This window comes from Anabrus simplex, chromosome 13 (assembly GCF_040414725.1).
Source record: "Anabrus simplex isolate iqAnaSimp1 chromosome 13, ASM4041472v1, whole genome shotgun sequence".
Lineage (NCBI taxonomy): Eukaryota > Metazoa > Arthropoda > Insecta > Orthoptera > Tettigoniidae > Anabrus > Anabrus simplex.
In genome coordinates this window covers 103,827,020-103,887,967 of record NC_090277.1, presented here as the reverse complement: position 1 = coordinate 103,887,967, position 60,948 = coordinate 103,827,020, and the positions used below count along the sequence as shown (strand labels likewise).

The following is a 60,948-nucleotide window of genomic DNA, read 5'->3' as shown; positions in this document are numbered from 1 at the left end:
AAGAAACTATCTCAATTAAAAGCATCCCAATCACGGTTACCAAAACGTAGTTCAGACACGCAAAAAGCGGCTCCCTCACAGAACAATACACCCACAGTAGTTAATTTGACAGACGTACAGTTCTCTGAAGAAGAAATGGGGATCTTGAATAAAGGCTTAAAACATAACTGGCCTAGCAAGAAAAAAGAAACGGATATTATCAACACAGTAGCTGAGATCGAAGCTAACATTTCTAAACTCCCTTTAGAAACACAAAATGATACCAGATTTGAGGTAAAAAAGAAACTACCAAAACTAGCGGAAGAAATAAACGCATATTCAAATTTTGACCACAAAAAATTGATCCAGAATGTAAAAAAGAAAATAGACGACAACAACATTATTGTCACAAAAGCGGACAAAGGAGGATCCACAGTTCTCCTAGATCAAAACACATACATTCAAAAAACAGAAGACTTTTTTAAGGACAAAATATACACAATAGTCAACAAAGATCCAACCACGAGAATTCAGCGAAATCTAAAAACTCTAATAAGAAGTTCAAAAATAGTGGAAAGTATTGAATAGGTGGTTTTTTATTAAATTATCCTTGATATCTATGCCTAATGACAGTAGTAGACGCATCAGCTCGAGTGGAAAGATAAAGCTGGAATTCAAGAGCATAAATTGTGCAAATATTCATTTATAGGAAGAGGAATGAGGGACTAAATACATTTTTCAGGGGAAATGTTTGATAAATTTCCAAGTTCTTTAAAAACGTTTAAGGAAGAGCTAGGTAAATAATCGATGGGGAATCTCCCACCTGGGCGACAACTGTAAATGCAGATCAATGGTGTCTAATCGTAAGATTGGCACACATTTGGCAAGAGGTCCAGAATTTTGCCAATAATCATACTGAAGGGATATAATGGAATTTTGCTTGATGCTTGTTGTTTAAATGGGCCTAACATCTAGTAGTGGTGGTGATTATTGCTTTAAGAGGAAGTACAATAGGCATCCATTATCCATGTAACACTAATCAGAGAGAAAAATGGAAGGAATCAAACACTTTGAAAAATGAAGGTATCAGCTGAAGAAAGATAAGAGCCATGAAGGGTGTGAAAATGAAACACTTTCTAAGCCTCGAGTGCTCTAATACCATTGGGGACAGAAAAGAACAAGAGTTGACCAAGGGAGGTCAGGTAGGATAGATGAAAGTGTGGAGCCTTTAAGTGGAATAAATGCCACCACTCAGCTAAGGGCCCCATGGTCCACCCACGCTTCCAAGTTCTAAGGCCTCTTACCACAGGCAGGAGTTACCGTGGGTGTTCTTCTACCGCCCCTACCCACCCGGGGAGGACTAACTTCTAGGTCATCGACCTCTGGAATTTTTCTAATGACCACAATAAATTCGTGGAAATGGATGCATTAGTAACTTATGGTGTCGTATGGAGCTGAAACATGAGACAGTAAGAAAGAAAGAAACAAAGTACTGGAAAGTTTTGAAATATGGTTGTGGAGAAGAATGGAAAAAGTGAAATGGACAGATAAAGTGAGAACTGATGAAGTGCTAAGAAAAGTAGGAGAGAAGAGACATCTGATGAAAACGATACGGAAGAGGAAAATATCCTGGTTGGGTCACATACTACGTAGAAATTGTCTTGAAGAGGAAGAAAAAGGTTTGGAATTTTAAGACATTTAAGACAAAATGCTCAGGACAGAGAATCATGGAGGATGTCCAGTTCCACCAGTTGATACCTGTTACAAGACAGATTCACAGAAGAAGACTATGTTATCATAACCCTCGCATGAAGAGATTTTATGTTTAAGAAAATCCATAAAATTTCAAGAATCATACAAAGTACACTTTTGCAATATTTTAAGATCCTAATGAAGTAATTAATCAAATAGGGGGGAAAAAATTACAAGGAGCTTTCAAGCTTTTCCATGAATAGCCAATATTTTCGGTATCAAACTACGTGTTTTGCAAAAAGCCGGTCAAGTGATAAGAAAGCTATATACAAAGGGTTGCCACTTCCATGAATTTTAATATGCTAATAACTAGCAGGTGTTTACATTTCTTTAGGGCCTTGACGTGATATTTGCACAAACACAAACAAGAAATATTCTCATTCTCACTGAAACGAGAAAACAATTGACGTGTTATGTCAATCACACACCTCATTTCACAGGTAGCGCTGTAATCGTGCCACGTATTATGGAGTCGTAATGTTAGCTGTGATGTTTCTCGGGAAATAATTTCCGTTTTATTTTTTAATACAATTTAGAATAATGGGCGGAGCACATAGTGTTGAGATTCCCGGTGGTGGAACCGAAGGTTATCATGTTTTACGTGTAAGTTTTTGTCGTACTTTTCTTATAGAGGGCTTTCCTTCAGTAGGTTTGCCAACGTTGTTAACCTAGTCAGTTTCGAGTACGTGTTCACTTTAAGTTGTTTTGAATGTTATGATAGTTAAAATTTCATGTTTTGTCGATATTTTTTGCTCAGACCATTAATTATACAGCCCAAGTTTCGTTTAACTAACATTGTAAATGATTTGACACTTTTGACAGCTAACCATTAGGGCCTAGGTCAGTAGGGATGAGTGATGCGCTGGTCTAGTGCTGGAGAGGGCTTATAAATAGGTTGTTTTATATTAAACGATGAATGTGTTTTATTGGTACAATGTATCATACTAATCTAATTTTCAGGTTCAAGATGGTTCACCTGGCCAGAAAGCTGGACTTGAAGCATTTTTTGATTTTATAGTTGCCATTGGAAATACAAGATTGGTATGTGAAATAATTTTCTTGTTTTTCAACTTAAATAGCCTTAAATAATGTCTCTTTATTTATTGAGCCTTAAAATATATTTCTGCCATTCTGTATTTGAGATGGTTGTAAAGTTGTATGGATTGAACGTTTTGTACTCGTATTCCATGGAGTCCATTTTCATTTTTTTAATTCTTGTTTTTCTCTGTGTCCTTATCAAATATTAGATATTACTTTCCCAGTTAACCCATACTTGTGTGATCAACTCTCACTCCTAACTTCTGCATATTGACATTGTGTACTGCTGCTAATCGTGCAGCTTTCTCGTCGGTCAGAGATACCAGCTCACGTTCTGGTATACCAAATTGATTTGGCTGGACAAGATCAGGACAAGACCATTGGTCTGGGGACAAGCTAAGGGGAATCTGGGAGCATAAGCCCCCAGGTTACGGTCAGTAAGCGGCCAGCAGGTCCCTAGGATCTTCTGGGGTCCAGCTAAAATGTGACGAAAATAACCATATTTACCTGCGTATAATACCTCCTGTTTTTCTTAATTTCCAAATTCAAAAATAGGGGAGGTGTAATGGGTGAAAATTTCACAGGTAGAAATTACAGTCTGGTCTGCAAGGATTATTATGAAATATGTTTCTTTTATTGCTGCTATCTTACCTAAAAGTGATTCTGGAAGACAGATGTGTTGAATATGCTTGCCAGGGATCTACCCATCTGCCCCTAGAAGTATATTTACTTTGATAACCGAAATAGTGTTTTAGATGCCATAGGCCTAGTCCATTGGCTCTTCCAAGGATCACGGGCATAGGCCTACGCTACCAACCACGGCAAAAGAAAAAAAAGGACTAAAGAGGCCCACGAAGTTTGAAAGTGTCATGGTGTCAGACGGTAACCTTACACTTTCTCAATTCCTCTTTTAATCTCGGGGCTTACGGCAAGAAATAAAGGTAACTCATTAGCTTGAACGTATTTTTGCACATCCAGGCCAATCTCTCGTGAGAACAGTGGCCCCACTCCCTTTGCGAGGCTCTTTTTATATTGCCGCGACGCATACTGTCCACACGCCAAGAGAAAATAAAGTATAGCCATATCAAGCCAACAAGGAGTGCAATTCTACTCACCTCTACTTACCTCAGCGCTACTGGTGGAAACCTACAGTAAGAATTAAACAAAGGACAGTCACTTTGCATGAGCCACATAGTGTTGCCTCGCGTTACTAATATTGTGGAGTGCATTGTACAGCTTTGCCGTTTCACATAATATAGATTAGGTTGGCATTGTTAAAACGCAGAAAAAAGGAACATCTATTATCTTTAAATCAGCACACAAAAATTATTTAAATCTATAACTTATTTATTTATGGAAAAAGTGATATTAGCACATTTAATCAGTTTTGTATCAGCCCTCTCCTGCTTAACTACAGTCGAGTGGTCACATGACTAAACACAGCGCCTGCACCACAACCGCACAGTGCTGCACAGAGTTCTAGGCTGTGCAGCGTTGCAGTGTCCGAAGTCTTGCGATAAAGCTTTCCATCACTTTATTGCTATAATGTTATGGAAGCTGCTGGCACTATGATGTCCTTTTCTGTTCACTTAGTCCGTTCCGGCACATAAAGCACTCTAACCATCCTCCACTTCCTGTAAGATATTTCTGCGTAATACCAAGACTTTGAGCAATTTCTACGGTTTAAACTATTTGGCATCATTTCATGATTTATAGCATGTCTCGTGCTTCTCTAACCCTCTCCAGACTTCAATGTCTAAATTTTCGTATTTTCTTTTCTTCACACTGCAGAAGGAATTGGATGTTTGGGTAAAACTTTCGTACCCGGTGTGCGTAAGTGAGGTTAGAGATTCAACATGGCGCGGCTCAGGCGACGTTGCATAACACTCGGCAGGCTTGCCAACTTATGCATTCTTAGTGACAAGACCATTGGTCTGGATTGGTCAGGCCCAGGGAGTGACAAGACCATTGGGTTGGATGGGTTAGGTCTGGGGAGTGACAAGACCATTGGTCTGGATGGGTTAGGTCCAGGGAGTGACAAGACCATTGATCTGGATTGGCTAGGTCCGGGGAGTGACAAGACCATTGGTCTGGGTGGGTTAGGTCCGGCGAGTGACAAGACCATTGGTCTGGAATGGTTAGGTCCGGGGAGTGACTAGACCATTGGCCTGGGGGCAAGCAAAGGGGGTCTGCGGGCATTAGAGCCGCGAAGCACCCATTTGGCCTCTAGTATCCCGCGTGACACCACCATTGGTCTGAATAGGTTAGGGTAGGTTAATCATAAAACAATTGGTCTGGATAGGTTAGGGTAGGGTAGGTTAGTGACAAAACCATTGGTCTGGATAGGTTAGGGTAGGTTACTGATAAAACCATTGGTCTGGATAGGGTTCTCTTACCTTTAGCGAATATGGCAGCCCTGTACTTGCACACGATGCAAGATCTGTTGGAGACAGTACGAAGTTTGTCCGGTGAATAGGAACACAGCACATTTTCTCATTCAGCTGGTTTACACAGTCTCGGTTTTAATTCTGCTATATAAGTCAGAATATTTCTTGGGGCGGGATGGTGGGTTTCTAGCAAGCATAAAGGAAGGGTCTCTCCTTTCTTCTACTTAAGGTATCACTGTACATCACTTTTATATGATTTTTATCATCCGTAAGTCTGCACACCGGGTACAGAAGTGGCACCAATGTTTGTTTTATTTGCTACCAACAATATGTCTGTCTTGTTATGCCAATAATGAATCAAACACGGCTGGACTTTGCGGGATCACCGCTCTTTGTCCACTTTCTGCAGCATATTCTAACACATTCAACTTGAAGGATGCTGTAAAACTTGTTCTCTTACTCATTTTCACTCCTGCATGTTTACTGGATGCTTCCTAATTACGCACACGGGAGGCAAGACTCGGAAGCTGGAAAGGCACTGAGAAATCTATGGTAGGGAGAGAAAGTAGCCAAGGCTAAGGCCAATGCACAGGTGGTGCAGAAGCGTGGGATTTACTGTTAACTGAAATGTTGCACTTGCTGCCTTGTCAAATGAAAGATACTTTTGCGATTATTTTAAACCCGTGATTGCTCATGCCATTAGAAAAATGAACAGTGGTGTATTTATGCCAACACCTTGATGTATTAGATTTGCTTTCTTTGATCTCTATGTCAGTGTATGTTATCGTTTAAAGACACAGCAACCGGGCGAGTTGGCCGTGTGCGTAGAGGCGCGCGGCTGTGCGCTTGCATCCGGGAGATAGTAGGTTCGAATCCCACTGTCGGCAGTCCTGAAAATGGTTTTCCGTGGTTTCCCATTTTCACACCAGGCAAATGCTGGGGCTGTACCTTAATTAAGGCCACGGCCGCCTCCTTCCAACTCCTAGGCCTTTCCTATCCCATTGTCGCCATAAGACATATCTGTGTCGGTGCGACGTAAAGCCCCTAGCAAAAAAAAAAAAAAAAAAAAAAAAAAGACACAGCAGGAAGTCCTTATGCTGTCGACAGGCAAATTTCCGAACACCCGCGCGGCTTGTTAGTTAAAATCTGTAGCAGGATTGATGACGTCAGGTTCCGCTCACGCTGCTAAGATTGCAACAAACAGTCTGGCATAAGTTGAAGTTAGTCTGTGCTGTGTAGACTACAATCAGTTTCTAGTTATTTAGATGGATGCTTTTACGGCCTGTAATTGTCTACGATATCTAGTTAGCTTTTCCTTATGAGTATGATATAAATTATTATTTCTGTTGTGCTGACTGTAGCTTCTGATCTCTATTGTGCATGAAACGTATTTTATCTCAAATGATATGTTGTTTCCATCCTTACATAATGGTTATGATAATGGTGACCAGGGGTGTGCCCAGAAAATAATTTTGGGGGCGGTGGGTAAAGGGGAATGTAACTATAAACTGCCTTATATAGTAACTTGCTCCAGGACTGCCCACAGGCAGGAGGGGAATGACATATCAGTCATTTCGGGGGAGGAGGAGAATTACCCCCCCAAATCCCCTTCTGTGTTCTCCCCCTGATGGCGAGAATATACAGTAAAACAGCAATGTTTTTCTGTCCTGTCGCATAGTTGTGTCGGAAAAAAAATCTATATTGATGTGGTTAGATGATGATCGTCGTCATAGAACCTCTTCGGCATGCCGGGTAGGGTGGTGTTGAACGAGCCTTTGTCATTGTCATCATAAATTTACTCATTCGGGACAAATATTTCAGATTCCCTATGGGAATCAACATCTGTTTAATCTGATGGCCAGGCAGTCATCAATTTTTGAAAATGAGACAGTCTCATTGTGCATTGGCACCGCTGGTGGCTCCAGGTAAGCTACGCAGTGGTCTCCGCAGTAAGCGCTAGCCATGCGCCTTGGTGATTTGCTATTTGGCAACTGATGAGCCCTAATTGGCACACTGAGGTGGAACACTGGCAGCCAGGAATGAGTTAGCTCAAATTTATAATGTCCAATAACAGACCAACTATATTGGTATTATTGTTTTCATCCCGAGGCTCATTCTTTGGTTGAAGGCAATTTGCAAAGTACTCGTCCAGCTGACTTGCTAGGCCTATCACCGAAGAGGATTTTTCTGTTGGGGTTTTTCTCCCCTAGCCTTTAGCAGTCCCTTGCCACATCTGCAAGGCAGCAGTTCATTGATGAATTCATGTGTCATTTCCTACACAAAGGTTTCATCAAACCTCCTAAGGGGAACTCTTCCACCCATAGCCGTTGGTTCACCCTTAAGTTCTCAGGTTTGGTACTGTCCACCCAGTCACAGGTTGTACCATGTAGTTGTACCATTACTGTCACATACTGTAGCAGGTTGTTAGAAGAAGATGCCAAGGGCAATTATTCATGTGATGACGAGAATTCCGATTCAGATTCCCCATATCCGAGGGTCAAACTTTGCAATGTTGGTGGCAGATGGGGTATGGGTGCATTGTTCTGGCCGCGACTCACGCTTCCCATGTCAGTTGTCTGATGTGAGAAGTGCATAATGGAAGTAACCAAAGTCGAGTAGTGTTCATACATCTTGGTCTGTATGGCTTTGATCTTATTCTCAAAGTGAAGTAGCCGTTGCACAGGAAACATTTTACCAACAAACGAAACATTCTACGAGCATTTCTTCGTGAGTAAAGCACATTGACACATCTCGTGCAGCCGATTGTATTTTCCGTCTTCTTCATCGGTGGTAACAAACTATTGACAACCAAGGAAACTACTTTTAATGCTGTTAAACAGCTACTACAACACATACGAATGATAGTATACAGGTTGTACGACAATAAGGCAATGATTTCAAAATGCAATGTTTATCCTTTTACTTTTCCGTAGATTCCTGCATTCCCACCCGGTGGGGTGTCACTTTCCAAAAGTCCTTGTCGCATACTTTCAAATTTACTTAGTAACTTCCGATCAGAGCATGTTAGATAAAATCTGCCATGGGAGTGAAGGCTTGACAAAATTATGAGTGAGTGATAGTAGGTTAAATTTTTTCCGATCATTTTTTCCCTTGATAATAATCTAAAATTGTGTGTGTTATATGTGTGTAAATATGGTACAAAATAATAAAGAAATAAGGTTTGTGTCAATTACTTTCTTGAAGTTGGCACTCATGCGCATGACAGACACTGTTTGTAGAAATTATATTTTTGGCATCTCTTGCAGTTTATAGTTAGATAATAAATATGAACTCTAAATGCATGTGATCAAAGATCTGGGAATTCAGCAAATTCAAGGAAATTATATGTGACAATAACATAGCAGGCATAATCTGTGCGTTTCACTCAATATTGTAAATTTCATAGCACCCGGCAGTTCCTTTCAGCCAATCATGAAACGTACACATGTAATGACGTTATTTACTTGTCTGTAATGAACATTCACTTGAATATAAGTCAGACCTCTATTTAGGGCAGGACTGTTGTGCATAAGCATTCATAACAACACATCTGTCTACCTCTTTAACATGCACAGCAAATATTCTTTCAATGTATTATTACTCTACTTTCAATTTCATTAACGTAGGTTTGCTCGGAAAGTAGCACCAAATATTACAGTAGGCTATTTCAGTTGTGCCAGGCTCATTAGACCATCTGCGTAGCATATTTGGTTAGACTGCTGAATTATGTGCTCAAGTTGTAGGATTGAGCCCTGGCACAGTCAGTGACGTTTTAAGAGTGTTCTGATATGCTTCTATACTTGTTTGTTGGTAGGATTGGTTTCTTCACAGCATAAGGGGATTGGACTCTTTGTTTGCTTAGGATAGTTTATTATGCTGCGGTTGGTAATCTGTGTTGAAAAGTATGGTATAAAACTCAGTGCAGAGAAGAGAAAGACCGTGGTTATATCAAGAGGAGAAAGACAAGGAAGGCATTTTGGAAATAGGTGGTCAAAGCTTTGAAATTGTGTGAAATACCAAGCTCGATAGCTGCAGTCGCTTAAGTGTGGCCAGTATCCAGTATTCGAGAGATAGTGGGTTCGAACCCCACTGTTGGCAGCCCTGAAGATGCTTTTCCGTGGTTTCCCATTTTCATACCAGGCAAATGCTGGGGCTGTACCTTACTTAACTAAGGCCACGGATGCTTCATTCCTATTCCTAGGCCTTTCCTGTCCCATCGTCACCATAAGACATATCTGTGTCGGTGCGAAGTAAAGCAAATAGCAAAAATAAAAAATTGTGAACAATGCCCATTGAGTGAATTAATGCAGAATACAAGGCTGGACATGGAGATTAGCAAGAGGGTGCATCAGGGCAATGCATTCTACCAGATTATAAGAAACCTTGTGTGGAATAAAGAAGTGTAAAGAGATAACTTACAAAATGTATTATGCACCCATATTGATTTATGCGGCTGAGACCTGGACAATGAGTAGAATTTAAGCCAGCAAAATGAAATATCTGAGAAATATGATAGCAAAGCAAGGTAAGACAGAGTTAGAAACATTTTTTTTTTTTTGCTCCACATCGCACCGACGTAGATAGGTCTTATGGCGACGATGGGATAGGAAAGGCCTAGGAATGAGAAAGAAGCGGTGTGAAAATGCGAAACCAAAGAAAACCATCTTCAGGGCTGCCGACAGTGGGATTCGAACCCACTATCTCCCGGATGCGAACTCACAGCTGCACGTTCCTAACCGCACGGCCAACTCACCCGGTAGAAACAAAGATGTTGGAAAGGAAGCCGTAATAGAAAACCTAAATGCGAGAATTGATTAAAATAAGCTAAAATGGTTTGGACGTGTAAAGAGAATGGATAAGAAAAGAATACCAAAACATGTGATGGGGATGAAGTTTGAGGGAAAGAGAACGAGAGGGAGGCATAGAATAAGGTGGATCATTCAAGTGGAGTGCAAGAAGAAGAAACATGGACTGGGACAAAATGGTGCAAGAGGAATGGTGGAAGGCGAGAGAAAAGTAGAGAAGTGCCATAAATGTCCCGACCTGGCAGGAGAAGGGGAAAGGAAGAAGAAGAGGATGATGATGATGATAATCTATGTTAAATTCTGGGAGTAACTTCATATTGTGTCTGGCCCTGCGGTGTAGGAGGCAACGCGTCCGCCTGTCACCCGGCGGCCCCGGTTCGATTCCTGGCTGGGTCAGGATTTTTTAATTGTAATTATTAATATCCCTGGCCTGGGGACTGGGTGTTTGTGTCATCCTTAACGTTCCTTTCCTCGCATTCAACACTACACTTCCGTGATTACACTTACACGCAGGTTCCTATCATGTGGTGAAAGTAGTGGCAAAAGATCTGCAGAGGTCGACGCCACAAACAAATATAATTTTTTTTTTAAACTCCATATTGTATAAATTTGAACCAGTAACCGTCTCTATTGGTGCGAGTGGTGTGGAAAATGTCGTGCGAGTTACGATATTAAGTTATAAAAGTCAGTATATTTCTGGGGGGGTGCAGGCGGTTGGATCCTGGCCTTGGCAATGAAGCCATCACTTTCTGACAAGTCGTACGAGGTAAGATTTATATGATTCCCCTTTTGAAATAAAGTGACTTATACTGGGGTGTGTTTCATTTAGTATAACAAAGATCTATAGCAATTATAAAACATATAATAGTAACTATTTCATTTGGTGTATGGTTAATCTTACAAAATAGCGTAATCCTGAAATGAAATGGCGTATGGCTTTTAGTGCCAGGAGTGTCCAAGGACATGTTCGGCTCTCCATGTGCAGGTCTTTTGATTTGACGCCCGTAGAAGTGGCTGCAATTCAAAGAAACTATCCAAGTCTACTGGCTAGGATGTTATATGAGGAAAAGTCAATAAGTATTTGCAATTTTGCTCTAATTGTCTTTAGGTTGGCTCGATGGCGTTGTGTGCTCACCAGCCGCTAGATGGCACTGCTGTCTATGTGATGGTACATTTCAGCATTATACGATCAATACAGCTTGCAATGTAAAGATGGCTGCGCCACTCCCTGTTTGCACCAAGGAAGAACAGCATTCCGTAATCCGTTTTTGTGGTCTGAGGGTGTACCAGGAGCAGAAATTCATACAACAGTCACTCATCAGTTATTCAGGATCATATCATGCACTTAATCAATATTGACATCAGTGATGGCTGCAGAATGACACCCAGATTTTGGCTCATCCTCCACGCTCGTGCGATCCCTTTTAAACTGTTCAATCCACTGGTAAACACTTTGCTGTGACAAAACATTGTCCCCGTATTGTGCTGAAAGTCTTCTATGAATTTTCGCTCCTGGTACCCCCTCAGACCAAAAAAAAAAAAAACACGGATTACGGAACGCTGTTCTTCCTTGGTGCAAACAGAGTGTGGCACGGTCATCTTTACGTCGCAACAGTGCAAGTTGTGCTGATCTGATAACACTGAAACCTACCACAGATGTAGACAATGGTGCCATCTAGCGGTTGGTGAGCCAACCTAAAGACAATTAGAGCAAAATTGCAGTTACTTATTGACTTGCCTACGTAGTATGATTCTTATCCTGACAATGTCCTCCTCACACAGCTCAGATACTTGGGACTCATATCAGTTTCTTTGACATCTGTCTTGGAGGCTCATTTTATTTCTGAGCGATTTCACCTGTCTGGCACATTGAAACTTCACTTTGATAAGAGACATTTCCAGTGTGAGGTGCATATGTACTGTAGCTGAGAGTAACTCAAAGAGGTTTGTGCAGGAGGAATTGGGGGAACTGGTAAAGCAATTGGACAATTTGCATCATTGTTGGTGGGGATTATTTTGAAAACTAGAAATAGTTTTCAAGTACCTTGGCGAGTTCTTCTTTAACTCATTAACGCCTACTCACAAAACTTATCGCGGACCAGAATTCTTAACTGCATTACACATAATGTAAGTCACTTTTTGCCCTATCTTCATATCTATAAAAATGGGTTTATTCATTAGTAGAATGTACAAGCGACACAACACTGAAGCAGTTGATCACTTTTCATATCTTGGAAGCATCTTGTTGAAATGGTGTACCTGCGAATAAGATGTTGATAAAAGAATTGGGGCTGAGACATCAAGAGGCCAGGTGACAAGCAAGAAAGCTCCGTCAGTCACACCCTGTCTTCCTGCATCCATTCAGTGTGATTTGTGTGGGCGTATGTTTTATGCCAAGATTGGTCTGTTTAGTCATTGCAAACACATTCATAAACTGAGTTGAACTGCTCACTTTATGCAGGAAGAAATTATATATATATTCGGATCGACTTACAGCCGACGACGAGAATGTACTAAAAACAGTAGGAACAAAAACAAAGACTGTACATCAATTAGTATTTCACCATTTTACTAGCTACTCATCAGTTCTAGAAAACGTAAGACTTTATCATAGTTCACTCAACGACAAGCTTACAAGTGAAGAATTTTGATTACATGTTACCGAATATGGTTTAATGAAACACAAAGAAAAACATTTATACTAGATTATCATAGTTTGTAATTTTTATTGAGAATATATATTTTTATTATTTTTAGACATGCTTGCATCTTTACCTTTTAACTTTAATACATTGTAAGGCTGAAGTTGTCCCCAAGGAGGACAAAACATGTTCCTTTAATTTTATTTTATTAAAGATAAAACTTTTAAGTGCAGTATTCGGGGGATACTGGGTTCAAACCCCACTGTCAGCAGCCCTGAAGATGATTTTACGTGGTTTCCCATTTTCACACCAGGCAAATGCTGGGGTTGCACCTTAATTACGGCCATGGCTGCTTCTCCTTTCTGTTCCATTGTCGTCATAAGACCTATCTGTGTCGGTGTGACGTAGAACAACTTATTTTTAAAATTTTTTTTTAAGCATTGTAAAGGTGGTCTTGGTAAGAATTAGAAACATTTCTTAAATGCATGTAGTTCACATGACAGATGGATCATGTGGCACACCTAATTTACACCACAAAGGTAAAAAAAAAATCTGTCTGGAACACACCATTTCAGGTTCAAGAATCTGTATTACGAAGGTAATCCCAAAAATAAGGTCTCCTATTTTTTATAAATACATAGACCTGTTTATTTCTACAATGGTTTACATCCTTTTACAGCTTGAACATTTAGCTATTTTTCCATGTAATCACCATTTCGGTCGATGCATTTTTGTAGACACTGTGACAGTTTTTGTATGCCCATATCATACCAGCTCGCCGCCACGCTGTTTAGGAAGTTGTGAACCTCATCTTTCACCTTGTCGTCAGTTCTGGCACCCATCTTGTGCACACCTTCCGGTATTTCTACTTTTCCATTAAAATTCTGCGAGCGGCGCTTCGGGGAAACCTCAGGAACCAAAGTGCAGAGATCATCCAGGGTGATCCGCCAATCTTCACGCATGATTTGCTCAACCTTCACGACTGTCTCGACGCAAATTGACGGTCTTCCGCTCCTTTGTTCGTCGTGAATTTCAGTCCGACCGGCTGCAAACTCTACACTACTTATGAACATTTTTGACATCCATGTACTTGGCGGTAACGTCCAACGGGACCTTCATTCTCAACGCCTGCCAAGACTGAGTGCCTCAGCGTGGAGTGCGCAAGTTTATGAGAGCGCGGGAAACACTCTTCACAATATTGTGACCAACAGCCACACAAACAGAGTTCTGTATTTATTTTTAAAAAATAGGAGACCTTATTTTTGGGTTACCCTCGTAAAAAATACCCATCAAATTGTAAGTGAACGTAGTGACTTGTGGAAAGGGTTTCTCGAAGTGGCTTGAATGGAGTAGAGGTAATAATTTGTTTATGATGTAAATTTATTTCGGTGATGTAGATAGTTCAACATAAATAACCTTAGTGACACTTGTGTCATAAATAATGAGAACGATAACATACAAGCAGCATGGAAAAGACTTTTTGTTGGTTTTTTCTTTTCTTTTGTGTATGTGATGTCCGAAGCCATCTCTTAGTTTTTGACTCAGTTAATTTATAACTGTTAAGTTCTTCAGTCTTCTGAATTTATTCAAAATTAGTTTCAGCAGACTAAAAAAAACCTAACAGTTATGAAAAAAGATCACTCCAAAATGTATAATTTACTTTACTTTGGCTCATAACTAAGATATGAATCATGTCGGTATATTAGGCTCAAGTAGCTTTGTAAATGTGTGGTCCATTAGGTACCAATTAATGAAGTTATTTAATGACCCAAGAAATTACTTGGAGATGTCTGTGTCAGCCTGCAAATCATTTATTACAGTACCATTGGGTTGATAGCCATTTGTGACCTATTGTCAGTTGATGTCACTCACTGTTCCCACTAGCGTCCTGCCATATAAATATTCCTTAAAAGGAAAACAATTACATTTCCTCGATAGAATACAAATATTTAAATGTCTAAATCTTATCAAACAATTACATTAGGTATTTGACTGAGCTGTGCATTTTGGGCATAGCTATCGACTTGCATTTTGGAGATAATGGGTTCAAACTCCACTGTCGGCAGCCCTGAAGATGGTTTTGCATTTTGCATTTTTGGGACCTGTACCTTAATTAAGGCCGAGGTCGCTTCTTTCCCACTCCTAACCCTTTCCTAGCCCACCGCCGGCATAAGACCTATCTGTGTCGGTGCAACGTACGGTGAAGCAAATTGTAATACGTTAGATGTGTGTGGAAAAAGGAAAAAGATTCATTGGAAGCAACTGAAATGTGGATTTGGAGGAAAATGACGAGAACATGCAGGACTGAAAAAAAAAAGGAAAAAGAAAGAGTAATTATAAAGGATATCAATGAACAATGGAGACTGATAAGGAATATGGAAAGAAGGAAAATAAAATTTATGGGTCGTATCCTGAGACATAATGACTTCCTAGTAAACGTCTTTGAAGGGGAAATACTAAGAAAGAAAAGAAGAGGAAGACCAAGAAAGACATACTTCGAGAATGAATTGAGAGGACGATGATCGCAGCAACAAGGCTTAGCTTTTTGTGTATGATGAGAGGAACGTGTACCTAATGACTCTTAAGATCAACATGGAACAAAAGAAAACAACATGAGATTCATAAATTGTAGCAAGCATCCTCTGTGATGCGGAGCACTGTCAGGGCTGCTGACAAGTGGCAATACTCCCTGCGCGAGCCATACATTGCCTGGATTGGGGGAAGGAACTCACAATCACCTCACTACCCTCTCACTTCTGTTGCTGCCAGCTCCCCCGCTAGCCACAAAAATAATGCATGCGTAATCCTTGGATCCCCACCTCTTCACATCTCGGATACACCTGTCGGTGTCACAAAGGAAAATCGGCAAGATTTACCTGGGTGTTTTGAATTCAGAGTTGTGCTGCGTCTGTATTAAATTTTAAAATTTTGACGATTGTGTTCTTTAACTTTTACAAGACGTGCACTTGTTGTTCATTTCCATCTGTATCATTTGTTTTGACTTCTTTTCTTCTTAGGTTAACACAGTTTTTAGTTTCAGTTTTGTTTTGTATTAACCCCTGTTTCACCGACTTTTGTCGCAGTGAGTTGTTTTTTGCTCCACATGATGATGTAAATATTGTATATTGTGCTAATTTTGTTTCCGTCTAGGCTCTCTTTTCTTTTTTTCATTTGTTCCTTCATTATGTTTTTTGGCATTTTTTAGCTTGTATTATGTAAATTATTTCAACACCCCCCCACTTTCACTGAAGATGGCTCAAACGAGCCGAAACATGTTTGAATTTGATAACTCCGTCTAATGATGGAATATATGATGTATTGAATTAGGAGGATACACTCATTTTTTCACCTTTGTAAAGTGATTGTTTTCTAGTTATAACCATTTCAATGTTATACTGGAATTATTGGTAATAGCACTGCCTGGCACATTCCATGTCGACCAGCCGTAGTCTTGTGTGTACAAAGAAGTGATCAAAATGTTACAAGTCTGATGCTTTTCTGGATGGCACATTTTCGCATGTTGTTGTCAATCATGCATGACGTTATCAGTGAGAAGAATCTTATGCTAAATTGGCCATGGCGGAAGAACACGTCATCAAACTCATAAAGCTTAGATGGTAAATTAATTGTTACAAGACCTTAAGACAAAATTCCTGACTCCAGACTTTGATTTTTTTTTTTTTTTTTTTGTAATATCTGAAGCGCTAATTTTACTGAAGCGCATACATTCGGTAGCCCTGAAAATGGTTTTCTAGGGGTGTCCCATTTTCACTCCAGGCAAATGCTGAGGACTGTGCCTTAATTATGGCCATGGTTGCTTCCCCCCCCCCCCCCCCTCTCATAGCTCTTTTCTATCCCATTATTGCTAAAAGATCCTACTGTGTTGCTTTGACGTAAATCAAGTCATAAGAAAGAAAACATACATTTAGCATTTTGTACTTTTATTTCATTACGGGTTAAAAGAAACACAGTGATACACTTAGTCGTCTTTTATGTCAAATACACTTACGTTTACAGCATTGGGCCAAATTTTTCATTTATCTTCATTGCAGATATACAATCTCTACAAATGAGGCCTATAAGTTGTAAACATTTGTAGCTTGATTACACAAATAAAATAATAAATTTATGAAATTTTAAACACAGTAAAAGAAAACTTAAGGTTCAACAAGAGCATTACACCACAAAACGTAAACAGGTTAGGAAACATGAGAACTGCACAATGGATGTGGAAAGCGGCATCGAACCCTGAGAGGTAATGGAACATAGCCTTTTGTGAAGACTGAAAATGTAGAGGATAATTGCCCTTGGATTACATGCATTTATTTTAAGAAAAAGGAAACAGATCAAAACTTGTAATAGAAAGGAACACATTAAGAACTCAAAATAGAAAGATCTTTATAAAACTCTAATTAAATAATTGTTAAATGTGCCTGTAAACATATGCATGACGTAAAAGAAACTTAATAACTTAATTTGAATTGAAAGAAAATTATCCAACGATAGATGATGATTTAAATGAGGGCGTAAAAGAAACTTAATCACTTAATTTGAATTGAAGGAAAATTATCCAACGATAGATGATGATTTAAATGAGGGCTAATCCCATTCTACACAAAGTAGAAATAAGACCAAACACAGAGGTACAGAAAACTTGCATCACTACCTAAAACACTTCAGGTAATGAGCATAGGTTTTCAGTACCTATGTAAGGCAACACAGAAATATGGGGAGGCAAACCCAAGGGGTAAGTTAATTACATTTTTAGTTACAAGGTTTAAAAAAAAAAAAAAAAAAAAAAAAAAAAAAGATTGTCTCCGAAACAAAAGGTACAAGATCTTAGCTGAAAAGCTAAGTCATGTTCACAAATTTTAGCGGTGAACGTGAATCTCGAGGTTAAACTCTTGCGTAAGAAAAATAAATTATTACATTTAGCCTAAATGAACTTAAAAACAGAAAAAAAATTAGAAACTGTGCTTACCCTGAGACCAGGTATCCCATGACGGGACTGAAGGTGGAACACGTCCGCTCACTAAGATGGTCAGATGATCAAAGACAGGGATCCTATCTTGCTCCCACCGAAGGAGCAGCGTCAGATCCAGAAACAGGAAATGGTGCAACCACCAAAGAGAATCAATGAAAATTTAGAATTTACCCTCAACTTTCACATTCACCAATTACATTACTCTTATCTTCTCCAGTCAAAAGTATCCTCATTCTTGCTGACAAATGTTCGAGAAAAGAAGTCTTTGTTTATACAACAGCGAACTCGCTTCCAGAACTGCACGTGTATACATGGTATGGTCCAACCTGGAAAAATAATTCAATAGTGATTGTTGTGTTTATTTTCTGAACCTTAGGTTGCTAATATTGTGAATCTGTTCTCTCTCTCTTGGTAGGACCAAGATAATGACACTCTCAAGGAACTCCTGCGTGCTGGTATCGACAAGGAGGTGAAGATGACGGTGTATAGCAGCAAGACCCAGTCTGTACGAGAGGTCATCATTATCCCCAGCACCACTTGGGGCGGGCAGGGCCTGTTAGGCGTCAGCATTCGATTCTGTTCCTTCGAAGGAGCCAACGAGAATGTCTGGCATGTATTGGTATGTGGCATTTATATTTCACAGAATGTTCTGTCCTTTGTTCTTTGACTTATAGGAATGCTTGTCCGCCCCGTGGTGTAGGGGGCAACGCGTCCACCTGTCACCCAGTGGCCCCGGATCCGATTCCCGGCCGGATCAGGGGTTTTTAATTGTAAATGATTAATATCCCTGGCCTGGGGGCTGGCTGTTTGTGTCGTCCTTGATGTTCTTTTCCTCACATTCAACACTTAACACTTCCGCAATTTCCAAATACACGCAGGTTCATAACATAATGGTGCAAGTAGGGGCAAAAGATCTTTCTAGGTCGACACCCCGAACAAATAGCATTAAAAAAAAAAGAAAAAAAATGGAATGCTTTCAACCTCAGAATCAACCAGGCTCATCATTTACTACGGTAACCCAAGCTGGACCGAGTCTTGAATCTGGTTAAGCAGTGATCTGAAAAGGTGGTTCCATTTTCTCGTACAATTCTTTTGTATAATCATAGGCACTCCTGACTGTTTAACCCTTTGACCTACCAGTCTTTTGGAAAAAATTGTGCCCTTTCATACTATTTATTTTTTCATTTATTTTAAGGAAATGCTGACCAATACATACATAGATGTTACATAAAACAACCTTTTTGCATTCCACCATACGTTTATGGTTTGGAGAAGCCCTGTCATGTATGCTACACTAAAGGAACAGGTGTCCGTATGCTAAGCACCCTCTCATTTGAGGTATTGTCATGAGGTATCCTTGCAGAATCCCCATGCTGTGCCATTCTGCATTGCCTGCTTGCCTGCACGGCTCTAATTTCTTCTGAGTTGAAGCCTTTTTTGGTTGATAGAGGCCAGTATATCGACCCTGAGGTATCAAGGGAATGTTGTCATTGCGAGGGGAATTTGGCAAAGATGCAAGATATTTACAGACATAAGCTTTGGTTTCTTTTGTTACAAGAACCCAGAACTCTGGGGTTAGAAAATCATTGACCACTTACAATTCTGTTGGGCTATCTTCTAACCTTCTCTGTACCACGGAGTGAATTTCACAAACTGGCCTACATGTGACATCAGTTCCAGTTATTAGTGACACTCCCACATGTTGATGTTGTTGTGCCTTGTGTAAATCTTGAATTATCCGTTGCCGCTGGCTCTTCGGTAATAGAATCAGATTCACCTTCACCGATATCATTTGAAGATGAATTATTTTCACTTCACACACTTTCATATTGAATCTTAATGTCAATATTCTCAAGCCAGTCATGAATAACACCATCCACTGCCATATTTGTTTGCAAATAACACGCGGTGGGGTGGGTTTTATTTTTCGTATTCCAGGAGTGAGTTACCTTTTATGATATACAATGAAGTTCAGGTAGTTCCTGACATCTGTTGGTTATATTTTAAAACAAACCTAGCCAGCTCGGTAACCCTAAATATGCATCTGTAGGTAGTCCGTGTGTGCGGATGGATGTATCCGTCAAAGTATGTCTGCACGTTTCACCTGCTAGATGGAACATTCCGTCAAAGTATAGCATGAGGTTAATAGTAAAGCATTCTTACAAAATAACATCATGTTGTTCCCCGCTTAGGTTTCTGTAATACATGATGGGTTTGATTGATTCTGTGGTTGAATAAAATTTCAGCAGTTCATCTTTCTGTTGCATTGATTCCTGGATGCACTGATGTTTCTCTGCTAATGAATGGCATTTTTGAACATTTTATGTATGTTCTATTCCTGTCTGTTTCCGCATAATTATGTAGAATTGTAGAAAATGAGTTCTTTCATGAAAACAAAGCATTTCCAGACTCATGCCCGTATAACACATTTTCTTCTTCTACATGTGAAGATTATGTCCTGAAAGTTCGGCCGAACCGCATTGTTACAACTTGTATTGTTTGAACACGTCAACTTGGCCCATAGTGTTCTCCAAACGAAAGGACCAAAAGTCATGGGAAGACACTAAATGTGTTAGTTAATAATGAGTTGCTCCTCCACGAGCCCTAAAAACGGCAGTAGTATGGCAAGGCATCGACTCTACAAGGTGTTGGAATCGTTCTGGAGGAATCTGAGCTCACGCATCTTGCACTACTACCCACAATTGGTCTTGTGTAGTTGGTCCAGGGTTAATGGAGTATACACCAGCATCAACAGCATCCCATAAATGCTTGACTGGAATAAGATCGGGGGTTCTGGAGGGCTTTGTAACTTCACTAGAGTGCTCCTCCAATCACCTGCGACCAAGCTCGATAGCTGCAGTCACTTAAGTGCGGCCAGTATCCAGTAATCGGGAGATAGTGGGTTTGAGCCCCACTGTCGGCAGCCCTGAAGTTGTTTTTTTGTGGATTTCCATTTTCACACCAGGCAAATGCCAGGGCTGTAGCTTAAGGCCACAGCCGCTTCCTTCCAATTCGTAGGCCTTTCCTATCCCATCGTCGCCATAAGACATATCTGTGTCGGTGCGACGTAAAGAAGAAAAAAAAAGCAATCACCTGCGTGACCACAGAGCAGTGACATGGTGCATTGTCCTGTTGAAACAAGGCATCTCCATCAGAGCACTTTAGGGCCGAAAGGGATGCGGGTGGTCTGAAAGAATATCCATATAACGTGCACCTGTCTGCGCTCCCTGCAGCCGGAGAGCGAAAACGCCACCTGGACCAGAACTGAGTCACCTCCCGCCCGGACACAACCTTGTTGACACGCAGGATCCATAGCCTCATGGGGGATACGCCACAATCTCACGTGCCCATCAGTTCGACACAACTGGAACCAGGATTCATCGGACCATATCCACACGCTGCTACTCTTCTAGGGTCCATTGCTGATGTTCGTGGGTCCATGCACGTCGAGCTCTGTGTCGAGGTGTCGGCAAAGGGACACGAGTTGGTCGTCGACTGGTGAAGCCTGTGTTGTAGTTGCCTCCTTACAGTCCTGGTAGAAATGGGCTCCTGACTCCCAACATTCAACTGGGCGGTGATCTGACTTACAGTAGCCCGTCGAGCGCTCAGTGTGGTTCTGCGGAGATGATGTGATGTCCGTTCGTTAAACACCTCTGGTCTTCCCATGCGGCGGTTTACGTGGGTGGTAACATTGTCTCTGCGATATTAAAGATTCACCCTCAACATTGTTGACCTCGGAAACACGAATTCACGTGTAACATTCACAATGCTATGAATCGTGCACCGTGCACTGAAGATCATCCCACATTCAGAGTCAGACTCACTAAAACTGAAGACCACTTAACATACAAAATCTATAGGAAACCTACACAAACCTCCAACACAATAAAAATTGATTCCACTCACCCAAACGCACACAAGAAAAGTAGCATACTACAGCATGATTTACAGAGCTTTCAACAGACCTCTCTCTCAGGAAGAATTAAAAAAAGAACTGAACGTAATTCACGAAGTAGCGGAGCATAATGGATACAATAGAAACATGATAAACAAGATCATTTACAAAATAAAACATCAACCGAAATCCAAATTAAGCAGAAACAGCGAAACTAAGAAAGACTACAAACTTTTTACATTTAACAACACTCACAACCCTATAACCAATATTTAAAAAAAAAACACAATTTAAGAGTAGCTTAGAGAACTACACGTAATAATGCTTCTATTTTACACAACACTAAATCGGTCAGTGAGAATCACAAATACAGCCACTCAGGAGTATACCGCATAAAATGCAACGATTGTGAAGCCAGCTACATCGGGCGCACCGGCAGATGTTTTTCTATTCGATACAACGAACACATCAACGCCACTAAATATAATCACTTTTCATCAATAGGGCAACATGTTGAGGAACACAAGCATAAATTCACTAATACCGACAATGACATGGAAATTTTAAATATGAACCCCTCAGGCCCATTGCTCAATATAATGGAAGATTTTTACATCAGCATGGACCAATACGCTAATCCTAACTTCAACTTAAATGAAATCGCAGATAAAACAAACAGTCTTTTCATCACAGCCATACCCATTCTAAAAGACACATATTTAAAAAGAATCAGCAAACACAATTCCACACACACACCCCAAAAACACGCCCCACTCCACACCAGCCCCTCCTCAAGCTGCTTCCCCCTCCCCACCACCTCTCGTTCTTAACGCTACGACAGCCACACGACGTACACGCAGCACGCTCCTAACTATGCTCGAGGACATATCCAGCTCACACGTAACACACACACACACACACACCCCATGTACACAACCTATTTAACAGGCACACTATCAGTTATTCTAATACCTACCTTCCTTTTCTTCTTTCTCAGATTTTTTAAATTTACCTGAGGGAACGCAGGTATGAAGAGGGGAGCACCCACAACTCACTTTCATTGATTTCAATATATCGCACACAGCAACGTAAACCTCAAGTAGGAAGTCTAATATAAACTAACCATGTTTTTCAGCATTGATATAGACTGAAAATGAGTTAAGTATCTGTAAACAGGTTACTGAACCTCGTATTCTAATAAACACGACATCCCCGCATATTTGCGTCCCAACAATGCACTTTGAAACATCTCATAAAACCGTTGGACATAGTATTGGCATTAAACATAGATATTCGAACTTGACACCAGAATGTCAGTGATTCTTGATAAACTCTAAGAATTGTATCCAATTTCAACCTCGGCAAATATAACTTTTGAAATATGTAGAAATCAAGGGCCCAGGGTAAAAGCCCTTTAACCCCCAAAACTGTACCATATGTATACGTCTTAACGTTAAGTAATTTATAGAATAGTGGCATTCATGTTAATTTTACTGGCGTTCTTGTTTAATTTTAATTTAAGTAGTATTTATTTTGTACAGTTGCTATTAAGCAGGTTCTTCAACAGCTGAAGATGACCTATTTACAGGTCAAAACCGTCACTGTCTTTTTATGTAAATGAATATTGACACTATGTAAAATAAAGTATTGATTAGGTGGAGAACTCATCCTTCATACTTGTGTGAAGGTAAGATTTTGTATAAAATTGTATATACGCTTAAAGCAGGGTGGCCGTGTGCGACGTAAGTTGGACTGAGGCAGCTGCGGTAGCACAGAGTACAAACACCGTGCACTCGGTCTGGGTTTATAAGAGAGACTCTGTATATTTGGATGAGTTTAATTTGCCATATTTTTGATCTGCGTAGACACAAATGTTTCCGTCCGTGAAGGCTTGCCTCTGGTAATGGAATGAGTTTGGGTAACAATTCAGTGAATTAGTTTCAATAGGCCTCTCTGTATTCTGTTAGTAGTCAACCTAAGAGGTCACTTCGTTTATTTTATTTTTTTTGTTTATTTTTTTTACGTCGCACTGACACAGATAGATCTTACAGCGTTGTTGGGATGGGAAAGAAGCAGCCATGGTCTTAATTAAGGTACAGCCTCTGCATTTGCTTGGTGTGAAAATGGAAAACCATCTTCAGAGCTGGGGTTCGAACCCACAATCTCCCGGATGCAAGCTCACAGTTTTGCGCCCCTAACTGCACGTCCAACTCGCCCGGCGTTCACTTCTTTTACTGAGTACTAAATCATTGGTTTCAAGCTTACAGCAACACTCAGGTGTTAATTCTTTGAATTACGAGAGTGTACCAAGAACTGGCCAAGCACCCAGCTGAAGCTACAGGTGCTCTGGAAAGCGTGCTTTCACGTGCAAAAGTGTAATTTCCTCGAGAGCCGTTAGTGTTACAGATAAAATGCATGTGATCTTTTTTTTTGAAGAAAACTGAATTTTAAGTACACTCTTTGAGCTTTATTTTGTGAAAGACTAACCATTTGTCCATTATTTTGATTTTTAGCAAATAAATCAGAAGAGGCCTATGTTTGAACTGAATCTATTTTTTATTTTTTTAAATGCTATTTGTTCGTGGCATCGACCTATAGAGATCTTTTGCCCCTCCTTGCAGTATGTGATATGAACCTGCGTGTAATTGGAATGGAGGAAGTGTAGAGTGTTGAATGTGAGGAGAGGAACATTAACGATGACACAAACACCCAGTCTCCAGGCCAGGGATATTAATCATTTACAATTAAGAACCTCTGACCCAGCCGGGAATCGAACCCGGGGCCGCCAGGTGACAGGCAGACGCATTGCCCCTTACACCATGGGGCCGGACTGAACTGAATCTTGGTTGACCCTGATGTTTTGGCACGATTGCTGGAGATATATATATATATATATACACACACACACACACAAATATTTTTTCCTTCATTTATAAAAACAAAACCTAGTCAGTTACCACTGAGAACGTTCATACTAAGTTCAGTGTAATTTTGCAGAGTGGTTTTGACATGATGTAGTTACAAAAGACAGATTTTTTTCATTTATGTATACACACATTGGAGTCACATTGTTGTTATGACCATCTGAAACACATTGCTCATGACGTATGCCCAGTGACGTTGGCTGGCGAGGAGGTAAATGATGTGACAGAGAGGTTATTTGTTCACATTGCACTTCCCGCTATCGTAGGTAAGGGTAGCGTTTTAACAGAGTTGCAAAAAAAGGAATGATCATCGACTTTAAGGCTGGGGGGGAGAGCATTTTGGTAACAGCAACATTTGTGAACCGTTCACATACCTCTGTGGTAAATGTGTATCGTGAGTGGATGAACGGCACCATGGGGAATAACCGCCGTGGAAACTGCTGAGCTCCACGAGTCTTTGATATCTGAGGTGAATGTCTACTATAATAGTGTATAAAGGCCAGCCAACAGGCTACAGTGGAGCAGTTCAGCATCCAAATGAAGCAAAGGACATCTAGACACGTTTCTACTATGACAGTTCTGTGAATGGGGCTCTGAAGTGGACAGAGGGTGGCTGTGCCCATACTAACACAGGTGCTTTGATGAAAATGACTGTAATTTATTTGCTTGTGAGTACGGCGACTGGACCGCTCCTGATTGGTGGCAGGTAGCCTTCTCCAACCAGTCATGTTTTCAGCTGCATAAAACAGACAGATGTCAGAGTGTCTGGCGAGAAACATTGACAACGAACACCCTGCGACTACTTCTGGACGAACACAAGGCAGTGAGGGCAGTGTTATGGTCTGGAGAACGTTCTTTTGTTATTCGCAATCTTCCCTGTGGAAGGCATTGTTAATCGATTTGGTTATGAATCAATCGTTGGTGATCACTTCCACTCATACATGATGATGGTCTTAGGACGATGGGATCTTTCATGCGTGTTGTCACATTGCTAGAAGTGTCCACATGGCTGGAAGAGCACTATCAGGACCTCAAAGTTCTTCCCTGGCTCCCAGACAGCCCCGATCTCAATCCAATTAAACATCTGTGCAACCACCTTGATCATTGTGTTTGCTGTCTGTCTCGTCTGCCACGCATCCTTCAGCATGTGTGGGATGCACTGCAGACTGCATGGCTCTAGATACCTATGGAGACCTATCAACACCTGACTGAGTTACTGCTAAGGGTGGTTTACTCTGGATGCTAGCTGGTGGTCATAATAATGTGATTTGACAGTGTACCAAGTGAGTTGGCCTTGTGGATAGGGGCGCGCAGTTGTGAGCTTGCATTTGGGAGATAGTGGGTTTGAACCCCATTGTCGGCAGCCCTGAAGATGGTTTTCTGTGGTTTCCCATTTTCATACCAGGAGAAGGGCGAGCCCTCAAACTGTACATCTACAACACCAATAATGACTCGTGCCGAGAGGTGACCATCGCACCTAATTTCCGATGGGGAGGTGAGGGAAGGCTAGTCTTAGAAACTGTTACTGACCTGTCTTTATCAACGAGATAGAGTTCTTGCTTAACTTTCATTAAGGCCACAGCCGCTTCCTTCCCATTCCCTATCCCATCGTCTCCATAAGACCTATCATTGTCGGTGCGACGTAAAGCAAATTGTTAAATAAAAAATACAATACTGTGTAGTGAGACATGTGCAAATAATACTGGGTTCATGGAGTGAAGGGCATTTCTTTTTCTTTGCAGTGAAATTTTGTTACTAGGGATTTACTTAACAATCTTCCATTTTTCTGTGCAGGAGGTTCACCCATCATCGCCAGCAGAGGTTGCTGGTCTCAGACCATTCAATGATTACATAATTGGTGCGGACTCCATTATGCATGAAAGTGAAGATCTGTTCACCCTGATAGAAACCCACGAAGGGCGAGCCCTCAAACTGTACGTCTACAACACCAATGATGACTCGTGCCGAGAGGTGACCATCACACCTAATTCCCAATGGGGCGGTGAGGGAAGGTAAGTCTTGGAAACTGTTACTGACCTAGCTTTAACTTAAGATACAGAAAAATAACCATTATAAATTATATTTTAATTTTTGATTCATACTTTTTACTTTCATTATTAGACATACTAAGGCCGAAACTAGGTACGTTTCAATTTTTGTCTGTCTGTCTGTCTGTCTGTCTGTCTGTCTGTCTGTCTGTCTGTGTTGTCAACATAGGAAAACGGTTGAACAGAATTTATTTAAATTAGTACCTGGGCCGTGCACTAGGCCGTAAAGATTCCACTGTGTGGTTGTGAAAGATAGGCTAGAGATCCAACATGGCACAACTCGAACTATCGCTATACAGTAATCAAGGTTGCCAGTGTCAGTGCATTAACCTACACAATACATCGATGCATCTCAGTTGCGCATTATCTCAGCAGCGCATTCTATTCTTTGAGAGTGGATAGAACTTGAAGTAATGAAGCCAGGAGTCTGTAACAAGACCTGTGATCTGGTTTAGTTAGGGCCGGTGAGTGACAAGACCACTGGTCGGCACAAGCCATGACAATTTTGAACTGCACGGTTTTCTTATTTTCGCTGAATGTGGGTGGTCTATGGCCAGACATGATGTGAATTCTAGCACAGACAATAGGAAACTGGCCTTTATTTCAGCATAATGCAGAAAATGATCACATTTTTCAGATTTACTCCATCTCAGCAGCTTCCTGTTGAATTAATGTGTTATTTCCTACACAAAGGCTTCACCAAGCCCCCTAAGGGTGAGCTCCTCTGCCCATAGCCGTTGGTTCTCCGTTAGTTTGTCACATTTGGTAACGGCCGCCCAACCCTCGGCCAGACAGTTGCAGGTAGTGCCGTTTACTGTCGCATACGGTAGCAGGATGTACCTGGCCTGACCTGTGTTATATTTACTCTCCAACTGACTTGCTAGGCTACATGAGAAGGATGGCTCCAATTAGGACCCCAAGAGCATATTATGAAAGGAATGTTGTTGGTAAAAGGCCCAGAGGGAGGCTTCGTAATAGTTGGGAAAAGCAAAGACCTTGCCAAACATGATGTAAATTGGCAGCAGAAGGTAGAACATCAGCTGTGGATGGACAGGACGAGCTGGAAGAGACTCGTAAACACTCGCATCCGGCTTGCTGGAGTGGAATATCGATGATTAGATAAACGTATATATATTATTTACAGTTATCTAGAAGCTGAACCTGCCCTAATGGAACCTTGCAGAGATGTGGAGAAAACAGTGTGTTCTTAACACTTTTCAGAAGTTTAGTGCCGCAAATCCTGGTAGTACTTTCGAGAATGTTTTGAGGGCATTAGCAGCGACTACTAGCATTTCTAGGACTAGTATTTATCGTGCTAGAAAAGAACTTGAAACTGTAGGAACAGTTGTTCCATAAAATAAAAAACAGCCGAATAAAGTGAAGTTATCGGACAAGTGTGATTCTTTTACAAAGGACGCACTTCGATGAAAAGTTAACAAGTTAACGGCAGCTGACTGTGTAATCACCTTCATAAACAAATGTCATCCTCGTCTCAAATTCAATCACATTTTAAAACATGCATTCAGTCCTCTTTCATCCTCACACCACACCTGCGATCTTCTTTTTTAAAGCCACACACATTCACATTCAGACACCCGCCTGCTTCCAATGATGGGGCCGATGACCTTAGATGTCAGGTCCCTTTAAACAACAAGCATCATCAAGCTTCCAATGATGGTTTCTGATGTTCATAATGCTTCAAGTTTGATTACTGTGTTGAAGTGTCGTAAATTGCATTCTGGTAGATGAATTTTTGTTAAATCTGTTCCTGGTAATTCTATTGGCTTTTTGTAATTTGGAGATTGTCTTTTAATTTACTTCATGATCTATGCTTGAAGACTGAATGATTTTCCTAGGTCTTGAATTTGCCATATTTTCTCGCTTAATTAACGCACTTTCTTGACGAAAAATACAGGGGAAAACTTCGGATGCGTAAATTATTCAAGGAATTCAGATATTTAAAATGGTTTACAATTCGTGTACACTTAAAAGGTAGATCAAATATAATATACACACAATTGGTTCAATTCATCTTCGGTTATAGTCATTTGGCGACATGAGGTTTTTTCTGAAAAATTAAGTAGGGTACATCAGGTAAGTTGGACACGTGGGTTTGAAGTATCGACACTGGAAAATATTCTTCCTGTTTCAAGCTGGCAATACGCCCTGAAGTGAAATAAACATGAACTCATAAAAGTACAATTCATGTAAGTGAATAATAATGAAATACTGGCAAAAAAGAAAACTGTCCAACACGAGAAGGGTCGGGCATCAAAGGAGGGACCCTGATAGATTTCTCCAAACCGTTCATATCTAATCTTGTACGAGTGACCTGTCCACTTCCATTTTTCTTGGATACGAACGTGGATCCCTGGAGGAAATTTTACTTCAGGCATTGTTTTATGTTTTAGAACAACGTAAGGTGCAAACTTTCTACCATCACCTGTTAGAGCAAGCATTGCAGTACACCGTTGTTTTTCGCTTCTTGTAGTGCGTACGATAACACTCGATGTCCTCTTCTTATCGATTGTTCATCTTTGTGGCATATGGAAACTGAATGGCATCTGACCTACGGTTCCTATTTGGGAGAGCAAATATTCCTTCGCTTTACTCTTCTGTGACAAAGCAATGAAAATCAATTCCTTTTTGGTTGGAATCATTCTGCATTTTTTGGCATAAAGTTGTTGTTCGTCGAAGAGAAAGTCCATTTCTCTTCATGAAAGTAATCATCCCGCCTCGGCTAACCTTCAAATCCGAGATGTTGATTCCATGTGCAACAGCTATTTCTCGTCCTTTAAAATACAGTGTTTCGTGGGGAAAGGCATATCCAACGTTGCGTAACGAAATCATATATTTAAGCAAATCCTTTTGGTCCGCGAAATGCTTTGCAAGATTTGTTGGTCGCTTGAAGTGCACTTCTCTGTTACCGCGGTAGCGCATGTTGCATTCGGACACTGAATACTTGCGGCTTGCTGCCCTATGCCCGTATGTTTCGGCGTAACTGATCAACGCGAGTTTATATGGTACAGTATTACTCGAATTCTTACTCACTGTGGACTAACAAACAATTCTAAGATCACAGAAAACGCATGTCCCGATCCCGAAACGCTCGTAAAATACGTTTGTATCAGACTGGAATAGCGCGTCGCTAGTCACTTCAGTGCTGATTTATCACTGAACTAGTGCGATGGTATTTCCTACCAGCTGATAATAGCTCGTTACCAAGTAATTGGAATGCCCAATTTTGCAGTGGGAGGGCTGCTACCTGAGTAGTTGTGATATTTATTTCGAAACTCATCCGGAGCTGCACGATGGATGTTCGAAGAAGTGGGTCCGCCAAATACGTGAACATTTCTTTTTCTTCACTTTGGACGCAAAAATCTTGCGATGCGTAAATTATGCAAGGTTGTTAATTATACTAGAAAATACGGTAATTACTTGAGCAATTTTGCCAAACTGAGTTGTCATGGTTTGTCCTTCTAGGTACTGAGAGGATCCTTCCATGTACTAGGGTTATTATTATTATCATTGTTTATTTGCATGTATTACGCCCACGTTGGAGCACCTAAATCAAACCATGACCGGGTGAGTTGGCCATGTGGTTAGGGGTGTGCAGCTGTAAGCTCGCATCCGGGAGATAGTGGGTTCGAATTCCACTGTTGGCAGCCCTGAAGATGGTTTTCCATGGTTTCCCATTTTCACACCAGGCGAATTCTGGGGCTGTACCTTAATTAAGGCCATGGTCGCTTCCCATTCCTAGGCCTTTCCTGTCCCATCGTCGCCATAAGACCTATCTGTGTCAGTAAAACGTAAAAAAAAATCAAATCATGACCCCTACTGTCGGCAGCCTTGAAGATGGTTTTCCGAGGTTTCACGCCAGGCAAATGCTGGGGCTGTACTTTGATTAAGGCCACGGCCGCTTCCTTCCCATTCCTAGGCCTTTTCTGTCCCTTCGTCGCCGTAAGTCCTATCTGCGTCAGTGCGGTGTAAACAAATTGTAAAAATAAAAAAAATTTTAAAAAAACGTTCTCTATTTGCAATTTGGTTCATTGTAATATACAACTCTTCTAAATCATCTTGGACTTCGGTGAACCAATTATGTTTTGTTTTACTTTTCCAAAAGTAGGTAGGCTAAATAACTGTTTCAATGGACTGGTTTTATCTAATCTTGATATATGACAGAAAAAGGCATTTCTACTTTTACTCATTGTGTCTGTTATTGACTCACTTTCTTGGTATTATTATTTTTTGATTTATTTTTTCTTACTCTTATCAAGTATTATTTCTGGAATTGTTTCAGTCTGGGATGTGGGATCGGGTATGGCTATCTGCACCGCATTCCCATACGTGGCCACCCCTTGCCCACACCTGGTATGACGGGCATGAGGTCGACACCAACCAAACCGGTGATCCCGCCACCTGCACCAGCTCTGCAGACACCTGTTATTCAGCCCATGTCTCAGTCGCAGCCTATGCCACAAGTTTCTACACAGCCTCCTTCAGCTACCTTCACTACTGGGACCCCTACTATTGCTTTTGGGAATTACCCTTATGTAAGTCACCAAAGGTAGTGTTTTCTGTTGAGGTGTTTTTGCGTTGATTGCCTGCATTCTTGACACTAATGCTGTCCTGTCCCTGCTGTCGACCCTGACTACAATATCAGTCAGATCTTCATAAAACTTGTCTACTTCATCCTCATCTGCTTGCTCTCATGGTTGAATACACTGAGACAATTCTCATCCTAATTCCTCCGTCTAAATATGTCCTCACTATTCATTCATTTATCCACCTAACAGAATCTATGTTGTATGCTGTGGTTTTCCTAATAAACAATCCCACTCCACACACTGCCCGTGCCCCTTTCACAACTGCTAAGAACACCATATAACCTCGTGTCCCTTCCCCATTATTTCCTCGTACCTGAAGATCATAAATTCCTAACACATTCATTTACATCCTGTTTGTTGACTACAGGTCATTCCCTGTTAAGAAAACAGTATTGCTCTTATGGACCTACAAGGAGTGAACGTACGCCCTCTTAGACACCCATAATTCTTTGTAAGGAATATTATAATGTACTTTATATTGTATTATGAAAGAAAGAAAAAGGATGTTGCATTTTTATTTTTATTTCTTTGCTAGAGAGTTATTAAAATAACTTTTTAACATTCTGTTCTTCATCAATAAATTCGCTGTGGGGAAGCACAGTAGTGGGAACAGCTATTGCTTTGTTTCCTTCTTTCATTTTCCTTGTGAGTTGCTGTGGTACATGTAACACGTAATCCGTTATGCTGTGACTCGCTGGCAGATTATCACTGTTGATGAGCTATTTATTTGTGTGTTCTAATATTCTTGTACTGTACATCAGTTATTAGTTAATATTTTGATGCTGTGGTGCACAGCGATACATCACAGCATGACTTGGACTGATACAGAAATTCCCTGTGATTTTTATCTATGCTTGGTTTTGTTATTTAGCTGTTGTTTCTTAAGCGCATTTTATTTTTGCCACCATTTCCTCGTATTGCTGTGGAAACACAAATGAGCCCCCACCAAACTCCTCGTTGCTTAGTGTCTTCCCCATTTTATCTTGACCTTAAATGTTGATTTTCACAAATGTATGTGCCACTGTTTTCCCGTATTGCTGTGAAAAACAAAATGAGCCCCATCTAAAGCCCCCTTCCCCTTGAGTTCTTAAAAATAATTTTCAGCTTCTAGTCTTGGCCCTTATATCTTGAAATTAAATACTGAATTTCACCAATATATGTGCCGCCATTGTCCCGTGATGCTGTTAAGCAGAATCATTCGATACGGCAATCTTGTTGTCATAAGAGCAATACTATTTTCTTAGCATGGAATGAGCTATAGCTAGTTCTAATTTCATTCTTCCATAAGCCACCACAACTCAGAATATGTCCGAGATGCCCACACCCATTCTGTAGCAACTGGTATCCCGATTCAGAACCACTTACTAGGTCACTTAGTCATTGCCTAAGGTTTACGAACCATGACGGGACCACACTAACCCTCTCAGATTTAAACATCCAAAAATACTAGAACTTCTTTTTGCGACGTGGAATATCGCCACCACAAGACGCAGTATACAAGAATTCTGTTCTCCCTTTAGGGTAGGCCTCATTGAAATATGGCTGTTACATATAAAATGCCTTTGGATGTAGTGAGCCCACTATAATAATAGTCTATATAAAGTGTCAGCATGGATCAGGACAAAGAACTAAGCAGTATCTGAGAAGTGACTGTCTCCAGGGAGGTGCAAGAAGTGGATAGAGGTAAATGATCCACTGCCCAAGCCATTAGCTCCGTGGATAAGGGTGACAAAAAGATGATGATCATTTATTTTAGTGTCAATTAATATTTTTTTATAACTCACTCTGAAGAATTTCATCACCGGCATTCTTAGGAGTTTGCAAGATATCAGCTTCATTTCCCATATCAAATCTTATTTCCTTAGAAACATCTTCAGCTACATAACACTGCTTAGGTGAAATTACACAGAATTTTCTTCATCACCATCATCATCAATGTCCTACTCCAGTCGCCCGGGTGTGGTTAACAAGCCTCCTCCACTCCTTTCTGTCCTTCCACTTTTCCTACTCCATTACTTCTGCCACATCCAATCCAGCTTCTGTAATGTCCTTCCATATCTGATCCATCCACCTTCTTTTCGATCTTCCAACTGTTATATTTCCCTTAACTTTTCTTTCCAATTCCCTTCTTGCTACCCATTCCTTTCCCATTCTTTTTACATGTCTGAACCATCTCAGTCTTGCTTTCTGTATCTTCTGTATTAATGTTTCTATATTTAGCTCTTCTCTGAATCTAATATTTTTAATTCTATCTTTTCTTGTCTTTTTAACCGATGTTCTTAAAAATTTCATTTCTGCTGTTTGGATCTTACTATCTTGTCTCTTATTAGTTACCAGCGTTTCTAGTCCATATGTTACAATTGGTATGAAATACTGTTTATACATTATTAATTTTGTTCTCTTGGGTACTTTGTCATCCCATAAAAGCTCTCTGACTTGATGATAAAATGTTGTGCCTTTACTTAGTCTGTTATAATTTCAGGTTTGATTTCATTACTTCCATTAATAATGCTACCCAGATATGTAAACTGTTGTTCTTCTTCTCCTCCAAAAACCATCTTAAAATAGTACCTTTGATATGCTTAAAACAAAACTCATTAAAAAAGTTAAAAATAATTAAAATATGTGGGGAGGGTTGAGGGAAGTTGGATCTACTTATGTTCTAACCTAATTTAAAACAATTTGCTATTCTTTTAAATAGATGTTAAAATTTGTTAGTATACAGCACTTTTCTTCATATGTAATGTGTATACTTTTCTTAGTTGGTCATTTTTTTAAACTTTTTGAAAAGGACTTTTTCATGTTAGTGTTACATCTTAATTTTAAAAAACTGTTCTCTTCAGCTGCTCTTCTTTTCCAAAGTGAGTATTGTCTTTTGATTTAATTTAGTGAAAATGGCTCTCTTGAATTTTTGTTTATTAAGGGATCCTCAGAAGCCGATTCCTGTCTCATGTTATTTCGTCAACCTACTTTGTCATAGGAGGGGTTTAACAGTAACTGATGCGGCTTTCCGTCACATCACATATGAACAAAAGTGCTGTATACTAACAAATTTTTAACATCTATTTAAGTGAACAGGAAATTGTTTTAAATTAGGTTAGAACATAAGTAGATCCATCTTCCCTCAACCCTGCCCACATATTTTAATTATTTTTATCTTTTTAAATTAGTTTTCTTGCAAGCATAACAAAGGTTTTAAGATAATTTTTTGAGAAGAAAATTCTATGTAATTTAACCTAAGCAATGTTATGTAGCTGAAGATGCTCCTAAGGAACAAAACATGTTCTACAAATAATTAATTTGGTTAAAGCAAAAATATAGTATCAAACAGGTGGAAGTTGACTTTTATTGATTTAATTCTTAGGAGTGTCAATTAGACTTCGACATTGACATTCTAGTGCTCTAAATGAAAGTAATCTTTAACCAGAAATAGTATGTTCTTTTATATTCTCCTCTGTTCGGTACTGTAGTGTATAGTGTTACAAAGCTTCATGCTTGTTATTCTAACTAGATATGCATTGCTCCAGTCTTCAGATGTGAACAGTAGAGCGCAAAAGTGCTTAAAATTTCAGTTGTGCATTGTTGCATAGATTAAATTTGCACTAAAATAAATATTCATGATAATGATTTTACAAGGTTACAAGAGGATGATAAAAATAAGCGTCAAAATATTGACAGTTTCCTAATTACGGGAGTTTTCGCATCGCACCTAGATTTGAAGTGGGACGTCAGAAATGTATCTGGAAATCCTGTCGTCTGGCAGCCCCGAGTATTAGCCATACTCTAAATTATAATCATTTATGTGATCCCTGTGGCAATAAATTTACATAATAAGAGGCACTTTACCCTAATATGTGTAATGTTTCTGTTTTCAGATGCCACAGGTTGCAGGCTCGGTGATGACTCCTACAGCACCTCCAACGTCCGACATAGCCAGTGGCATTGCCGGGATGAGCCTTGCTGGTGCACCACACCCGGCTACTCTAGGGGGGACCACTACAATGGGTCACACCACCAGCCACTTGTTCCCCATGCCTCCAAGGAGTGGGATAGAGACTGCAGCCACTGCCAGTGGGGTGGTGCCATCGGTTGCCAGAACTGCCACAACATTAGCAACTAGTAGGTCTTCCTTTAAATTACATTATTTACATTTTCTTTCCATGCCCACCTCACTTGGAAGCCGTATTTTTGATCATGCTAGCCCAAAAGGGTATATATAGCAAGTGAGACTCCGTGCCATACGGTATTTAAAATGTCTTTAACGATTATCTGACAAAGTTAATTAAAATTCTGCTAGAGGTTGCTCATAAAGCGTTCTGGTTTCTCTGAAACCTGATAGAGTAAAACAGAACGTTGAAATTGATATGCAGGTAGCCTGAATGGCATGGAATGAAAATGCACCTGGTAGGTGAGGCCATACAATTTTTATTATTGTTCCGGTGTTTCCGTGGTTCACAAAGGGATAAGAAGTGCCTAGGTTGAATGGCTGGACAAGGAATTAATTAGAAGAGAACTTACACTCACTCCGTAGGCTTCTGAGGCCTATCTCACAATCCTCTTCCATCCTTTTTGATCTTGAGCCTGTTCTTCCCAGTTATCAAAATGTAGGGTCTGGCATAGCTTGTTGATCTCCTTCTTCCAGATGCTTTGAGGTCTCCCTGAAGGTCTTTTCCCATTAAGAGATCCGTTGTATAGATCTACTGGTGCTCTGTTATCCTGCATCCTTAGTACATGTCCAGCCCAGAGCAGTCTCTTGGATTCTATCACATCCATTATAGTGTGTTGTTGAGAGAGGGTTTAAATCTCATAATTAGATCTTTTCTGCCAGCTTTGAGAGGTAGGATTGAATCATGGGCCAAATATTTTTCTATAAACTTTATTCTCAAAGACTTGCAACTGCTGCTGCTCTTTCTGGGTTATACTCCATGTCTCGGAACCATACAGAAGTACTGGTCGAATGATTGTACCATTGTAGATAATCATTTTTGGATTCCTTGTTAAAAACTTGGAGCCTAATATAGGGCTCATAGAGTAAAATGCCGTATTTCCATTCTTAATTCTAGCTTGGTGTTTCTGTTGCCTTCGGTTTTGCTCATTGATTAATACACCAAGGAATTTAAACTTGTCTACTTAACACAAAAAATTTCGGAATTTTATTTCTTTCCTTTTCTCTTTTCTAGTTCAAAATTGAGAGATAGATAATCTGAATGAATAACCGACAATATACCAAGTTATGAGCTGGTCAGTTCTAACAATATCTGGGCCTTAGAAGTCCAAAAATCAGGTACAGCACTAGTGATAATTACCAGGCAGTTAATTTACAGTGAAAAGAGCATTATTGCTCTTGACAGATACAATATTTTGCTCCTAGAGTTTACATTACACAGCAGTCTGAGCTCTAAACTACCATAGTATAGCCTCGCAGAGGCAAACAGTTTCTTTTGATGCAATAAAGAATTCCACCTCACTTTTAAGTGTTCATGCGCAGTTGCCCCGATGTAGGCTTATTAGTTGCTCAACAGTTACTAATGTAACTGTTCCCGAAGGCAACTAACACAAGGGAATACTTGCACTCCGAAATAATTAAACAGGGGCATAATTGCCCATACTACGTGGCCTTAACCCTTTCACACTCAGCGTGCCGATCTATCGGCGCGAGAGGTTATGACAAGAAAGCACACTGTGCCGATACATCGGCTCTGTCCTATTTACAGATTTTGGTCATTTGCGTGACTGTTAAATCGTAACAGTTGATCGTGACGGTACCTTAAAGCATTAATTTGCCTTTTACTCAACAGTTATATACACCAGCCCTACAAAATATTTTTATTTTCGACAAACGAAATTTGTTGACCGTGATTGTTTATGTTGTGGTTAGTTGAAGTTGTTATCGCGTGGATCTGTTTCGGTTGGCTTACGAATACAAGAAGTTGATCTTGCTATGAGTTTTGTTTAGAGTTTATTTCGTTTCTTTGGTATATCGTGTGTTCGATGTACTTCATAAACTATAATTTTACTCCTTTTCATAACTCTGTTGATGCACGTGCTTGCGTCATCTTTTTATCATAATGGCTAGACCATATTCAAGGCCGAATAAGGCCGATATCCTTGAATTTCCAGATGATTTAGACAGTAAAGTGATTCCCATTATGTGGGAAATGACACAGTCGCAGCTACTCACCGTGCATCGGACCGCGAGGACCTGACATCGATGATTGTTACATGTACACTGAATAACTTTGTGCCATGCTTCATGAGTGAATTGCAGCACACACATCATATTGATATCAAATTATTCAGAATTAAATGTTCTTTCTTTCACATCTAAGAGTAAAGAAGGAAGATGCAATAATGTCTGATTTTCCTGTCATTGAAAGCCATAATTTATTTTTTAAATTTATTTTCAAAATTTAATAATTTTTTGGGCTTTACCAATAACAATACGTCCTAGGTATATTCATTTCTGAAATGCTCATAGTTTCCTGTATTAGTGTGATTTATTTTATTTTAATGTGTGTTTAATTGATTACGTGTTGAATTTTTGTAATTTGCTTTGGAAAATCACAAAAATTAGTTCGAGTGTCTTCGAGCAAACCCCTGCATATAGGTTGAGTGCCAAAGGGTTAAAGGTAAAAAGAAAAGGTTGGACATAACTGGTCATAAACAAAATGCAAGGAGGCAAAACACCAGCACTCCTTATAGAAATTGTTAAAGCCGTAAGTGGGCTTACGGACCGAAAATACAGAGGCTAATCCTATACTACACGGGAGTGGCTAAAGGAGATACATTAATGCAAGACAAGATTTAAGAAATTTAGAAGTAGAAAGCTTTAGTCACGCAATGCAAGGTTGAATGGGAAATGACAGAGGGTCATCGCTCTTCGTTCCCTTACGTTACATATTTTTCAGTAGGGAATAGAACCAAAGTCCTCAGACTTGCCAAAAATTCTACATTGAAACCACCAGTCTACAAAATTACATTGAAAAAAAAAAGAGGTTGAAATCTTCCCCTCAAATTACATGCAGGAGCTATCCACATGTCTATGTAAATTCTACCATTATCTTGTGCCGTTGGATCTTCCTCACACAGGTCTGGCCCCTACCTCTCTTAGGTCAAGTCACACTCCCAAGCACTGGAGCAATTCAGACAAGACGAAGCTTTTATAGTACCCTAAGGGGAAGCTTCCAGAATTCTTTACTGACAGGCTGGATTCTTGTACACACCTCCGGTTTGAATTGGCTAGAGAACCTATTTCCAAGTATGCAATAGGCCGATTACCATTGAGGAGGAACCAGCTGAAGTGTTGACAACTTTGGTAGATTAACGAAAAACAATCCACAGAAAAAGGTTTACCAACAACAAAAATGAAATTTCCTAAGCTCTAGGTTAGTTTTTAGTCCATAAGAGTCATCATCTTCATAATTTCTTCGCTCCAGCAAGCTGGGTGCGGTTGTGTTCGAGCCTCCTCCAGTTTGTTCTATCCATCCACAGATGCTGCTCATATATGCTACACCAGTTCACATCTCTAATTTCAAGGTCCTTCAATGTCTGTTTTTCCCAAACATCACAAGGTCTTCCTCTTGGTCTCTTCCCAGAAACATTGTGGTTAAAGTATGTTCGAGGAGTCCTGTGAGGGTTCATTCTTTTCATGTGACCATACCATTGCAATCTCTTCCCTTCTAGAGGCTCCAGCAAGCTTTTTTCCAATCCAAGCTGTTGTCGGATATCCACATTCCTTATTTTATCAATTTTTGTTTTTTGTAGACGAGAACTGAGGAACTTCATTTCTGTTGCCTGAAGACAACTCTTTGTTGGTCAGTAAGTGTTGCTGCTTCCAGGCCATATGTCAATATAGGTACTAGATATATTTTGTACAAGCTGATCTTGGAAACTAACGGAAAAGTTTCATTCCAAAGTATTTGACGTACAACGTGATAGAATTTGGAAGCTTTCTGTATTCTGTTACTAATCTCTTGATGTATGGTATTGTCTGATGACAGAACACTACCTAAATACTGGAAATTGTCTACAATATCCATCTCCTCATCTCCAATTCTTAGATGAACAGTTGGAGAGTTTCTACTCATCACCAAGCCAACTGTCTTCGTTTTGCTGATTTTGAGACCTAATGCCTGCTGCTCACAGTAAAATTTTCTGTTAAATTTATTGTACAATAATTTAATTTTATAATATTTCTGTTTCTCACGGTCAAATTCAAGTTTTATAAAACATTTGATAAAACTTTTCATAAAATAGGACATGTTCAATTCCGTAAAATTAATTTTACGAAACGAACCAATCAGCGAAGCTGACATCACGATGATGTTGGTGCTACGTCGTGAGAAGATCGTGAAGCTCGATTGTAAACAAACACTTCTTTCTAAAATGGCAGGATCCGGGTGGACTAAGGAAGCTGTTAGTGTTTTACTGACAAATACCAGGAATATCCTTGTTTGTATGAAGTTAAAACACCACTTTATCACAACAGAAATGCAAGAAGACAGGCAGAAAACCCAATCGCCGAATCCCTATATGAATGCTGGTCTTCTAACCTCAACTAATTTTCAATCAAGGACCACAATCCTGTACCTTCTTCTCTTCTTTTGATCCAATCCCGAGTCCAGCATTTCCTGGCATTTCTTTTCTTCCTTTTTACCACTGTACAAATAATTGCAGATCAAACAGCAAGTTTTGCTTTGTTTGTTGGAGCCATACTCTCAAACACACTGTAAGTTGAACAGCTGATTCTTGGTTTAAAAGTTTATCGATAGATGGCAGCACATACAAATCTTAGTTCAGAAGTGAGTTCATATATGGCCATCGTGATGCTTTGACGGATTTTATAAAATAATTTTACCGTGAGCAACACAATTTGTTTTCACCAAAATTTTATAAAATTAATTGTACTACAAATTTTATGAAACATTTTACCGTGAGCAATAGGCATAAGGTTGTAAAAGCTTCATGCCAGAGATCTAGTCTAGTTTGTACTTCCGCTTCTGTCTCACCCCATACCATTACATCATCAGCAAAAACCAGGGCATTAGTTGTTGGATTCTTTCTTTTAACCGCTTTTAAAACTTCATCCATTATGATTGTGAAGAGAAGTGGTGAAAGACAACTTCCTTGCTGGACTCCACTCTTCATTTCGAACCAACCTGACCTTCCATCCTGGACCTGAACACAACACTTGGTTTCATTATGTAATCGTTGTACTCATGCTACGATGTCATCGGGCACTTTCTTATGTCTCAAACATTCCCATATATGCCTGCATGGTACATGGTCATATGTTTTCTCAATATCCAGAAAAACTGTTATAAGTATTTTACCTTTCTCCCAATACTTCTCATAGAGCATTCTGGTGGCAAAAATGAGGTCTATAGGTCTAAATCCATGTTGTTCCTCCTTAAGTGTAGGTTCAACATATTTTCTAATCCTGCTCTCAAGGATGGATTAGTAGATTTTGAGGCCATGTGACAGCAGAGTTATACCTCTGTAGTTGGTACATTTCTTTCTATGACTTTTTTCAACAATGGGATGATGACTCCTTGCTTCCAATCATTGGGTATTACATTCTCTTTCCAGATTCTATTTAGTACCCTGTACATCCACTGTTGTCCTACCTCTCCTAGTGCTTTGGTCATCTCTCAACACTTAATTCATCTGATCCTGTTGATGTGTTGTTTTTCAGCTTAGATATTGCTGTCTGTACTTCCAACCATGTCAGACTAGTGGTATTTGTGCTGCCAAAATCACAAGGTTTGTCGTCTAATGGAGTGACATTTTCATAACAGTTCAGCAAAGTTTCAAAATGCCTTTGGAACTCCTGTAATATTGTGGTCTTATCCGTAGTCACCTTACCATTCTACAGATTGGATAGTTCCTTTTGAGTTCTTCTATTCTTAACAATACTGTATAATAGTTTCTTATTTCCATCCTGTGTTAAGAGTGCACTAATAAATTGATGGTAGAGCCATCTAGTAGAAGATGACATTTTTTGGGAGTTTGCAAGTTCAAGTCCATTGTCACAGATGGCCGTAGAAAAGGCGCGCATTTTAAATCCCCGGGGAAGGTGTACCCCTTGTATAATTATTATGATTTTTTTTTTCACAGCGGTATGCCCAACTAAGGAGCGTGATTGAACTTATTTAGCAGATGAATTTTCTTTCTTCTCTTCATCCTCTCGCTAAGATTTTTCTTCCATTCTTCCGTCCGTGCAGTGTTAGTTCTCATCGTGTGTTTTTCAGCGAAATGTTTGTTCACCAGTGTTCTAAAATTAGGCCTGTCCGATATAATTTTGTCTGTTATGTTGATTTTGTCTTTTTCAATTTTAATTATCCAATTATTCTTGACTTTAAGTGAGAAGGCATGATTAAATATCCTTTTAGTAACTCTTCCACTGTCCATTCTTTGAATATGACCATAAAATTTCAATAGTCTTTTTTTTAATAGTGTCTTGATATTATGAGAATGCTGGTATAACTCAGAAGACCTTCTTTTCATCCACACACTCTCTGGGCATACTGGGGCCAAAGATTTTCGTAAGGATTTTCCTTTCCCATTTTTCTAAATTTTTAGTTAGTGGTCGGCTCCCAATGATCATGGTTTCTGCTGTGTATAATGCTTCAGGCTTGATTACCATGTGTTATAGTGTATTAATTTAATGTTTTGACGTATTGATTTTTTTGTTGTACCTGTTGCATGTGTTTCTATAGACTTTTTGTAATTTAGAAATGATCTCTTTGTTTGCTAGAAATGATCTCTTTGTTTGCTTCACGATGTAATGCGGATGGTTGATCGGTTTCCCCTTCTTCTTTCTCTCCATCCATTCCCTTTTCCAGATTCTCTCTGGGTAGGGTAGTGTACCAAAGCCCTCCACCTTACTCGATCTTTCCACCATTCCTCTTCTAGTACTTTATTGCTATCGACTCCTCTATTTGCAATACACTCCACAACAGAGCTCCTCCATCTCATTCTAGGGCGTCCCCTAGGCCTCTTTCCAGTCCCTGTATCCATGAAGGTTCTCTTTGGTGTTCTCTCTCCTGACTTTCTCATCATGTGTCCAAACCATTTTAGCTTTGCTATATCAGTCTCTTCTTGAAGTTTACACACTCACGCTTCTCCTTATTTCTTCATTTTGTATTCTGTCTCGTCTTGTCTTTCCCTGTTTGCTTCTCCAGAACCTCATTACACCTGCTTGTATCTTACTTTGGTTCCGCTTAGTCAACATCCAGGCTGCTGAAGCATAGGTCAGTATAGGTTTATAATAGGACGAGTATAAAACCTTCTTACACTTCATTGGAACATCTTTGTTCCATACAATGTCTCTCACACACTGGTAGAAACTTGCAGGCTGCTGTATTCTTAAATCAATTTCTCCATCCAAATTTCCATCTTGTGACATCACGTTCCCCAAATATTTAAAATTTACTGGGCGAATTGGCCATGCGGTTATGGACGCGCAGCTGTGAGCTTGCATTCGGGAGATAGTGGGTTCGAGCCCCACTGCCGGCAGCCCTGAAGATAGTTTTCTGTGGTTTCCCATTTTCAACTTAATTAAGGTCATGGCCACTTCCTTCCCACTCCTAGGCCTTTCCTATCCGATCATCGCCATAAGACCTGTGTGTGTCGGTGCGACGTAAAACAAATTGTAAAAAAAAAAAAAAAAAAAAAAAAAAATTTCACAACTTCAAGAGGTTCATTTTCTATTTTTATCACTCCCCTAGATTTTCTGTTACTTCTCATCGTGATCAAAGTCTTGCTTTTTGCAGTACTAATCTCCATTCCAATATTTCTTATCTCCTCATTCCATTACTCAACCTGTATCTGTACTTCCTCTTCATTATCTTCCCAAACTACAATGTCATAAGCAAAGAGCATAGACTTTACTTGCTTGCCCATCTTCTTCTTGATATTATGTAGAATTCTATTCATGATGATAATGAAGAGTAAGGGAGACAATACACTTCCCTGTCTTAAGCTTGTCTCAACTCTGAACCATTCAGTTTGACCCACTTTGATTCTAACACAGCTTTCGCAATTTTGATACAATGCTGTTACCATCTGCATTGTTTCATTCCCAATCTGTGCCTCTGTCAATGTTTTACATACCAAATTCCTTGGGACACTTGTCATATGCCTTTTCAATATATAGAAACGTTACTACCATGTCCTTTCCATCAATTGACGCAATGTAAATATTGGGTCAAATGTGGACCTGCCTCTTCTGAATCCATACTGGTGTTTTGTCAATGTTCCCTCTACTCTCTCGTATTCGTTTATCCAAGATTCTTTGATACATTATCAAAGATTTTTTGATACCTGTATGAGGTATCAGTGTCACTCCTCTGTAATTTTCACATTGCTTCCTGTCTCCTTTCTTGAAAATTGGTATAATGACCCCTTTTGTCCACTCTGTTGGAACAGTCTTTTCTCTCCATATCACTCTGAAGAGTCTATACAACCACTGTAGACCTACTACTCCTACTGCTATTATCATTTCTATGGTAACCTCGTCAATTCCAGCTGCCTTGTCCCGTTTCATTCTTTTAGTGGCCCACTCAATCTCTGTCATGGAGACACCTCATTTTCCTTATCTTCCATCTCCACTAAATTTGGTTCTTCGATTTCTCCTTGTACCGAGGTATTTTGCACGTTGTAAAGCTGTTGAAAGTATTTTCCCCACATCTGCAATATATCCTGCTTCTGTGTCATCATTTCCTCCTGTTCATTTTTAATGAAGTTAGCACCTTCACCTGGGTTTTTCTTCTTTTTAACCCACTGGAATAAGATCTTTTAGCTTCTGGTTGTATCTTCTTGCAGAGATTCAGTGAATTTTTGCCAGCATTTCTTTTTCTCTTCTTTCCCCTAAATATTCAGACTTATTTATGTGATGGATTATTATTATCATGTACTAACCTTAGTCCAGTGTAACTTCCATATCAAAGACTTACAAATTACTTTGTGTTGGTTAAAGCTATTTTTATTCTACCATTGCAGGTGTTTCTCAACCTAGCATACCTGGAATGCCTGTGACGACCCCAATATCTCTCCCCGGCATGCCTCCTATCACGGTGAGTGCTACCCTGCCTCTGACCACACTGGAGGGGCTGAACGTGTCCACGGCCAGCAGTGTACCTCAGCACGTCGCAGTCGGTATTCCTGCCACACAGTAGCACCACCACCAGACTTAGAGACTCGTTATCATTGGGTGTGCCTCATGCGAGATCAGACCAGACAGTGCAGTAGTGAATCACTTTTGTCTCTTTTTTGATTTACTAAAATATAATAAACTATCAAAATATGTCTCTTTCTGTGTTATGGTCAGTGTGATTTTGGGTAGTGCCTTTGTTTTTAGATAGTCGTTATCTGGAATATCTGAAAGGCAGAGCTTTAACGAGTTTTGTTCTGGGAGCAGCCTGAAACTCTTTGTTGTAAGTGCACTTTTTCTAACTGTTTCAGTTGGCCTAGCCACTGTTGTCTAAATATAGAAAAATTCATACCTATGAAGAAATTCTTCTCTCAAATTATCGAGTGCAGACGCTACAGGGAATATAAAGTTACAGAAAGGAATTGCAGGAGTATTGTGCGATTAGTGCATGCTGGTCCACCTTAAATCAAAAGGGGAATTGTACTAGGACTTGTCGGATAGTGTTACAGGAGCCAAGAGTTGGCCGGTCACCAAAGAGTGAAGCATTTTCTATACACCGTGGAGATGTGGATCTTACGCTGGTCTCTTGGAGTTGTTCCCATTCAGGACAAAGGCAGAAGGGGTGCCTGAGGTGGTATGACCATGTCATGAAAGCAGCAACCGGTACCGTTGCTTATGATACCCATGGAAGGCAAGTCACTGACATGGAGATCATTCAGCTCAAACTGAATGTTGAATATAATCACTTAAAATGGTGCTTGTTGATTCGAGGAGCAGACCCTTGTACCTGCGGTAAAACATGCGATAATTGGCTGTGTTATGAATATATTCTGCCATAAAATACTGAGATTACGAAGGACATCTAAAAAGTAAGAAATATTCTTCAAAAACCTTTCTCATTCCAGAAATTTGGTGCATCCTAATTTATGTAAAACTCTTCCATTGGTTGTCTTGTCATTGCGTAGTTTGGTACGTCGTACAACCTTGGAAGATGGCTAATTCTTCAGATCATAATTCTAGGACCTCATGTACATATTGTACCTGTCCATGGCTAAACTCAATTGAAGAGAACACATACTGTTCTTTTAATGATGTAAGATGGGACATAAGTTCTTCTGTAAAGAAATCTTGGAGCAAAAATTAAAGTAAAATCCTAATTTATTTACATAAAATGACCTATGATAATGATATTGATTACTCTAGTAATCCTTAAATTAAAGTTATAATAATTTAACAAGTCAGCAATCAGAGGGGGTGTATATACTTAAATTTCCCTGATTCTACATTACAATACAAATATTTGTGGATTATAATTTAATTTTTATGAAGAATGGTTTATGTGGATTCCTCCATTGACCTTTAAAATAATAGCAAAGCAAAGTCACCTCCGTACAGGCCCTGAAGGCCCTTGGAGGAGTGGAAGGTAAAGGCTTCCACCATTGTTAACATCAGCACATGATGGGGTAGAGTGGTTAGCTCTACGCCCAGCCGCCTTTGCCCCCAGGAATTAACCTGGTACTCATTTTTTGTGTAGGCTGAGTGAACCTCAGGGCCATAGTGGAAATCTCGTTTCTTAAATTTTACAACTTCTTGATGGGGATTCGAACCCTTTTAAAATAATAAATCATTGAATTAAGTAAACAAAAATCGATAACCTTAAAAAATCCATCAAATATGGTTTTACGCAATAAAAGTTGATATCATTTACACTTTTATTTATTTGCAGTTACCTTGCTGAATAAGTAGATATAGATGTCCAATTCTCATTAGTTTCAGAATCTGACATGACTCAAATAACAAAAAATAATCAATCATATCAAGGTAGCAGAGCAGAAATCATGCATATCCACACAAAAATTATCAACGCCGATAAAGCAAATTGACTAGCCGTAAACAGCTGTTGGAACCACAGTGGAGGTGGACAGACAAAGTTCTATCTTCATTGATATGCATGGTGAGGACCAATCGGTTTCCTTACATTCACCTCTGCATCTTCAACCTGGGCAGTAACACTACCCAGGTAAGTGAATCTCTCTACTTTGCCCAGTCGCTGGGGTCCAAACAGGATTTCCTGTACAGGAGCTATGGAGTTCACTTCCATGCTCTTTGACTTCTCAACTCTTATCCTGAGGCCCTTTTTATTTGATTCTTTAACCAGAGCATCTAGGTCAGTAAAAATAAATTGTTTCTCTATGATTCATGATTTTTCATTAATAAATGTATATACGAAGACCACTGAATGGATTTTCATGGTTGATGCCTTAAATGAAACTGTGACTATTAATATTGGCTGGAAAAATTTATCTTTTAAACTGAAGTACTGGGTTATACCATGTATTTGCAAATAATCCACACATCCTATTTTAAGGAAAGAATTAAAAAAGAAAAGAAAACTGGTGTTAATTTGTATTTTATTTACAAGAAATTAATCCTGCATAATGATGTACTCCAAAACTGAATACAATAAAATACAAATTTATGTTGCAAAACACATCGCCATCTTCTCGTGCTGTTGGGTAGGCAACCTGTTGATCAGATCTGTACTGGGCAAGTTGGCCATGCAGTTGTGAGCTTGTATGCGGGAGATAGTGGGTTTGAACCCCAGTGTCTGCAGCCTGAAGATGGTTTTCCGTGGTTTCCCATTTTTGCACCAAGAAAATGCTGGGGCTGTACCTTAATTAAGGTCACGACCTCTTCCTTCCCATTCCTAGGATTTTCCTGTCCCATCGTCACCAAAAGACCTGTGTGTGTCGGTGCGACGTGAAGCAAATTGTAAAAAAAAAAAAAAAAAAAAGTCTGATTTGTCATATGGTTTGCTTACCTTCCTCTGATATTTCACCTTTTTTAATGATTGTGCTGTCTGGTATTAGCTGTATAGGAATATGTGTGAAACCCCCAGCAAATACTGTTTATTTTTTAAATTTGCAATTAGTTTCTTGCCAGCTGCAAGTAGAACTCTCTCTGACGTACTTTCTCCCTGCTGCTTGGTTTCCTATGTTCTCTGCAGTTTCTCTTCAGTAACACTAAGCCATGAACGAGCGATTATGGAAACTTGCAACCCTACTTAAAACATGGTTCACAGTTCACTTCTAACGTGCTACTGACGCCACACAGACAAAGGCCGGACAATGCTATAGTGTAATGGGATCCATTGTTTGAGGCGAAGCAATACCAACCTTATTTTAAATAATGTGCACACCCAAATGTGTCTTTGCTGAATTGCAGAAAAAATTTGCATGGAACTTTCATGTATAAATGGTTACGCTGCTTCTAATTTTCAATCCAATGGCTGAGCGGAGGCTCTGAGAGGGATCGCCTGATTGTTAGAAAGTTGTGTCCGGGAGATAGTGGGTTCGATGGATGATTTAATGAAAAGAGTGAAATAGCACAGCAAGAACAGTGCATTCGATGCATTTGCATTTGCAGATGATGTGGTGATTTGGGGAAGTAATGAGGAAGTTCAAGGAAAGATTAATGCTTGGAATTGTCATTTTAAGGAATTTGGACTTAAAATCAGGCTTAAGAAAACAGTTATTATGACAGTCAACAGACAAAAGTCAGGAGCAAATATCACAGTAGATTGACTGAAATTGCAAGAAGTTAACCACTTCCAATACCTCGGTAGTGTCCTGACTGAAGTGAACCGATAAAATGCTGAAATCACAAACGGCGTTCAAAGAGGAGCTGTCCTTTACTATCAGGTTAGAAGCCTTCTCTGGGATAACCAGATTCCAGTACCAGCCAAATGAACACTTTATGAAGTTTACTTCCTGCCCATAAGAACCTAAGGCCTTCGAACTTTTATCATCACAGGCAGAGATAAAAGAAGACTCCAAGCTGCAGAAATGAAATTTCTCATCAGGACAGTGCTACAAAAAACCAGGAGAGATAAGGTCTGCAATGGGATGAGAGAATTATGTGATACCATAATCAGATCAAAATTGAAATGGTATGGCCATGTAATGAGAATGGACTCTTGCTCAGTAGCTAAATAATGGTTGGAGAAAACCTTAGATGGCAAAAGACTTAGAGGCAGACCGCGAAGGAGATGGATCGAACAAGTCAAACAAGATCTAGAACATAGAGGAGAGGATTGGAACCAAGAACAGGAAGAAGAATGGTACCTGAATCAACTGAAGTGGGGAGTGCTCATACACCACACTTGAGAAACTGGAGACGGTTAACTGATGATGATTACTTCAGTGAAATATGTAACATTCTCAGTAAATTGGAAGTTGCTAGTAAAAACATAAGCCTCAAACACATCTGATTTTTAAGGAGTAAATGGCAAAAGTTAAAAATTATTTACTTGGGGATGAACCAGAATAGCAAATTGCATGTTCAAAATTATAAAACACATCATCATAAGAATGGACTAATTTTACTTTCAGGAGATATGATAATTACAGTAGTAAAAGTAAATTTAATTTGATATGGAAGTCTCAAAGGGAGCCTCCGTGACTCAGACGGCAGCGTGTCGGCCTCTCACTGCTGGATACCGTGGTTCAAATCCCGGTGACTCCATGTGAGATTTGTGCTGGACAAAACGGAGGCGGGACAGATTTTTCTCCGGGTACTCCGGTTTTCCCTGTCATCTTTCATTCCAGCAACACTCTCCATTATCATTTCATAGCATTTATCACTCATTAATATAAATCGCCTTGGGAGTGGCGACCCCATTGTAATAACAGCCTACATATGTTTCTTTCATTACATCCCTGACCCAGTCAATGACTGGAAAACAGGTTGTAGGTTTTCATTTTCATGGAAGTCTCAAAATAAATTATTTTCTGTTGGACACAATGCAGGAGCAAATCCAATACTGTATTCTTCTAGTTCCTGAGTGTGTTCTTCAAACATGCATTTGATTCTCGTTCTGATGTAGCTAGATCTTGATGAGAAATTTTCTGTACATCTTAGACCTGTTTCAGTGTACCAGTGGCCTCATTTCCTTGAATTTAGGAAACTTTGTGCAGCTCTCATCTGTGCATATATTCATACCTGCCAACTTTCCCGATTTAGGAGGGAACTTCCGATTTTCAACAGGTTTTCCCCACCACCCGATTATTCTATTATTTCTCCCAGTTTTGTGAATTTCAAACATTTGTTTTCAAATGTAAGAGATGACATTGGCTTTCTGTATGCCAATGGCTGGAAGTCTTCGCTCATTGGCCACTTTCAAATGAAATATCAATGTTTATTAATACGAGAAATGTGCGTGGAATGCGAGGTGTTTGTTGAAACCAGCATATCGCGATGGTAAATCTCTTGTTCTCGCGTGTTATGTTCGTTCACAACAGTCTAGTGGATTCTAGAGACTAGTCGCTAGATTTGGCATCTTTTTTAGTAGTTTAGTGACAGAATTTCAAAAATAGCGACTAGTGACTTTTCTAGAGATTTTAGGAGCCATTTGGAGATAATTCTGGCAAATTTTAATTTATTACATGGAAAAAATAGCATTGTGCTTTGCATTTGCTAAGTAATGGCACCTAAGTGCATGACTGATTCGCAGTTGTGGAGCATGTGTTCCTACTATTTTCGAAAAGCTTATCAGAGACCGATCATCTCACTCACATACTTCCTGTGAGGGAATAGAGAGTGTAATCTTTAGCCTTGTAGCCTCATGTAGCAACAGTTGAGTTTTGAGATAATAGGTGTTATAATATATACCACAGTACTCCTGTATTGTGCAAGACATACATGTAGTATAAGCCGTTTGACCAATAGTATTTCCTGATTTCTCCCAATTTTCATATCAAAATCTCCTGATTTTTAGTTTTGTAAAGTTGGGAGGTATGTATATTGAGTTAGACTCCGCTGTGTCAAACAGGAAAAAGTATGTTAGTAACGTGACATTATCTTCTGGCTTCTTTTTAAGATGATTGCAGTTCCTAATGCATATGGAATTTTGAAGTGAAAATCACCTCCTTTTGATTTGAATTCCACTTAAAATGGGAGGTCTCGTACCATATTTGTTTCCACGACTAATCTCTGACTCAGCTGGTAAGAGATGACATTGGCTTTCTGAACCCAAGACCAGGGAATCAATCATTCACCTGGCCGTGAAACAAACCTGGGACCCTGAGCACTGGATGCCAGGATGCTGACCAGTCAACTATGTAGTCGGACTTGGGTGTAAAATTGATCATGTTTTTAGAGTAATAGACGGACTCCTGCATGGTGAGCTCTGCTCCGGCACAAGACTGCAAGACTGGCATGGAGCCCCTTTGAGACATTTCAAGCATCAGCTAAAGCATACTATGAAAAGAGCTGGAATTAACACTCAGTCCTGGGATACTCTTGTTAGGAACCATACACATTGGTGCCACACTGTTTCTACATCAGTTACTGTGTTGGAGACAAACAACATAGTTGTGAAGAGGCTAAACGACAAATATGGAAGTTATTACAGTTGTTATTCATATAAGAAATAAGAGGTATTTTTCATGTTCCACCTTTTCAATACAACACACTGTTCTGTGGTTACATTTATAAAACAGCTATATACATAGATTAATGGTACATGTTTTGCCCTTACTAGAAGGCATCCTCAGCTTTTTGTCAAACCTGAAATGCTAAACTTGAATATACAGTAAAAATGTGAGAAAAGACTTAACATTGTAAGGCTCAATTAGAATACAAAGTCATTTGTCCTGTGGGCAGTATTAAATTAAAACATGTGATGATACAATGGATTAAAAATCATCAGTCTAAAACTATGCTTCTGAGGCTAAAACTCGATCTTAATCTTTCCATGACGTGGTACTTTCATATTTTTGAGCATGTAGTTCCAATATAGTCACCAAAGAATCTTGCCCACAGTTTAAATTTGTGTCCGAATTGAATAAAAATGAGCATGTGTACAAAATATAATTTTGTGTGAGTCGTGAAATCCATATTTGGAACGTCGTAAATAATAATGGTTGAGAATTCAAAGTTGTCATTATAGACGTTTAAAATAAGACAAGCTGAAGTTGTTAAAAATTATCTAACAGGCGAAATGTAGAGGACAACGTTGTTGCATTGGATGTAAGGCCCTTCATAGAGAATATTTGTTAGTTGAATGGGACGTTGTTTCTCTGGAATGAAACAAAACAGAAAGAAATTTTAAACTCCTGGAAAAGTTAAATGGTCCTCTATTTTAACTGGAGTAGAACAATTACTTACATGTATGTGTAGATCTTATATATGTCCTCTCGTTATAGCTGTGCTAGCATAATAAATACTCAACATTGAGTATACATATGAGGGAGACAGGACACTGGTTCACTTCGATAGAGAAGGACTTAAAAATAATTAAGAACATGAAAAAACGTAAACTATTGAATGAACTAGAAAGTTTCTATATTTTCTTGGGTCAGATTTATAATAAAGATAAGAATCTTAATGATATCATGGACGTAAAAAGCTCATTACATGTAGTGACACCCGATTTGTTGAATATGGTTAGAACAAGTAAAGATAAATCCTCTCATATATTCAATTCCATAGGTTTAAAGACCACCTCGAGCTCTCCAAATGGCAGACACGCTCTGGCCAATCAGAGGGGCTCCCCTCCTTTAAACAGTTCTGACACATAAAGCTCCATCTACATCCTCTTCCCCGCTGAGTTCCCGCACCCCTCCCCCTACAGTTTTCACACTGCCTCTGACACATAGGTATAACACTAGAAGCAGGACCAACAGACAAGCTAGCACAGCTATAACGGAAGGACGTATATAACGTCTACACATACTTGTGAGCAATTGTTCTACTCCAGTGAAAATGGAGGACCTTTTAACTTTTCCAGGAGTTTAAATTTTCTTTCCGTTTCGTTTCATTCCAGAGAAACAACATCCCATTCAACTAACAAATACTCTCTACGAAGGGACTTACGTCCAATGCAACTATGTCGTCATCGACATTTCACCTCTTGGATAATTTTTAACAACTTCAGCATATGTCTTATTTTATACATCTCTAATGACAACTTTGAATTTTCAACCACTATTATTTACGACGCTCCAAATATGGATTTCACAACTCTCACAAAATTATATTTTGTACAGATGCTCATTTTTATTCAATTTGGACACAAATTTAAACTATGGGCAAGATTCTGTGGTGACTATATTGGAACTACATGTTCGAAAATATGAAAGTACCACATGTCGTGGAAAGATTAAGATCGAGTTCTAGCCTCAGAAGCATAGTTTTAGACTGACGAATTTTAATCCATTTTATCATCACATGTTTTAATTTAATATTGTCCACATGACAAATGACTGGTGGTGGTGGTGATGATTATTGTTTTAAGAGGAAGTACAACTAGGCAACCATCCTCTATATAACACTAATCAGAGAGAAAAAAAATGGAAGGGGTCTGACACTTTGAAAAATGAAGGTATCGGCCAAAGGAAGACAAGGGCCGCGAAGGGCGTGAAATGAAAGACTCCCTAGGCCTCCAAAGGTAATACCGTCGGTGTCTGAAAAGAACAAGATTTGACCAAGTGGGGTCGGATAGGATAGATGAAAGTGAGGAGCCTGGCACAAGTAACTGGAAGCAATGCCAGGACTCAGCTAAGGGACCCGTGGTCGCAATCCTACGCTCCAAAGTTCAGAGCCCCTGGGGCCCCGTTTAGTCGCCTCTTACGATAGACGGGGGATACCGTGGGTGTTATTCTACCGCCCACACCCACAGGGGGATGACAAATGACTGTATTCTAATTGAGCCTTACAATGTTAATTATCTTTTCTCACATTTATATTGTATATTCAAGTTTAGCATTTTAGGTTTGACAAAAGGCTGAGGATGCCCTCTAGTAAGGCCGAAACATGTACCATTAATCTATGTATATAGCTGTTTTATAAATGTAACCACAGAACAGTGTGTTGTATTGAAAAGGTGGAACACTAAAAATACCTTTGTTATTTCTTATAAGTATGGAAGCTCCGTCAAGCTCAGCCCTGCCTTCCGCCAGTCATTCCATGTTGTGTGGACATATGTTTCAAGCCAATATTGGTCTAAGTCATATGAAACATTCTCAAAGTAATCAAAATCAACTTTCAACCTATTAGGTTGTGTTACGTACATGTAGTACGTGTTGAAAAGTACAGAACAAAAATGGCCAACTGGACACCAGTGGGATCCAAACCCACAACCTCCCAAGTGAGCCATGGTGGTCTAGGTCTTATTTGTTCTGTTGGAAAGGATCTGAGCTGCAGGTCTGGCACTACTGCCATCACACTGTAGAGTGTGTACAAGTCGCCCATTGCGGGCAAGTCAATGAACATTGAATTTTACGACCGCATTGTAATAGAAATCTACTTTCAAGCTATTAGATCGTGTCGTGGTTTCGGATCTTACTGGTGTCCGGTTGGTCATTTTTGTTCTGTACTTAACATCTCTTCAACACATTTCTTCAGCTGAACTTATATTGCACATGGCCGCCCTGCTTCAAGCGTGTATACCATCTTATATGAAATCTTACCTTATAAAAGATGCTGGAAGTGTTGTCCATCCTGGGTTATACATGCATTGTATCTGGTAACCACATTCTGGCTGATGCGGGTGAGTTTTGCCAATGTAATGTTTCTGATTCCATTCGTAATGTTTTCTTTCAGTTCCTCCAATGTGTGAGGATTTGTCTCGGGTTCACTAAACTTATTGATTATAGCTCCAATGACGGTTGGAATCGTGTACATCATATCTATTGCGTGACGCATAAACACACACAACCCACACTTAAGTTACGAAGAATGTTTTTTAAGTAAGTACCATTTTTAAACATGGCCTTTGCAACACTTAGGTAGTTATTCAAAGCATGCGTGTTCAGTCTGTACATCTGTAGGCTAGCCACAACCATTGCGGAAGCATTTGCCCATATTTATGTTTGTTTGTGTGAACTGAAAATGCCTCCGACAATTAACGGTCCCGCCGAGTTTGAAGTACGCACTGTGATTCGTTTTCTAAATGGAAAAGGCAGGAAAGCTGTTGAAAGTCATCGGCAGATTAGTGAAGTGTATGGAGAACACACTATCAGCAAAGGAATGGTAAGAAAATGGGTTAGAGCAGTTAAAACGAAAGCCATACTAATGTTCACGACAGAAAGCGTAGTGGGCGACAGTCACTCATTACTGAAGACTTGGTGTAAAAAGTTGATGCAAAGGTTCAAGAAAACAGATGCTTCAAGATTTTATCATTAAGTTATGAGTTGCCTGAAATTTCAAGGAGTGTTCTTTATGAAATTGTGTCAGGTCGCTTAGATTATCGGAAGTTGTGTCATGTAATCCAAAACAAACGGCATGGCATCCTCACAAGGGGGATTCTTTTACTTCATGAGAATGTGCGACCTCATATGGCTAATCGAACCAGACCTCATCGCTCCCTTTGATTGGGAACAATTTGATCGTGACCTAGTGACTAACACTTGTTCCTGCACTTGAAAAAGCATTTAGAATGTCAACGCTACGACGATGATGATGACGACCTAAAAACGACCATGCGGCAGTGGCTGACACATCAGGTGGCAGATATCTACGAGGATGGAATTCAGAAGCTGGTTTCACGATATGACAAGTGCCCTAATGTGCTTTGAACTTATGTTGAGAAGTAGTTTAAGGTACAGGCTTTCTGTAAAAAGAAGAATTATTTGAACAATTGCATCACTTTTTTCTATATCAAAGCTTACTTAAACGCATCATATTTTTATTATTTGTCTGAAAGGATCATCTAGTTCGTAGACAACATGGGCTGCAATAAAGACAAACTTACACCCAAAACAATCTAAAACTTAAGAAGATTAAAAAAATAAATAAAACTTTCAATTAAACACACAAGAATAATTCTAAAAGTATAAAAATGTTGTAAAATATCTGTCACAATAAAAAATCCACAAAAATTCACTAGACACATTAACAGGTAATATTAATCCTAAAAGAAACTTTTCAAAAAGTGCCAGGGCAACGCATGGAGAAATTTCCAATCAAGTCATGTTATTTGACCTATTTATAATAAAATGCTGCAAGAGCAGCAGGGGTCCTCTAGTAGAAACTCCTACTTGTGCTAATTTTGTGATTTATTCGGTGACCATTCAAGATCCACACCAATGTCGTCTAGCTTTTCCTCTGTTAAAACCGTTTGTGTGTTCGCATGTTTTTTAATGGGCAATGAGCCAGTAGTTTCAAATTTATTTACACTTAAGTTATGTGAATCTGTGCTCGTGAAGGTGGCACTTAACCAGGAAATTGCTGAGTAAATGCATCACGTACCCGTCGAGCTGACTCATCATCATCATCATTTCCCAACTTCAGTTTCCCGCGTGTACTCCCTGACTCGTACTTAAAATAAATTCTACTGTACATACGAAAATATGACGTTGCAATGATAACTGTCTCACCATGTTAACAGCTGAAATTCAGACCGACAACTAATGCTTGCGAGGTCGAACACGTGCACGCTGCTTTCAAGGTCAAGAACTGTGCAGGTGCCTCAAATACTAAAGCCTACATATCGGAGAGCAAAAACACAGCTTGAACGGCCTTGGTTTAAATGAGAGACCCTGTATGTTTACTCAGATGCGAGTTGCAGCCGACAACGAGGAGGTACTGATGGATTGTGATTTGTAAAATGTGAAACAAGCCATCAGTAAAAATAGATTGCGTTAATATCATCCATCCCTTAAATAAAGATAAAATTACTACCAAGAATCAAAACTGATTGTTTTGAAGATGGTTGGTCAAGGTACCATACTTAACCTATTCCTGTTAGCAAAAGTTGACACCAGAACAAATGCCTATATGAAATATAATATTTATTTATGTTTTTATTTTTTATTCTTGTGTTCTTTAGTCAATAAATTACTGAATTAAGTGAGCTTATTTATTAGGGTAATCTATTCCTGTCAAAAATAATGAAGAGGGAAGATGTTTTCATGTGTTGTTTTTTCAAATTTTCATAATTTGTTAAAAAAAGACTTTTAAGAATGAACTGTTTGTTGTCCTTTATGATATCGATTGTAACGCTTTGTAAAAAAAAAATTTGTGTACTTGTATGGTGGTCGAGTGGATGGATAAATCGGTATTCTCATCCAGATCTGTTTGTTTAACAGAGACCCTTTATCCTGAAAGTGTAGTGTATTTTTCTATCAACTGCTGTGAAATTACTGAGGTCACCAGAGAATTTTTTTTTACTTTTTTAATTTTCTACATATCTTCCATATATTTTTTTAAAGAACCCTTCAGATGGTTTGAATGTTTATTACGTGATATTGTAGATTCATGGGAGGGGGAAAGGATGAAAGTGTGGAAGGGCACATGATGGCTTAGCTGTTGGCTTTCCACCCAGAAAAGGTATCCGCTGTCTGTTGTAAGAGGTGACTACAATGCGGACCAGGGGCTCTCGACTTGGGAGCGTGGGTTGCCTTCCGTAGCTCCCCTAGCAGAGCCTGGCATTGCTTCCACTTACCTGTCCCAGGTTCCTCGCTTTCATCTTTCTTATCCGACTTCCCTTGGTTGACTCTTGTTCTTTTCTGACCCTGATGGAATTAGCTTTGTGAGTCCTAGGGAGTCTTTTTAAAAAAAATAACTATCAGGTTCTTCAGTCTACCAAAATTACCGGGTGAGTTGGCCATACGGCTGTGAGCTTGCATCCGGGAGATAGTGGGTTTGAATCCCACTGTTTGCAGCCCTGAAGATGGTTTTCCGTGGTTCCCCATTTTCACACCAGGCAAATGTTGGGGCTGTACCTTAATTAAGGCCATGACCACTTCCTTCCAACTCCTAGGCCTTTCCTATCCCATCGTCGCCATAAGACCTATCTGTGTCGGTGCGACGTAAAGCCACTAGCAAAAAAAAAAAAAAAAAAAACTAATTTTGAGTACCAGTAATAAATTTATAAACTACCTGCAAGCAAACATACGGTGACAGTAGTGAGTAGTGATGGGCAATGCTCTTGCTCAAGACTGAGGTCGCAGATTTCAAGACTCTCGCAAGAATCTCGAGACCAGTTCTCCTGTGCTGCGATCTGTGCAATGTCCCAGTAACTACGAGTGTAAGCTTGATAGTATATCATAAGCAGTTATTGCTTGAAATAACGTTCTCATACAGAAACGTGTAGCGATAATTTTTTGTCAAAATTCTGGAAAAGTACTGCATGTTCAACTATGAACCCCTTAATACCATTAATGAAAGTGAAAACAGAATGTTGGTATCTTAAACTGTTCTCGACGTATTTGAGGTGGACATCTTAGCTGAATAACCCTACATAATTTGTGAATAACTGTAGATAGGATGTACACCTACTTGGATACTAGAGGCGTGTGTCATTCGAACTTGAGACAGGGTAAGATATGCCTTGCTGCATGCGCAAACCACTATTGCGCATGAGTGGAACGTGTAATCTAAAATGCCCAAATTCGCTCCAGTTCTTTCGACAGGGTAGTGATAGGCAATGCTCTCGAGACCATTTCTCCAGTGCTGCATTCTGCGCAACGTCCCATTAACTACGAACGTAAGTTTGATAATATATTATCAGCAGTTCTCATATGGAAACGTGTGTGCCGATAAATTTTGTCAAAAGTCTAGAAAAGTACTGCATGTTCAACTATGAACCCCTTAATACCATTAACAAAAGTGAAAACAGATGTCAGTGTCTTAAATACTTCACGAGTTATTTGAGGTGGACATCTTAGCTAACCCTGCATAATTTGTGAATAACTGTAGATAGGATTTACACCTACCTGGATACCTTGCAGTTGTTGTCAGCAGAGTAGCTTCTTGTGATGCAGGCCAGGCCGGAGGTATTCTCTGTGACGATTCCCCTTTAGCGATGTGTTGTTAAGTTATTATTTATAAGCTTCATGTCCGTATTGATTGGTATCACTATATAGAAATAATATGAATCACCACCTTATCAATACACTATTTTATTTACTACCAAACTGGTAAATAGGGTCAATACCGGTTTCGACCCCTAAGGGGTCATCCTCAGTTGACACATATAAATATCTATAAAAACATCACATATAATAGTTAAAGTTTAAAATTGATGTGTCGTTAGTATACTGGTAAGTACATATGCATGTATTATGGAATTTATAAGTTTGTTCTATTAGAGCTATTATGTAGATTTTCTGTTTCTTTGTAAACAGTATCAAAAGTATTGTATTGGATGTGGTTCATCCATTTGACAAAATGCTAGTGGATTGAATATGTACATTTGCTGAGAGGTACATGCTATTCTATTTTACAATTTTTGTTTTACATAATATGGGGTAAAATTATTACATTTGCACATATATGGTGATATTAGGTACAATGTAGGGTGTTAAAGATGTACTATTTGAATTTTCAGTATCCTGATTACATTTCATGTAGTGGTTGTAAGGTTTACTGATTCACTTGTTTAGTTCAGTTAAATACATAATGACCTTGTTGGTTTGAATTCTTATGATTAAAATATTGGTATGTAATACCTAGTTAACATGAATCCTTAATATTAATATATAAGTTTGTAGCACCTCTTATTCCCGTTTTCAGTCTTAAAATAGAATTGTGTCTTGACACTTTATTTTGTTAGACATATAAAAGTCTTGTTAAAATAAAACTTTGGGGCTAAAACCGGTATGAAATACCTATTTAAAATACATTAGATAATGGTATTGATATGTGGTGCTATGTGCATATTCAAAAAATCTAAATGAAATATAAATATAAATTGGTGACAGTACTGTAGGTTGTTGTGTTGTAGTTAACGGCTGGTCCATTAAAAATATATATGTTTACTTGAATAGGATCGATCACATGCTGTACGCGTTACGAGTGAAATTGCATAATATATTATAGTAATAACTGGTAATTTTGTAGGATACTGCTGTTTCTCTAGATCTCAACAGACAGCCATACAGAGCACACGATCCCAACAGCCAACATATATTAATTTACAACACGTCTCCACGATACAACCAACGTACAACCTAATTTAGATATACGACATCCAATATGCACTTCATCTCTTAATGGTGACCTACTCAACCTGTATTCGACACGCGACAAGATGAGAACATTTTCTCAATGATATTCAAGATTTCCAACTACAACAGCAGTATCCTACAAAATTACCAGTTATTACTATAATATATTATGCAATTTCACTCGTAACGCGTACAGCATGTGATCGATCCTATTCAAGTAAACATATATATTTTTAATGGACCAGCCGTTAACTACAACACAACAACCTACAGTACTGTCACCAATTTATATTTATATTTCATTTAGATTTTTTGAATATGCACATAGCACCACATATCAATACCATTATCTAATGTATTTTAAATAGGTATTTCATACCGGTTTTAGCCCCAAAGTTTTATTTTAACAAGACTTTTATATGTCTAACAAAATAAAGTGTCAAGACACAATTCTATTTTAAGACTGAAAACGGGAATAAGAGGTGCTACAAACTTATATATTAATATTAAGGATTCATGTTAACTAGGTATTACATACCAATATTTTAATCATAAGAATTCAAACCAACAAGGTCATTATGTATTTAACTGAACTAAACAAGTGAATCAGTAAACCTTACAACCACTACATGAAATGTAATCAGGATACTGAAAATTCAAATAGTACATCTTTAACACCCTACATTGTACCTAATATCACCATATATGTGCAAATGTAATAATTTTACCCCATATTATGTAAAACAAAAATTGTAAAATAGAATAGCATGTACCTCTCAGCAAATGTACATATTCAATCCACTAGCATTTTGTCAAATGGATGAACCACATCCAATACAATACTTTTGATACTGTTTACAAAGAAACAGAAAATCTACATAATAGCTCTAATAGAACAAACTTATAAATTCCATAATACATGCATATGTACTTACCAGTATACTAACGACACATCAATTTTAAACTTTAACTATTATATGTGATGTTTTTATAGATATTTATATGTGTCAACTGAGGATGACCCCTTAGGGGTCGAAACCGGTATTGACCCTATTTACCAGTTTGGTAGTAAATAAAATAGTGTATTGATAAGGTGGTGATTCATATTATTTCTATATAGTGTTGTTAAGTGACGGATCATTCCATAAGTTTTTATGCTGGTGTATTTTACTTCCTTTGAATAAACAACACAATAGGCTATGCTATGTTGCATCTCTTCAAAATAATCTCGCGTCCAGGACTTACGTTGCATTTCGGACATAGTCGTATAGTTGTCGCATACTATTAGACGCAATTACACATTGCACCGTCAGATACCAAAGTACCTAATTATGAACATTATAAGGAATTATTTCCTTCGTCACCAATATATCGGTAAACACAAGCACTGGTCATATGGATATCGAATGTGGGGTGTGATAACGATGTACACCTACGGTAGCCATTAGGTTTTGTACTTAGCATACTCATTCGTGTACTTACTGCTACATACAGTGCCAGAATGCTAATATCCTTTATAATTATGTAATACTGCATCAAAATTGACCTCTGTAGAAATGAAAAAATGAATGCCCTAGTCGTTTGTTGATATGTATTTACAGAATGGAGAAGGCCCGTGATTGGCTATCCACATACTTGGCACAAACAACATTCAACTCTGTATACCTGTAGGCCTACGACACATTGCTCGCCACACATTGTGGGAACAATGTTCTTGAGATCTCTCAAAATTTCTCAAGAGAAACAGTGCCTGTGCTAGTCTTGAGACCCCATCTCAGATTGC

General features: G+C 39.3%; 1 protein-coding gene across 2 annotated transcripts; it reads left to right on the top strand.

Annotated features, from left to right (window-relative positions):
• Positions 1-2,166: 2,166 nt before the first annotated feature.
• On the top strand, positions 2,167-44,371 carry Grasp65 (Golgi reassembly-stacking protein 2). Of its 2 annotated transcripts, none has more exons than XM_067157260.2 (7): positions 2,167-2,334; positions 2,692-2,772; positions 18,003-18,206; positions 26,201-26,418; positions 30,755-31,007; positions 34,937-35,180; positions 44,064-44,371. In XM_067157260.2, the coding sequence occupies exons 1-7, from the start codon at positions 2,272-2,274 to the stop codon at positions 44,237-44,239; spliced, it is 1,239 nt and encodes a 412-aa protein (XP_067013361.2). In that variant the 5' UTR covers positions 2,167-2,271; the 3' UTR covers positions 44,240-44,371. The 2 variants fall into 2 exon arrangements, with proteins under 2 accessions (XP_067013361.2, XP_067013362.1); XM_067157261.2 differs by lacking the exon at positions 2,167-2,334 and adding an exon at positions 2,395-2,413.
• Positions 44,372-60,948: the final 16,577 nt, after the last annotated feature.

Excerpts from the sequence above, each read along its gene's own strand:
- Grasp65 (XM_067157260.2), top strand. The coding sequence starts at position 2,272 with ATGGGCGGAGCACATAGTGTTGAGATTCCCGGTGGTGGAACCGAAGGT. Across the intron at positions 2,773-18,002 it reads CCATTGGAAATACAAGATTG|GACCAAGATAATGACACTCT; the intron begins GTATGTGAAATA and ends CTCTCTTGGTAG. Across the intron at positions 26,419-30,754 it reads CAATGGGGCGGTGAGGGAAG|TCTGGGATGTGGGATCGGGT; the intron begins GTAAGTCTTGGA and ends GAATTGTTTCAG.